We start from the raw sequence: 69,626 nt of genomic DNA, 5'->3' as shown, positions 1-69,626 counted from the left end.
CCTTGGTTCTTTGTTGCCTCATCAGTTCTAATGTGTTCATTTGTACTTCCTTCCTACTTGACTCTATATTCCTTGATGTCAGGGAGTAAGTCTTCTCTCTCTGGGGTATCTTTCTCTCCTTCTAAGTCAGTGTCTCAGTGAGGACCTGGACTGTACCCTTAAATGACTGGTTTGACTGACTTCAGTAAGTAGTCAAGGACCGAGGTCTTTCACTGTTGTATCCCCAAAGCCTGTCATGGAAACTCCTTCAGAAATAAAATTCCAGGAGGGTAGGAACTCTGTCTTGTTCACTCTGCTTCAAACAGTACTTGCCAAGTAAAGGTTTAACAGACATTTATTAAATGAATGAATGAATGCTGACACCAAGTAGCGTTAAAGCAGTACATGGATGATTTAACAAGTCTCGAATTGCCATAGCTCCAGCCTCTTTCTCCATATTCTGGGCCCAGCAAATCACTAAAACCATCTTTCATTTCTTCTGGACCTTATTTTGTTTTCTAGAACTTTCCCCAACTGAGGGTAGGAAAGAGGGCTAGTTGGTAGCCAAGACTTGTGGGCTCCAAACTCCAGCTTTGGACACTGTTACCTTGGAACATAGACACAAAAAAATTATCCTGACTTTACCTGTAAGAAGGGGTGCTGAGCCCAAGGCTGATCCCTGAGGGTGGGATGGGGTTGCAGATACAGCGAGAACAGGTGTGCTGCCTCAGGCTCTAGGTGGGATCTTATAACTGACTGAGGAGAGAAGCAGGGTGAGTGTGCATCATTATCCTATGATTAATATATAATAATATAGTAATCACCAGGCAGAGCTATGTTAATACAACATTAGGCTGGAAATAATACCCACAGGAAGCACCATTTGAAGCCTCCCACAGCATCAGTAATTTGGCTTCTCATCATGTTAGCTCAGGTGAGAGTAAGAGGACCCTGAAGACACTGGAGATACAGTCAGGTTCCCAACAGATTTATGCAGTGAAGTGCTGACTGACCTAGGGACCCAGCTTGCCTGGGACACTGCTACCAGGGGAAACTTCAGGATTTCTCTGCTCCCTTATACCCTCCTACATTTCATGCACAGGTGGAAAAGAGATGGGTCTCCTTGGGCCAAGGGCAAGGATGGTTTGGGGCCAAGGTGCTATATGTATGGTCTTTTTTCCTCAGGATTGTGAAGCCCCAGGGTTCTCTTTCTCTCCTATTCATGCACTGACCTGACCTGTGGATTCCTGGCAGGAGCCTTAAGAAGAAATGCTCTGCTTTCATTTTGTGCTTTGCTTTGGGGTCCTCTCTCTTCTCTGGTCAAGAGGGTATAGACCTAGAGAGAAAAGGAAGAACACCTGCCTTCAGTCTTGGCCACCAGAGACCTCTATGTGTATAGACTGCTCCCCAGGGGCTGTTTTGGGGTTTGCAGTGCAAACTTTGAGAGAATGTCTTGGCCTAGCTTTGCTCTCCATGCATACATCTCTCTCTACGGGAACACTGTAGGGTTGGGGTGCAGTTGACAGTGGCTGTGGCAGGGCAGGATGTAGGCAAGCCAGCTCTGGATCTCTGGCCAAGCATCACCTACTATCTTAACATGACTATGCATAGTAATAGGAGACTACCTCACATTCTAGGAGGTGTAAATTTCTAGAGGTAGGGAGTTGAGTGGCTTGACCTCTCTGCATGACCCCAAATTCACCAAGCCTTTGCCTTTCCAGTTTTCAGCAATTGCTTATGAAAATGACTCAAGTGAGAAGGAACAGTCTTTGGAGTGGAGCCAAAGCTGTGTTTGCCGCAGCAGAAGCAGCATTGCAAAGGTTGAAGAGGCAAATGGGTGATGCTGGCTGGAGGACATGGGGGATGGGAAAGGTTAACAAGGGTAGCTAGCTTTTAGTGTGAGAGACTGACTGGAGCCTACCAGCTGATCCAGGCAGACTGCATGCTTGTGTCTGCCCTGCCTGCTGATATCCCCTCCTCCCTACCCCAGCCCCATCATTCCCATTTTTCTTAATTCCTTGGAGCCTGAGTCCCATCTTCTTGGCTTAAACCTCCATTTCTAGGAGTTTCTCACCATGTGAGGAACAATCCTATTGCAAAAAGTGACCCTTTCTTCAAAGCTCTGGCTCAACACTCACGCTATAAACAAGAACCAATCTGACTGTGGCTCATTCAATGCCGGACTAGTGAGCAGGAAGCTACCATTTGTCTTGTCTCTTTAGGAACAGAGTGGGGGCACCCTGCCAGGGACCTGGGGCTGGAAGGGGACAGGTGCAGGTTTCACTGCTCTGGCATTTGATGTCTCTAGACAGGCATATTCTCTGGGACCTGTTGATGCAATTTCTCTTCTTGGCCAGAGGAGATACTCCCCTGGGCCAATTCTGCTCTGAGAAGAATCACCACCTGTTCCATTAGGGCAAGAAAAGGCAGAGATGGGAAGGCAATAAGGCTGAGAGTAGCAGAAGCAGAGCAGCTTGGAAAAGACTTCTGCAGAATTTCCCAGAGCCCTTCTTTTCCTGGTTTCCCAGAAGTCTGTTGTAGGGGGTGTAGAACTCAAGATTCCTGGCTTAGAGTTGAAAAAAAAATCTAACAAACTAAAATTGGAGGTTCACCTTAAGGTAGGTAGCACATGGCTCTTATGTCAGTCCCCTGGGCACAGAATCCCAGGCATCAGGTCACGGTGACATTGTCCTTCCTTGCCAAAGTGCAAGGATCCAGGTTACCTTGAAGGCTCCTGGGCTGTGTCTCTTCTGTGTGAGGAAGGCCAGCTTTGGACAGTTCTGCTTTTTCTCTTTCTGGGCTAAGGACTGGCTCAGGCAGTACATTCCCTGTTTGCTGTGTCTTTATAAGGCTGTCACTGCATTCCTGACACAAAACTTTTCTTGTCCATTCCTGGCTTCTGGATAGAATGGCACTGACTCCCAGCTGGGGAGGAAAGAGGCTTCCCTACAGGCTGGTCAAAAAGAAGAGGGGCCAGACATTCCATTGCCTCCTGGGAAGAGGCTGAGACCATGTGGCTTTGGAAAGCATTTCAGGCATAGTGGCATGCTCTCTACCAATGCACAGCCTCAGATGTCTTCCACCTGCTGTGCCCTTTGGTGACCCACAGGTCCAACCACACTGTCCAGAATTCACTGCAACCAAAACAACATCTCTTTGTGGCAAATAATAAAAAAACACATCCTGCAGCTTTATGTTGCTTAATTAATAAGCTTGTTATTAATCCCTAAATACCTGTAAGCATAACCAATTCTTTGTTATGACCATGTTGCTCTCTTGGCGGGAATCTGCTTTGCCCAAGCTCTGGCTCAACTGATGGGGGAGAAAGCCAACTTGATTAGGAACCTGCTGTCTTTCCCTTGACCCCACCTGCCCAATTCTTATTCTCTAGGATCTTGTAGCACATTTGCTATTTTATACCTCTTGCAGTTGGTACTTCTCCCAGATCCCTTTACTGGGCTGCTATACCCACCTCAGTTGCTCCATGAGTATTGGTCACTATTGATTTATAACTGTACCCTTGCCTGCAAGGAAATGCTTGGGACATTATGCCCCCTGCCTGGGGCGATCTAATCTGACCAATGCAGATTATAAACGGCAATCCCCCTTCTTCAAGTTGGGACAGCTCTGCAGTACTCATGGTGTTCATGCTCCGGAACTCCAGGGGAAGAACAGGTTGAAGCTAAGCTTTGACTGAAACCCTATCCTTCCCTGGCTTCTTCTCCTACCCATCCTGCTTGTCTCACTTCTCTTAGGTTCATTCTGAGAGCTCTCCATCAATAAATCCCTGGCACAAGAATCCTCATGGCAGGTTCTGCATTTGGGGACCCAACCTTAGACATAATTTATTCCAGTGAGGGCTGTGTGTGTGTGTGTGCGTGTGTGGAAGAGAGAGAGAGAGAGAGAAGGAGAGGGAGAAAGAGGGAGTGAGGGAGAGAGGGAGAAAAGGAGAGAGGGAGAGAGAAAGAGAGAGAGAGAGAGTGTGTGTGAGAGAATGGATCAGATTAATTCAATTTACTGAACACTTTCCGTGAACCACATGGGAAAGGTCAGGAGAGACGTTAGCATAGAACAGAGGCATTGAGGAGAAGATCCAGGAAGACCTCAGGGAGAGGACATCTGTCCTGTGTCTTGAAAGATGAATGATAACAAACACAAAGGAAAGGAGGAGCAGCAGAAGTAAAGGACAGAAACCGAGCCTTAGACAAAGCGTAGGCACCTTGCCCAAGTTCATTCAGTGGTAAGCATGGGAGCCAGGATCCAAGCCCCTCTGTCTGCCTCCAGAGGCTGCCTTCCTTCTGCATGCCTCTCTTCCTTTAGCTTGGCTGACTGGGTGGATACTAAAACTTCTGCTCTCCATGCCCTTCTTATCCTGCCATGTCAGGACCTTGCTTACATGTGCGTTACATGTCTCTGTGGGCACAGTGCCAAAATAAATGGTTTGTGCTCATTAAATATCTGTTGAACTGAGCTGACAACAAAACTGCTCTTAACCCAGCTTCGCCTTGTCTGTCAAGATTGAGTGAAGGAAAAAGTCTCCACTCTAGAGATTTCAAGCAGAAAGGGATTTAATATGGAAATTTAGGGTCTTATGCATTTGTTAGAAGGGCAGAAGAAGCAGATTCAGTGTTGAGATTATTAGAATGACTTCCACAGCAATGCAGAATTAGGAAAGCTGCAGCTCTGAGGTTCTTCTGGGGCTAAGCCTTGCAAGGTTGAAGCTGCCATTGGCCCCAGAGAAACCTCTGGAGATCTGGAGATGGGAGAATAGACAGTAGAATCCAGGGATTAAGCAGACAGATGAAGAAGTTGCTGCTACTGTTTTTGAAACTTGGAAAATGAAGAATGAACATAACATTGAAAACTCTTGCAAGACTATTATGACCTTGACAACCATCAGCAGCCTCACAAAAATCACCTCCATCTCCTGTCTGTCTTCCAAATCTTGTGTAAGTGCATGTAATGGGTGGGATCTAATTCACATGGTGGTGGGGGGGCAAAGCCATCCACAGTCTTCTTTTCTGCATCAGATGACCCTCTATTGGCCCATAAGTGACAGGTGAATGGCAAGAAATGCTCCTCAGTCCAAGCAGTTCTAGGTAGTGGTATGGGGAGGCAGAGGGGCATAATCGATGGTCCTCACGCCCTTAGGGACGGGTTGGAAAAGCTCTGTGTGAGTGAGAGATGGCAATAGATTACACGCAGAAGTTTCAAACTGTGCACTTGGAGAACATGAATTCAGAGACTTCCTCGTTACGTGGGAAGGTTCAGATGCTGGTGCTGGAGCCAAGGCTTGGGTGTCAGTGTACAGGCATGCACAGCACTGAAAATGTTCTCCTCAGACCTTAGGTACATCATCATCTGTTGTAATCCCATTAACTCATTTTATTTTGGGGAAGGTTGAGCCCAGGGTGTCCCAAGAAAGAATTTTCCCACTGTCACATAGGAAAATTAGTAGACAAAATTGGAGACAAAACCAAAATTGGGCTTTCTCCATAGGTTGAAAGCTATCTTAGCCATTTTCTTTTTCAAGATTTATTTATTTATTTGATATATATATAGAGAGAATGAATGGGAGGAGCAGAGGGAGAAGGAGAGAGTGAAGCAGACTCTGCACTGTGCATGGAGCCTGACATGGGGCTGGATCTAACAACCTTGAGATTGCAACCTGAGCTCAAACCTAGAGTCAGTTGCTTAACTGGCTGTGTCACCCAGGTGCCCCTATCTTAACCATTTTCGAGGCCTTCTCCTTGCATACAGGAGGTTAAGGTCACCTGCACATCCTTCCAAGGATCAGATTGTGCCCAGGGTCCGGGTCTTCAACCTCTGCACACAGTCCCATATTAAGAACTGTGAGTAGAAGTGTAAAATAGTGTTCCTTCCTGTAAGCAGCTTCAGTAAGACCACCAACCATTTCCAACTAAGATGGCTTTCCTTCTTCTTCACGCCAATTGGTGGACATTATGGGAAGGAAGCTTTTGACTCTATGTTGAATTTTATAGCTGTTCAGCCAGAGAATTGGCTGCTTGATGAGAGTCCTCCATTCCCCAAGGTATCCCAGTGAACAAGTTCAGTATGATGGATAGTCACTTGTTGAGAAAGTCATTAAGGAAATTTAGGCACTGAGAGAATGAAGAGGCAATGGCCTAAAAATCTCTAAGGGCTTTTCTACTTCTGATGTTCTGTATTTCTGTGATTTGACCTAGATGTGGACATGGCATGAGGCCAATGGAGAGTAGACAAGCTTGGCCTCAAGGGCAGGGGGCAGTATAGTCTGAGGTCTTGGGCATGTGCTTGGGCTGTTTCGAATGGGTGGTCCCATTCGGCTTTCTCTCTCTTCTGCACTTGGTATTCTCTTTGTGTCCCCATATCTGTGCCTTATGGGATTTGGCTGGTGGCTGTCATTCTGCATTGGCTTCTGTAAGGCTTGGCACCTCATTTCCTATTGTTTGGGGCCTCAGGTGCAGATGTGCTCCAAGCTCCTCTGAGGATGGAGGTGCACAGAAAGCCCAGCTGAGTTATAATGGGCTCTGTCTGGTATAGAAGTGGCTGGGCATTTCTCCAACACCCCCGAAGAGATTAGCAGGCAGGGCATGTCCCATAGGAGTGGGAGCCAGAGTCCTACACAACTGGCAGAAGAGCTTTTGCTGGAGGTGTGTGTCATAAGCGTGTTGGGCTCATCACACCATGACTCACAGGCAGTGCGTGCTCCTGAGTGTGCAGCTCAGAGGGCAGGTGGGAAGGGAGCTGGTGAGGAGCTAGAATTCTGTTCAAAACTTGGCCCAAACATGCTTTCTGTGGCTCCAAAAGGGCCCTCTCCTAGTCAATGGTGTGTGTATGTGCCCCCATGTGTGAATGTATGTGTGTGTATGTGTACACATGTGTAGACATATATGAGAGTATCTATGTATATATATCCAATTATTTATGTGTCTCTATGTGGATATCTATGTGTGGCCCAGTGCATTTCATGCACATACTCATCCATGTGCCTTCTTGTGCATGCATGTGCGTGCGTGTGTGTGTGCATATGTGTGTGCTTGTGTGTTTGCTGCCAAAGTTTGGGTAGGCAGATCTCTCTGCTGGCTTTGCCTTGGGCCATTGGTTTCCTAGAGGGTGAGTTTGGATTCGTCCTCCCTGTTCTGGGTCGATGGCATTGATCCAGGAGGAGTGAAGAATCAATTGTTATTTGGTTGGAAGGCCTGGTGCCAGAGTGTGTGAAAAGTAATTAGAGGGAGAGAAGCTGATGCCAAGGGCTGGGCCCACTGCCCTTGATAGGGCTGCTGGCCTAGGAGCAGACTGGGGCCCTAGGTGGTAGAGTATGGTGGAGAAGAGACTCATTTAAGGGGATCCAGGGCATTCTTCCTTGCACCCGTGATGCCAACTCAGCCTTCCTCTTTCTACCAGCTCAGGACAAGCTCTGGAGAGATAGCCCATGGTGGGGACTGGAGGACAAACTTGTATTTCTGCCCTTGGTGATCTGCAGCATGGGAACAGGATCTCTTGACAAATACTATATATTTCACTCCCATGCATCTCTTGTATAATAATAAAAACATATGTCATTTATTCAAGGCTTCCAGCTTTTCAGAGAGCTTTCACTTTTCTTTTCTCATCTGAACCTTACAACATAATTATGAGGTGAAAACACAAGTATCACGCCCCATTTTTTGACAAGGAAATAGAGGCACATGTGCAAAGTGACTTGCCTAAGCTCCCATAGGGAGTTCAGTACAGAGGTGGGATCACAGTCCAGACCCAGCTGTGGGCTGCATATAGGGGTTCTCTTATACCAATGATTCTCAAATGAGGCACGGACGTCCATGTCTATGACCTTAACTCATCTGGGGTGAAGGTTGATGAGAAAATAAGTAACCCAGATGGCTTTGGAGGATGGTTCTTGCTACATTAAGGCAGTAGTTCCTCAAACTGTAGCATGCCTGAGCCACAGGAAACATCGTAGGGTGCAGGTTCTCAGCGTCTACCCCCAGAGGTTCTGATTCAGTAGGTCTGAGGTGGAGGTGAGATGGGGCCCAGACTCTGAGCTTTCTTAATCACATGCCCTAGCTGACCCCACTGCAGGTTTCCAAGAGCCATGTTTGGAGAAACAGCTTTAGAGAGTTCCAGCTCAGGTCAAGGAACAGCTAAGAGGAAATATAAATGGTGGGGCATCTTGTCTGCCTGTGGCAGTTGGAAGAAGGAAGGGAAGCTGCTGGAGAAAGTGGGATCTCTAAACCTTGAATAAAGAGAGAAGGGTAGAATGACAATTCTTTAAAACTCAGGCTATTCTGGGGTTCACTGGGACTTCCTCACAGTGTTTCCAGCTGGACTTAGAGGAGAAGCTATAGTAGCCTTCTCAGGAAGTGGTGGGGGGCAGTCCAGATTAAGTTGTATGGAAACATGTTAGGAAATAAAAAAAAGAGCAAGAACCAAATAGAGAGTCAGGAGTCCTTGTGTGCCCTCACTGCACCACTAATAGTGTCAGGCTCAGAGCCATTCTTATTAAACACCTGGGTTCACTTTGCCAGCTGAGGGGCACAGGAAAGAACTCTATAATGGATTCATCAGCCAGGAAAAGAAGGGAGGAAGAACTAGGCTAGGGAGATTCTAGAAAGAACAGGAGGAGTGGGAAAAAGTAAGAGATGGATAATGTAAGGGGTTCGAAGGACCTGCCTTCCCTGGCCAGTGACTATTTTATCTTATATGGTAACCATCCAAGGACCAAGGAAATGGGACTTCCAAAAACATGTACATGAGATTTCCTCATTGTGCATAGAATGATTCTTTTCTGAGAACTAGAGCATCTTCTTCAGAAAGTAGTAGATCATATCAGGATGAGTCAGGTAAGGAACCAGGAGAGTGTCCAGAGATCTCTTTTTCCTAAAGTAAGTTGCAAACACAGTTCCTGGTCTCCATATCCTACTCTTGGAGAGAGCAGAGGAACCTGTTCTGATCCATAAGGGCCACTTGACTTGACTGCACTTCCCTAGGATCCTCTGGGCAATAACAGCAGTCTCCCATAACCATGATCCTCAAATACATCATGGGGTAGGTGACATGTTTTACACTACAGACTGTGGTTGAGGAGTGGTAATAAAAGGTGCAGAGGGGGAAAGGAGCTGGTGAGACTGTGGTTAGAATTAAGAGGAACATTTCAGGGTGACTTGGAAATGATCTTAATGTTCTACAAAGTAGTTTCACCTCCAAGCTAGTAATGGGTTAAGAGTGAAAAGCCATGCAAGGATGCTTATGGCTGCTTGTCCCTTTTGGCCTATCCTCTACCCATTTCTCTCTTCTTGGTGTGATGTGCCAGTCCCAGATGGCACCCATCCCCATCCTGTTTCCTGTATTCATCTTGCTTCTCACTCCTTGTGCAATTACTCACAGCCTGAGCCGGGCTGAGATGCATAACAATATACCTTCACATTTGTATAATGCTTTGCCATCTTCAAACTACTTTTATACCCATGATGTCATTTGATGCACACCACTCACCGTGAAGGAGGCAGTGCAGTGTCATGGTTAGGAACATGGAGTCTGGAGGCAGGCTATATGCATTCCAATCCTGTCTCTGCTCCTACTATTGGTGTGATGTTAGGCAAGCACTTTTGTTTCTTCTTCTATAAAATGAGGATAATAACCAATTTTTAATGTCACGAGGATTCAATGATTTAGTCTTTGTAAGGTATTTATAACAGGTCCTGGAGTGTGAAGCACAATTAGCGTTACTATTATTATTGTTATTATTCCAGGTTAATAAAAGAAGACACACGACTTAGATGGGGTAAGTGTTCTGCCTAAGTTTTAGAGCTAAAATTTGACAAGGTTGGGGTTGAACCCAGATCAGCCACCTCATGGTCCCACAACACAGCAATGCCATATTACTGAGCCAATCAATATTCTTTGCACAGACTGTTAACCTTCTGGGTTGGAAGTTCATGAAGGATGGAACCCAGAACAGGTGTGATTTCTAAAGTTTCCTCTGGTGCATGCCAGACCCAGTTCTGGGAGTGTTACGGACTTCAAGACATTCGATCCTCACAACAGCCCAGAAAGGCAGGTTTTTTTATTCCTTGATTATAAGACTCGAAAGTTGAAGAAGTTGGGACTTCAATGCATCTGGCTTCACTTGCCCTTCTGAATGCAGATAAGGGAGCTCCAGTGTCCTGCACCTCTGAGAACTGCCTTGGGGATGCAGGACCCTGCTAGCTGAGGCGCTGTCCACAGTGCTGAGGAATCTCATTAGGACCCGTGGGCCAGGGAATTACCGCTGCTGCTCATGTCTCCAGCAGAGGGTGTGTAGAGTGGTTGTTAGATGTGTTCCTGCAATCCTCAGGCAAGGGAGTTCTCAGATTTTTTGTTTTAAAGATTTTATTTATTTGACAGAGATAGAGACAGCCAGCGAGAGAGGGAACACAAGCAGGTGGAGTGGGAGAGGAAGAAGCAGGCTCATAGCGGAGGAGCCTGATGTGGGGCTTGATCCCATAACATTGGGATCACGCCCTGAGCCAAAGGCAGACGCTTAACCGCTGTGCCACCCAGGCGCCCTGAGTTCTCAGATTTTACATACCTCTCATTAATCCCCAGAGGCTCAGAAATTAGGATTCTGTACAGGCTAGGAGAGTTATCCTTAACCTCTCTCTCCTTCTCCTGTGAGTGGGGTGGGGCACTGAAAATTTGGAGATACAGCACAGACTGTGCAAGTGTGCATACATGTGCATGTGCATGCAGAGCCAATGCGTGCCTGGGTGTCTGTGTGCATGTTGGCTATATCTATATGTATCCCTGTAGTTCTGTACAGGGCCCGTATATATGTGTGAAAGTGTGTGGGTGGGCAGGTCTGTACGTGGCAGCATAGCACCTGTCTGTGTGGGTGGTGTGAGAGTGTGTGTGTGTGTCCCTGGAGTGTGTGTGTGTGGAAAGTGTGTGGGAGGGGGCTAACAACTGTGGTGTGTGTGGTGCTGGTGGCACTGTAGTTGTGAGGAGTCTAGTCTGCTCAGCTTCATCTTTATCCCTCCCTGAGCCATACCACACACACAGCACCCACAGATGCACACACACCTGCACTCTCAAGCCTATTCACACCTACTTCTTCCATATTCACTGACACACAAGTAACCCATCAGCATTACAATACAGCACTCAAATGTGCATGAAAACACTAACACATGTGCACACAAAACAGAAGAACACATATCCAAACCTCTGACAGATCACACAGAAATGCTCTCTGCTTCCCTCTTCCTCCTTTCGAGCCCTGATCTTCAGCTTCCCATCCTCCCTGGAACTCTCCATCTTTTGTCCTCTTCCTCCCCTTCCTTGGGAATGGCTTTCCTTGGCTTGGTGCTCTTAGTAGATCCATTTACTGGGCTCAGCCCTGGACATAGTAAGGAGGGTTACACACTGGCCTGACCACTTTTTCCACCAGAAATGTGGATTTGTTCTCATTAATACGAATCTTGGTTACAAGAGGCTCCTGCTGGCGCCACCTGCTGGTAGCTGCTACCCAGTGTCTGTAACAGGTTGGGGGTGGGGAGCTGGGTACCCTGGAGACAAAAACTAGAGTGAAGCCAGGGCATCTGGACACTGGGCTCAGGATGAGTTTGAGGAAGGCGGATTTCAGGTGGACAAGTCTCCTTGGGACCTGATTTGGCCAGAAGAAGAGAAGAACGTTCTAGGGACATCCAGGCTGGGAGTTCTGGTACGGGAAAGCAGGAGTTCCCGCATACATATAAACTATGGATCAATGTGTGTCAACCTTGTGATGCATTAACTTCCTCATATGAGCAGCTTAAGAGGATGTGGACTTTGTAAATAGGTACAGATGTAGATATGACGTATGTGTGGTTATATGAAGAGATTCTGCCTGTGAATGTGTGCACAAGAGCATCCTGCATTTATGTGTGTGATTTTGCATATGTGTGTGTGAGTTCTGACAGCGGGTGTAAGTGTAATGTGTTGCGTATGTGTGTGTGTGTGTGTGTGTGTGTGTGTGTGTGTGTATAGACGTGGATTTTAGTTGTATTAACCTACCATATGGCAAAAACCTTGGCATTTTATGCTAAATCCTTCAATCTGGACACAGGACCTTGAGCTCAGGAAGTGTCAACATCTCCTACTCTGTGAACTCCTGATCCCTCTTCCCTCTAAAGGTAATGCCTAGTTTTCAGTTAACACTCAGTTTTCTCCCCTTCTCTCTTTCTGCCCTTCTCCAAATACCCATAGTTCACGGGGCACAGTTAGATTCTGGAATTCCATGCATAGAAATTTCTCAGCTACCATCATTTCAGGGTCCAAAGGCAGCTGAACTAGCCTCTGACCCCTTCTTGTCTGCCAGGGGTACACCATTTGCCTGGATGATGAATGGTAAAACACCCACTCTGCACTCTCCCCGACGTGTTTTTGCAGGGCTCATGCCTCAAAGAACCTCCACAAAGGAACAGCAGCCTAGGGCAGAGAAAGGCCCCTTCTCCCCACAGCAAATGCTCTTTTCAAACTAGCCTTCCTCTTGTTGGAATGTCGCAGAGGCTTCTTGGTGCCCCTCCATTAACCTTGGGAAGTTGCCAGGAGAGCAGCCGTCATGGCAGCCTGCCCCATCATCCCCCTTCTCTCCACATTCCTCCTTCTATCAGCTCATTGTCCGGGATTCCCTATGAGACTCTCTTTTCAGTGCCTCAACTGGCCTCCTCCCACAAAACCCTCCTGCCCTGGGCTTCCCTGGCAGCTGTGACTACCCCCGAGTCCACAAGCTTTTCCAAGTTGGTTTCCTAGAAAGGGTGTGGGGAGGGAGGTTAGCTTCTAAAACCTCAGAGGTCAGGGTTCTGGGCGAATTCTTCTCTTTTCCCAAATATCTATTTATATTTACATAAATAAATCACTATTTGTTTATTTCTCCCATCTTGCCTCCAGGAATACACCCTTCTCGAGCATATTCACCAGACTCTCCCACATAGCTGTGCCCCCAGGTTGGACAATCCTGTCTCCTGTGTAGATAAATCTTGACTATCTCACATTGTTCCCTAGTTTCTAACTACCTAGAAACAGACACTGGGCTGCAAGCAAGGTTAGAAGTTCAGCTCCATCTTCTAATTTTAAATCAGTGTTTGTAGCAGCTGCTACATGCATATAGCAGCTCATATCATGGGGGCTATGAGGCCAGACCACCCTCCTCACTGGGCTTCTGAAATACCTCCTGTGTACAGTGCCTCTTCAATACCTACTGTGGGCTGGCCACCGTGTTAACCCTTTAGCTCATTCTGTTCTTCTGAACAACCCTATTGGCTATTAACTGTAAGTTCTATGAAGGGAAGAACCATGTCTACATTGCTCATCCTGCACCTAGTAGAGTGCTTGGCTCACAATAGGTACTCAATACCTACTTATGAATGCCAGCTGCTGCTTAAATGGTTGGACATTTGTGGAATTCCCAATGAGGCTTAGGGAAGTTACACAAGTTGCTTAAGGATACACTGTTGGTGAGAGGTAAGGCAGGGATGGAACTCAGGTCTTCTGACTCTGAGTCCAGTAATTGCTCCTTTATAGCATATTTACCTTGTGTCCAAGCACCATGGAAACTTGTTGCTGTGGTACCCTCTGCCATGGATGTTTTTTCCAAGAATAAATCCAGTTCTGTCTCTAGGCTCTGCTCACCACTCTGAAGACCAACAAGGAGGAACAGAGAGGAAGTGGAGAGAGGGTTGAGAAGTGAGGTCTTGTGATAAAAGGGGCAATGAAGGAAGGATGGGGACAGGGACAAAAGGGAGGGGGTGCGGCTGGTGGGGAGTCAGGGAGGAGGCAGCAGAGAGTAAAGGGGACTGGAGAAAGGGAAGGCGGGGCTGACGTTTCCATCTGACCTCTGGCTCACATCTGGTCCCCAGCCCCTCTCTTCCTGTTTCCTGCACCTGGCAGAGCAATGCTTGAGCCAAGGCTCTGGGGGAGGGGGGGGAGGGGGAGGCAAGGGAATAAAGATGCATTTGGCATCTCTTAGCACTCCTACACAAGGCCCTTTTGTGTGGGGGTTGAGAACTAAGTGTGGAGGGGTCCAAGAATGAGAGGTCTGGGGGTCGAATGTGTGCCAGAAATAGACCCCCTAAAGCCCTCCAGCTGTGGCTCCAGAGCCTCTTCTCCTCCCCCATCCCCATCCCATCCATCTGTGGGTCCAAAGCAGAGGCACAGGCCTTCCCACACCATTGCCTCGGCTCCTTGTCACTCCCCATCCCCCGCCCCCTTGCCCCTTGGTTTTACTTGAGCCAAGAGAGATGCTTTCTCCTCAGCTTTTTCTTTCTTTTTTTTTTAAAGATTTTATTTATTTATTTGACAGAGATAGAGACAGCCAGCGAGAGAGGGAACACAAGCAGGGGGAGTGGGAGAGGAAGCAGGCTCATAGCGGAGGAGCCTGATGTGGGGCTCGATCCCTTAACGCCGGGATCACGCCCTGAGCCAAAGGCAGGCGCTTAACCGCTGTGCCACCCAGGCGCCCCCTCCTCAGCTTTTTCTTGGGCCCAGACTTGTTTCTCACTGCCTCCCTCCTTACCTCTCTAATTAACCCCACACTCACTTGTGTTACTCCTATTTGCCTACTCCTCCTCTCACCTTTCTTATCTGACCTATTTCCTCATTTCCCCTAAAACAGTCTCTGCTCTAAACATGGAAGCTTTTTCAGACATGCCAGCCATGTCACTTTATTACCACTTCTGTACATTCATTTCCCATGAATCTCTATTGAACCCCCACCATGTGGCAGGTACTAGGCATACCAGACAACAGTAAACTAGATAGACCAGCTCTTTGCTTTCAGGGGGTTACAGACCAGCAGTTTCCCTTGACTGCAGGGCCTTGTTTCATGCATTCTGTCTCTCGCTCTCCTTCATCTGAGATTTGGCTCACACCTCACTTCCTCCACTCAGCTCTTCCTTATTTCTACTGTCTCCACCTTCTTGAGGTTCTACGGCAATTCCAGCCTGGGCCACCATCTCTCTCCAGGTTCCATGTTGACAAAGTTTATTAAGCATTGCTCAGGTGGTCATCTTCATCTTTCCAAGCAGATATTAAGGTCCTGAGTGATAGGGATCCTGGTCTGTCACCGTTGTGTCCTCCTCAATACCTAGCATAAGGCTGACTGTGAATCGGTGTTCAGGGGTCACTTGTTAATTGGAGAATTCCTTCTCCTGGTGTTTCTTGAGCCTAGGCCCTTGATCTCTCCACTCTAGCATGACCTGTTTCTTGGCTGATTCCCCATATCTTCCTGATCGTCTGCTCATGTCAATCTTTTGCCAATAGCAATGATGCCGGTGGCTCTAATCCATGACTCTGGGTACCTCTGTGGAAGCTCCTATACTGTACTAGAATCCCTGACCATTCAAGAGTCTTGGGTGTAAAGTCAGGTCTGATTTTCGTCCTACATAATATAACAGAGGCATGGAATTGGGCTATGGCTTGAGACTGCTGGAGACAGACAGAGCAACAACATGTAAGAACCTTTAGATCCCTCCCCTGCAGACCTTCATTCCTATCTCTGGTTTACTGTCCTTTCTGTAGATGGAGAAACTATAACTCAGACAAAAGAATGACCCAGACTCCCCAACTTGCTAGGGCCAGAGCAGGGATGATTCAGCAGAGTCCTGATTCCTAGCTGTCTTTTAGGCTCCTGAATGGCAGAGTGTGTAAGTGGGGACCACTGCTGCCCATCTGTTCTAGCACCTCATTGGTGGGGCTTTGGCCTTGTTTAGGCAAGAGCACACTCAGGTGGGCCAGAGTTGCCTAGAAGTCCTACAAATCACATTTTCTGTGATGTAGCCCTTGGCAAGGTGAGGGGTTGGCGAAGATTGATGGTAGCATATTCCTGTGGGGCACTTCATAAGGAGGGCTATCATTAGGGTACCTGAGTTCTGTGGACAAATTTGATGCAAAGCAGAGAAACTCCTTTCTTCATTCTTAATTAATCCACAGAAATATGAAACATGCCTTCTTTGAGATTGTTCGGAGCTGTCCTGGAAAGCCAAGAAGAAAGAGGAAAGGAGTTGGTATGGCTGAGGGGGCTATCTATCTGGTTTTCAGATAAACTTAGCTTAAATTGTGGACGTACTTTCTTCCTTGGGCAAGAACTTGTTCCCTTGTCAGCAAGACAAGCAATGAATAAAGTGTGGCTAAAATTCCAGGAACTGGTAACTGGGCACACATACATGACGAAGGCAGGTTGTGGGAGAGTATCATCTCCTCCCCACTCACTGGTGTGCTGTAACTACCATATGCACATGATGGCTAGGGCACAGTTCAGCAACGTCATACTGCACCTTTGTAATGGGTGGGGTTCTGATAGCCTCTCTTCCCAGTCCTTGGGGATTCATCTGGATAAAATATCATAAGGTGATCCTATGGTGATCAGAACAAGTGTGTTAAGCCAGAAAGGACTAGATGTGTCTCTGGGATGGTCACCACCACCCAACCAAGATATGACCCTTAGGGGAAATTGGAACAGAATAGGGACAGTCTGGATCCTCTGAAAAATTTGAATCAAAATTCAGTTTGAGTTTTCCTAAGACAAAGTCTTCAGAAATTTATTTTTGGAGAGGGCAAAGTAGAATGTTAGAAGAGCTACTTGTGTCCAGAAAAACAATTTATGACCAGAGGCCACCTGCCCAAGAGACAAGCAGTGATCTGGGAGAGAAGTAAGCCAAGCAAGGTGCCTGTAAAATTCTGTGAGCATTTTGAGCCTAGATGGAAAAATCTCATGATAAGAAGGTTTGAGAATCCTGTAAAGCTTTTCTCCACTTCTGTATCAGATCTTAAGATTAGATATTTATATTTTGGAAATCCAATTTCCTTTGTTTATTTTCTTCTCTCCTTCCAAGTTCTTTTAAAACATGCTGACTGGTCCCTGGCGTATTAAGAGAAAACGAGGTGAGAGGATTTGCTTCACACATGGGCTAGACTTTTATAAGGGTCAAGCTTACATCCCTCTGTGCCTGGGACTGGTGGCAGCAGCTTGAATTGAAGTGAGAAAAACCTAAGATCTAGATAATGTTTGCAAAACCTTTCTTTTTAGGGATTTTCTTTAAAGTTCATTTTGGTCTTAATTTTGGAGAGTGTTTTTATGGTAGAATGTATTATCCCCAAGTGGCTATAACATTACTTCCCATCCCATGAGCTCTCCTTACAATGGGATGTGGACATTACTGCTGTAGGGATCTACATTCTGTGCCTTGAAATTGGCGCAGAGTTTTGATTCTTGCAGAAGTGATGCTATGCATCTTCTAAAGCTAGGACATAAGGGTAATACATCTTCTACTTGGTTCTATTGGGATGCCAGCTCTTGGAATCCAGCCTCCATGCTGTGAGGAAGCCCAAGCAGCCTGTGGAGAAGCCCATATGGAGAAGAACTACAGCTTTGCCTACAGCTTTGGCTAACAGCCAGCATCAACTTGCTAGCCATGTGAGTAAGGCATCTTGAAATACAACCTCCATCCCCTAGGTGGTCAGATACCATATTAAGTAAACAAGAGCTGTCCCCACCAAGCTCTGTCCAAACTGCAAATTTTTAGCAAATAAATGACTCTTGTTGTTTTAAGTCACTACATTTTGGTATTTTTTTTTTATATGGCAAGACAACTGATACAGTTCCTTAATTATATAAACACTAAACATGGATTCTGGTGCTTATTTTGGGTAAATTGCTTTGACTTAGAGCTGCCTCTCTTCCCCACAAGCAGCTGTCCCAACAACTGTTCTAGCCTAGATTCTACAGAGATGTCTAGAACAGTTGAGGAAGCTAAGTGGTGACAGGTGAGTGGACTATTGTTTTTGAGTCCTACTTGTCAGTGGATATAAAGAGGGAATAAGGATGGTGTCCTCTTCTCCTAGGTTTGAAGCTTCTGTCACCTCCAAGGGCCTACGGAGATAAGGACTAGCATTCTGTATTTCCAAAAAGAAGAAGGGAGGCCATATACGCCCATACCTGATATACATACACTGCATTTGTTAGTGTCACTGATGATTAATCAGGTACACTGCCATGAGCAGCTCCTTCTTCTTCCCTAATGTCCCTCTTGGACAGCTGGGGTCCATGCTCATCTTGAATACACCTATGAATGTGTCCATGCCAGGGAGGGTCTGCCATCCTTCCTGGGTCCAGAAATTAGCCATATGCCAAGAGGGGAAGGTTTAATTGGACCTACTCCTCACTGTGACCTGAAACAGGATAGCTCTTTTGAGCTCATATGAAACCAGACTGAGACATGTCTGATGATGATAATGATGATGATGGTGATGATGCTAACTTTTGCCTTTGTATCTCAATTTTCTTCCCCTTTTCTCTCTGCCTTCACTTTCTTGTTCCACTTCATCTCCAGTAGTCTTATTCAGAAGAAGTTTAGTCTTGGGGTGTCTGGGCGGCTCAGTTGGTTCAGCATCCGACTCTTGGTTTCAGCTCAGGTCATGATACCGTGGTTGTGGGATAGAGTCCCATGTCCGGCTTTGTGCTCAGTTCAGAGTCTGCTTCAGATTCTTTCTCCCTCTCCTCTGCCCCTCCCTGCTTGTGCGCTCTCTCTCTCTCAAATGAATCAATAAAATCTTTTAAAAAATAAAAAAAAGAAGAAACGTAGTCTCTTTTTTAGATAGTTCCTTTGTACGCCTTCCCAACTCAACTTGTGCTTTTAAGCTCTTTAGGTTTTTCTTTTTCCTGCTGCCAACCTGACAGACAGTTTTAATTCCCTAGCAGAAACCACCACACTGAGTAGGACAAAGTAGATGGCCAAGCAGATACAATCAAGATGGATGGTGAGAGCGGCTCCATCCTTTTCCTTAATTCTTCAGGTCACTGGAAGAATGTTTTCCTGAGCACAGATGCTTCCCACTCCTCTGCCTTCTTTATGGAACTGGGGCTAGCCCTTGGTAATCCAGCATTTCTCTCTACACCAGTTAGTTGCTTAGAGGTTTTGGAAGGGAAAGAATTCTGTTATCGCTGCTTCTGCAAATGGATCCCTGTAAGGCTTTACAGCCCTAGAACCCTGGGAAAGTAGGTGTATGTGTGTTTACGTATATGTCGAGGGTGAAGTTGTCATTCTTGGGCATGCTAGCTGGAAATTAGCCCATCAGTGGGGGCTGAGAGCTTGTAATCCACTTCATATTCCCAAGAAAGTCATCAAGGCAGACAAAGAGAGACTAAAGCAAAGGCTCATGGAGAGATGTCCTCAGTGTTACGCTCTTGAGTGTGTTTGCACGACTGGAGGGGGTGGGTAGGGTAGGATGTTCTGGTTCTCCAGGTTACGTCCAGATGCTAAAACTTTACCAGTGGGTCTGCTGCTCTGCTGGGGGGGGGGGGGGTCCCAGTTTTCTACCTCCTGGCTGGCTGTGAGCTGAAAGGGCTCAGGTTTCAGGGAAGGCTGTCCCTCCAGCAGTAAGGGGCAGTTTTGATGCATGTTGTGTGTGGATGTGTTTTCCCAGAAGCAAGTCTCCTTCTTGTTCTTTTAGGAGCTTCATGTCCTAGAGCCAGTGCTTTGTGGCCAATGAGTGCTTTGAGAGGGTGAAATTCCTGAACTCTTCTTTGCTGCCCCTGTGTCTTCCTTCCTTGGCCCATAGCCCATCCTAGGGAACTGTGCCACTCTCACATTGTTTTCGCTCCTTGAAAGAACAAACATCTTCACTGCAGCCTCAGAACACTGGTGTGAGGTGATTGTTTATAGTAGATGTTTCCATGACACTCATTTATTTCTTCTGCAGATACAACTGTGTTGGGGGAGGGGATGAGAGGTTAGAGTAGAGAGACTGAGAAATATGGAGACCTTCCAGTTGCCTCATCTATCTTCCTCTGTAGGAATAAGTCCATCTGGCCTTTTCCCTGGGTCCCTCTGTCCTAAACCCCGAAACTATTCCACATCTCCATCTTGGCTTCCTGATGCCGAGATGCAGCTAGGTTCCCAGATAGGTGGGAAGGGGAGGAATTTTGTGCATGAAGAGGCAGGCTTTTTTAAAAGAAGGGGGAAAAAAACTTTTATTGCTCAAAGTAGAGATTTAGTAATGATGAGCAACGATGACCTGCACTGGGGGTGGCAGCATGTGTGTGTGTGCGCGTGTTCCTGAGGAGGGGGTCTCTGACACTCCCTCAGCTGAGCCAATGACTCATTCTAAATTGGAGCGACTTTTGGAGGTCATTTTAGTCATCCCCCTGCCGTCAGGCCGGATGGAGTTTGACTTAACAGCATCACGTTTGGGTGGAAGGGGATGCATTGCTGAGGGAAGAATGTCGGTGTATGGAAAGGAGTGGGGGAGGGTATCGTATGACCTCTTTGAAAAGATCTCCAGCGAAGGACGTTCCCTAGCTTTCCCAAGCTGCCCGTTCCTGGGTTTCCCCATCCCTGAATCAGCATCGTTCTCCAGGGAACAGCTTTTTGCTGGTTGAAAACCGGATGTTGGGTTTCCTGGGTGGGCGGGGGCGCCGTCCCCTCGGACCTGTCCAGGGTAATTGAGATTCCCGGGGTCCCGTTAGCAAGCCCGAGAAGCTACCATTCCCTTCACCAGAAACTTGCCATGCAGTGTGAGCAGAGAACAGTACAGAGCAAAGACGCTACAACGCCTTCTCCCTGGCAATGCGCATGATTCTGCGGCTCTGTGCTCGCCACACTTCAACGCACCTTGAAATGGGCTCGCCTCCTTCGCACCGCGACGAACAGACAATCGAGCCAATCGGCCCCCAGGCCTGAGAGCAGTGTCCAATGGGCGGCTGGCGGGGGCGGTCCCGGAGGCCCGGCCCGGCTAGGCTTCACCGTGAAGCTGGCTGCGCTCTGCCTGGGCTAGTAGTGCAGGTGCCGCTGCGCCGGGGGCCGGGGAGGCTGCGCGCCGAGCCGAGCGGAGCCGGGGAGGGATGGAGAGCGGGCCGCCCGGGCTGCAGGAGCACCGGCGCGGGGCGTAGGCTGGCGCGAGCGGGCGTGAGCAGGCGCTCGGGCGCGAGAAGTGTGAGGGCGCAGGAGCACTTTGCGATAGGATGAGGCTCTTGGCTGGCGCGCGGTAGTACTATGATTTGGTATGTGGCCACTTTGATAGCAAGTGTGATCAGCACCCGAGGTCTTGCGGCTCAAGGTGAGTTGAAGTGCAGCGCCCCTCCTCTGGCCCTCCCCGGCGCTTTCAGCCCCTTCATCCCCGTTTCGGGCTCCTCGGCTCGGCCGAGTGCTGCGCCTTTCCGCGGGCGAGGCTCCAGTTCCAACGAGGCGCGCTCCGGAGCACTGCCGGGAAGGGCTGGGGGCCGCGGGCCGGAGGGGCCGGGCGGAAAGGGGCGCGAGTCCATGGGCTGCCGGGCACTCGGGAAAAGATCTTGGGATCCGGGTCTACTTCGTCCGCCTTCGGCCCCGAGGCTTCATACCAGCGTGCCGAGACAGGTGCTCTTTGCCGGAGCAGCCGCCTCTTCTAGCGTTGGGGAGTCGGCGGCTTTCCTAACTCTGGCTGCCGGGGAGTTTGCGGGTCTTTGGGCAGGCTGCAGCACGCTCGAGCCCCGCGCAGCGCCACCGCTCCGCAGACGAGCCCTTGCAGGGAGGCGCGACCCAGAGCCTTGGGACTCTTGGCACCCACAGCTCCTAAAGGGACAGGTTTTTCGGCCCTGCGGGCGCCCCCCGCTCCAGCTCACACCCCTTCTGATCACACATTCTGGCGGCTGAGGGTCGGATCCCCCTCGCGGTGCAGGAGGCGCACGGAGCCCGGAGAGAGGAGAAGAGCTGGTTAAGCGCTTGAGTCCCTGCGCCGGCTCCGAGGAGTGTCCGCTTATGCCTAGCCCTGCCAGGTGCCCGCTCCTGTCTTAGCCGCACCTGGGCCCCGGCCAGGCAAAAGTTCCCTGGGAGCGGGCCGCAGCCGGGCCGACCCCACGCCGCCCCCCTCCGCTGTGAGGCAGAACTGGCTGGGGGTGAGGGCGGCGGGGTGGGGGTCCCCTCTGCTGCATCTCCAAGCGGAGGGAGGTTTTTCTTTTTCTGATTTTCTCCGTCTGAGCTGGGGGTGAGACGAGGGAAGCCAGCGAGTTGGGTGATGCGTGCGTGAGCGCGCGCGCTTTTGCTTTGGAGACGGGCAAAGCGACCTACAAGCCTCTGGGTGGCACCCCAGGCTCTCGGCCCTTGTATGGAAGTAGGAGCGGAGCCTGGAGGGTGCTAGGACTCTGAGCTCACTGTTTTCAGCACGCAGACACAACCCAGCTGCGGGCAAGTTCACAAAGCCTCCGGGAGGAGAGGAGAGCTGGGAGAGAACCTGTCGGGGGGTGGAAGTCAGCTGGGAGGACCCGGCGAAGAGAGAACCCGCTCCCAGCCGCGCTAGGGCAGAGGGGGTCGTAGCGAGGCGCCTTTTACAGCCAGGGTCCTCTACTTGTCTGGGGGTGTGTAGGGGGAGAGGGGAGTGATTTGAGAAAGTTTCTAGAATGGACTGTCTTCCAAGCTATTTGAAGAAGGGAGTGAGTCTGAAAACGGAACCAGAGGAAGGCGAAGGAAGGGTGATTTTGTTAAATGATATGTTGACTTGGGTGGTTTAAAAACTCCATTTGTCAGGTGGGAAAACTGAGGCCAGGGAGACTCAGAAGCTTACGGAATGGGGGTGGGTATGAGGTGGGTCGAGTTGTGTGTGCGAATCTGTCCTTAACCTTAGCCTCCTCCTTTCCCATATATTCTTGTAGTCTTCCAATGCCCTCGTCCTCCTCCCCTCCAGTTTTTGGTACGTTCCTGCTATGGGACTGTCGCTGAAAGCACAAAAGGAGCTGCTGGGATCTTTGAATAAAAAAGAGACACTGAAAGGAGGCTCTGAAATAGTCTCCACCCTGAGAAGTCAGGGTGAGGGGAATGGACTTTGTGCAAATTTAAATACAGAATAAAGGCAAATGGGTTTATATTGCAGCAACACACAGAATGGCCAGACAGAAGGAAGGACTTCCCAACATTGAAGGTTGTTGGGCATGAAGGTTATACGCTCTTTCTGGGTGTGGAGAGGTCCTTCTATCTGGGATGGCTTGACATGCACCCTTGAACCTGCCACCCCTATTGGTTTTGGGGTCCTTTTAGCTCGAAAAGACTATTTGTATGTTAGTTAAGGACCTAGGTATGGGTCAAATGATCTGGTTTCAAATCCTGGCTCTGCCACTTGCTGGCCCTGACACTTGCTGGCCCTTTGACCTTGGACAAGTTGCTTAACCTTTTAAATGTCATTTGCCTCAATGGCAAATAGGATTAACAGTATGAGCTTGTAGGGTTTTTGGTGAACATCAGTGCTGTAAAGAAGTGAATATAGTAATATAATGTAGTATAATTGGGAGCCCTGGAAATGTCTTAAGGGAAGCTCAGAAGGCTGCCTCTGTCAGGAACTAAGTACCCTTTCGCAGGCTGACCTTGTCTGGGGAGAACCTCTTGTTCCTCTGAATCCCAGGGAGGTATGCAGAGGGCGTGCAGACCTCAGGACTGCTTGGAAATCCTTTGAAAGATCTGCAGAACTGGGAGTTTTGTCAGTGGCCAGAGGCTTGTGGGAAGGATGCAGGGAACCCAGGAGGCAAACGGGTCATAGCATCACAGCCTGGGGGCGGGGGGCGGGCTGTGTGGCAGGTGTTTACTCACATGGGAGTAACCAGCCACTGTTCAAATTCTGGCTCTGTGTGAGACCTCAGCTGTTCTCTGACTGGCAGAGGTGACTTCTGGGGAGATTCCCTCGAGGTAGGGACTTGGAGATACCACTTTTAGGGTTTGGCTGAGGCAGAGGTTGCTCTAGCAGAGGGGTAAAAGGGAATGGGCCCTTAGGCAGTGTCGGGTTGGGCAGAGTTAGAATGGGCTCCCCTTTTGCCTTTGATCATGTGTGTCTGAATGGTGATTAAGGTCAGTAGAGAGGTTGGGGAGGGTACGGAGAAGATACGTATCTGGAGTCTGGGAGCTGGTGATTGGAGACTCAGCATCCCAGACGGAGCAAGCTTGGGGGAGGACTGTGGGCCATGCCATAGAGGAGAAGTCTGGGCCTTTATTCCCAAGGCTGCCTCCTCCTGTCCACCGCAAATTCTGTGGCTGGATTATCCCTGACTGCAGTGTCCCCAAACCAAGAGGGGTTCTGACTCAGATCCCACTGGTAGAGTGCCCTCTCCTCTTTGCCTGGCCTTACTCTCCCTTCTTCCCTTTGCGGATGAAGATGGGAGGGGGAGGTGTAGACCAGGAGGCTTCTAGCAAGACCGCATGGACAGTCCATCAGCAAGGAAGGACTGCTCAGCAAGGGGCCAAGTGGTATGTGTGTGCATGTGTGCCTGTGTGTGTGTGTCCCTAGCACACATGCCAGAGGCCGGGGTGTGTCTGGCAGCATGCGTCCTGGAAGAAGCTGAGGACGGGATGTGTTGGAAAGGGCATGGCAGGGGGGCAGTGGGAAGAGTCAGCTTTCAGTTCCTGGCTTGAGGCCCTACATGCGCCAGACTTGGAGTAGGCAGGTCCCAGAGCCGGGTGGTTTCGTGTTTGTGGCTCTGAGACAGAACGCTGGGATCTGGTTACCCAAGGAGCAGAGGCTGCCTCGCTGGGGAGATGCTGAAACTCAGCATCTCTCTGCTCCTCCCTCTTTCCTGGATCCTGGCACTGCTGTCCTGGTGCCTGCATTTTCTCTCCCCTCTGCCCACCCCAGCCAGGGTGCGGCTCTCAGAGCTTGGCCTGCTGCTCTCTTCTCCCCTGGTCCTGCTTGCTGCTTGCTCTTCTCTCCCAGCCTTCCGGTGTGCTGGGGGTGGGGGGTGGGGGGGTGGTTTGAGGTCTGGGTGATAGAAGGGGCTGGGCCCGAGATTTAAGACACTTCTCTTCCTCTTGGAAGTCTCCTCCCTCCCCAGACGCATCCTGTGACCTTCTCAGGCTGGGGCCCAGGGTCTCAGGGGGCAGTTTTCTTCTGTCTGCTGCCTAGGATGGGTTAAGCAGCTTGTGAGAAGAGTGGATCTGAATTATGAAAAGAGCTGTAATTGGTGTGAGCTGTCTGCAGATGTGTGCACGTGCCCGTATAGGTGTGTGTGTTTGCACGTGTGTGTGTACACATGCCTGTGCTTGTATGTGTGTGCACACACTTGTGTGTTGGCATGCACATGTATAGAATGCAGCAGGACAGGGGGACAGCTAGGCTCCAGGCACGGCGTGGGGAGTCAGTCCTCTCCGAGTGCTGTGTTTGTCAGTGAGACGACACTCAGAGCAGGCACCTTACTTTCTTCATCCCCCTGCTCTGCCCCTGAGTCTAGGCAGCCCAGAAGTTTTTGAAGTTGGAGGCTCAGCCCAAGGGCTGGATTGAAAGATACCTAAGGTCCCTGAGAGGAAGCCTAAATGGGCAGGGAGGGGGCACAAACCCAGGCGGAGCTCCAGGGGACACAGAAAATGGGCCTGTCTTGCTACAGTGGGCTCTGGCATCAGTTCCCTGTTAACCCAGTGCGCTCTAGAGTAGAGACGGGCTGGGTCCCTGGGGAGATGGGAGAGGGTGCTAGGGCTGCAGGGGCAGCTTGTAGCCTGGCCCCCTCAGGGGCACTGCCCACGGGTGCCAGCTCAGTCTGCCCGAGGCAGCTGACCTATTTTTCTTAGGAATCTTCCTGCTTTTCTGTTCTCTCTTGCGTGAATAAGCAGGAGACTGGTGAGCAGAGACAGGGCCTCCGTGAAGGTTTTGGAGAACAATTCCATGTGAGCCAAAGCTTTGAGGGAGGTGCCAGCCAGCCTAACTGTCCTTCTGAGAAGAGAGGGGACTGGGACAGTCCCCGCAGCCTGTCATCGCATCCCTAGTGCCCTTCCTTCCCTCCTGGTCACAGTCACCCCCCGAGAAGGTCTGTGGCAGATAGCTTGCACACTGGCTCGCCTTCACAAATTGCGCGAGGTGAGCCACTGTCCTCATTTTCTGGCTTCCGAGTAGGGAATGCTGGCGCTTCACTGTGAGTAAATATGGGGCTTCGATTTCCTAACTTCCTTGTCTTACCCGAGGAGGGGAGGGTGGCCTGGTGCAGGCCGAGCCCACCATGCCCTCACCTGTCTGGGCCTGCCCGCCTGCCAGCTCTGAGTACACGCGTGCCCTTGGCCACGCGTGAGTGTGCAGGGTGCAGGCCTCCACCATGTGGGGGGGTGGGGGTGGGGTGTGGCTTCGCCTTTCTGCTGAGGAGCCATTAAATAGCAGAGCGGAGGTTGAATTACTGACTGCTTCCTGTCAGTGGCTCATGGGGAAAAGGCTCTTGGAAATACAATCTAGCTGAGAGCAAATTAAGGTTGCTAATAGCATCGCTGCCTCGTGGGCTGCCGAGGGGAGCCCAGCCAAGAGGGTTAGGAAGGAGAGGCACCCACAGGAGAAAGGAGGCCTGCAGTTCCTGCCCCTCCCTCCCCAGTGCCTTGCTGTTTGGAAGATGGGAAGCTTTCCCGGCTAGGGCCTGTCTGGGCTCCCCTGACCTCTGACTTCCCACCCTGAGAGGTTTGATGGGGAGTGGGGGCTGGAAGGGCTGTGAGGATTCTGATAGGGAGACCATGGAAGGTGGGGACTTTGCTGAGAACCTGCCTAGGCTGGGTGTGGGGGCCCTTGCTGGAGGCAGAATGATGGCCAGATGACCGCTAGCCCACCTGCCTTCTGGAAGGAACAAGGACATGACCAGATGTTTTGGTCCTGTGTCCATCTTACACTTGTAGAGTGTTCTTTGGTCTGGGCGATAGGGAGTCTGTCCTCTGCCTTCCTCAGGCCATCCCTCTGGGTGTATACTGCTGTGGGAGGCTCCCTGGGAGCCCGAGTCCCCGGCTTCCTGGAATCTCCTGGAGCCTCCTAGCTGGTTGGGGAGGAGTGATTGGGGGACTATTGGGGGCTGTGCCTTTTTTGGACTCAGCAGGGATTATTTTTAGGCTGGCAGATGGAGGTGGCGGTGGCTGTCGCTGGTATTATTAGACAACAGGCCTGTGGTTTGGGAGTCTGGTGCCCAGAGGAGGAGGGGGCGGGGGACGACAAGGAGGAGCTGGAGGAGGAGGAGGAGGAGGAGGAGGAGGAGGAGGAGGAGAGGGGGGAGAGCAAGAACAGGAGGCTCCCGTAAGGACTTATAAATGCTGGAGGCTGGTGCTCATGCCGTGGTTTTCCCTCACCACAGCCGCTAGCAGACTAGCCGGGGCTGCAGACTGATGCCGAGCCCAGAGCCAGTCAGAGACACCAGCCGCCTTTGCAGCAGGTGCACCGTGTCTTCCTTCTCCGGTTGAGGACTGCAGGGGCCTGGCCCTTGGAACCTGAGCAGAGGGCACCGTAGGGAGGGACTGCCCCTGGACTCAGGGAAGAAAGGGGCGGGGCGCTGTGTCTGGGCTGTGGTGCAGGAGAGGCCTTAGTGCCTGGGCCTGTGGTCCGGCAGGATGGTGCCCATGAGTGTGGGCAAAAGGAGGCATGGCAGCTGGAGCCTGACTCCCCCACCTGTCCCTGAGTGACTGTGTGGAGCCAGGTAGCCTCCCAGTTTGCTCATTTGTGAAAACGAGCCGGTAGTATTTCTGTCAGGTGGGCATTGGGAGCATTAAGGGACATTTGTGTTACACGCCTGCCCGGCCCAGAGCCTGGCATGTGATAAGTATTTAGAAGAGGTTAGGTTTCCTGACAGCCAAAGCTCTCCCTGCTCTGGCTCTTAGGCCTCAGGCATTTGGAGTGTTTGTCATTCTCAGGTACCCTTCTTCCTCCAGCCCTGCCCTGGAGGAAGAGCCCCAGGCCGTGAGTGTCGGCACAGGGGCTGTGCCAGGGCCTGGCTCCTCATGGTTCTGTGCCCACAAGGGAGCCAATGGCAGCCTGGATTTGGCTGCCCACCAGGCACCACCTGGCATAGAGAGCAGAGGATTTGTACCCTATGGGCTTCCAAAGGTCAGCCAGACAGCAGGGGCTACCTTGTCCTCCTTTGCTCTCCTGCTTTCTCTTCCCTATCCCGGTAAAACAACTCCAGAGTGGGCTGGGCAGAGCCCCAAAATGCAGATTCGCTCTGCTCTGGGGACTGCTGTTTCCTGCCTCCTCTAAAACGGGTATGTGGAATCCAGGGCACCTCAGGCCTCCTACCGCCCTCACCCCTGCAGATGCCAGTTTGCCCTTTGAGGGTGCAGCCTCAGCTCTTGGGGCTGCTGTACGCCTCTTTGGTGGGGAAGGGGCCTGGGGGTGTCACCCCCTCTTGCAGCTCCTCCTCACCCAGGTCACTATCCGTCCTTCCCCTCCCCTCCCTCCCTCCATCTCTTCCTCCCTCCTTCTTGCTCCCTTCGGAACCGGTGGACAGTTGCTCCAGTCAGCCCTGCTGGGGAGAAGCCCACTCGCTTCCCGAAGGAATCGCCTGCATTCTGTCCCCCTCCTGGTTCTGGGGTCCTTTGAAGACCTGTGTCTCTGTGTCCCCTGTGCCCCAGAGTTCTCTCTCCTGCCCTGGGCTGGGCTCTGCCTGTGTCAGGTTTGCACTGTGCCATCCCTTCCTCTGTCTCCTTCCTGGTTTCTTGAGTCTCTTTCACTCTTCGATTTGGGTTTGGTGTCGTTCTAGGTTAGAGTTTCTCTCTCTCTCCTCCATCAAACCCCTCTTCCCTTTTTACTGCCAGCTTGTTTACTTTTTCTCTCTTGCTTTGAGCTTTTCTGGGGAAAGTGTTTTATTAGACATATTTTGGCTCGGAAAGGATCAGGCTTAGGAAGAAGTGCTTGTAGGTGATGAGTGAGAGTGCTATGTGTGTGTGTGTTTAGGAGTTGAGGAAGCTGATAAATATTTTAGGGTTCAGGGATGCCTGGGTGGCTCTGTCAGTGAAGCGTCTGCCTTCAGCTCTGGTCATTTTCCCGGGTCCTGGGATCGAGCCCCTCTCCCTCTGCTGCTTCTCCTGCTTGTGCTCTCGCTTTTGCTCTTTCTTTCTCTCTCAAATAAATACAGTCTTAAAAAAAATATTTTAGGGTTCAGAAAACCAGGAGGGTTGGACCGAGTGCAGAGGCTGGGGCAGGGGCTCCCACCCCTCTGCTTTCTTCTTGGGAAACACCATCTCTTTGTGCTTGCTTAGAATCTTTGGGATGCTTATCTCATGGAGTCCCCTCTCCTGCCGCTTGTCCTTGGTCGCAAGGGGCCTTACGCAGAGAGGAGGGGTGGGGCTGACTGGCTCCTGGGCTGGCCTTGGGTTGGGTGCTCAGTCCTGAGCCCAGGGGCTGGCTAGGGGGTGGGGGTGGAAACCTGGAGCCAGCGCGGTGCTGGGGGAGGTGTGAAAGAGGCTGCCTCATTGCCATGCGGTGAGAATGAGGCAGCGTGGAGCGGTAGGCACTGTGGGGATCCATTGCAGAGCCGCCCCACCTCCTGGCCTTGCCCCCCAGAGCCCGCAAGCCCGGTCAGTCGCTGGGGAGCTACAGAGCCAAGCTTCACTGCTAAAAGTGGGCAACCGCCTGCTCAGCAGTGCTGGCCGTTTTCTCAGAGCCCCTTCCTCTTGCCTTTGGCTTTAGGGCTAAAGCCCTGGGAAGGAGCCCCCTTCGTGGACTGCCTCTGTCCCCCACACCTGGTAACCAGGCCCTGGAATAGGTCCTTCCTCTTCCCCTAGGCTCCTGTGTTTCCTCTTTTCACCTCCTGGAAAGTCTGTGTGACAGACACTCACATATACTTGCACACGGCCGCATACACACATCTACATGCTCACACACACGCATTCCGCCGTGCACACACTCATCCCCGTCCTTTTCCTGAGAGCCACACATATGCACACATGCACATACACACTCCTACATCCTTTTGCCAAGAGCTACTCTCATGCACATAGACTCTCACATGCAAACACACATTGTTGCCCCTGCTCGCTCATGGTGCCCGCTGTTTGCCCATTCCTTCTGGGTCCAGGATCAGCCTTTGTGCTTCTGGAGGCTGAGAGGCAGCCTCTGTCCCTCTCTAGGTGCCCCTGGGGTTGTGGGGGAGGGGCCTGATGCAGCTGAGCCCTCTCCTTGCTTTCCCTGAGGGGTTGGAATTCAAACCTAGCCTGAAGCAAGGTTGGGGGTGGGGGGATTGGGAAACCTGCTGGGGCCTCAGGCAGGTGAGTGCAACACTCTGCTCTGCTCCAAAAATACTCTGTGATCTTAGCTCTTTCTCTAGAAAACAGTGATGTCACCAGCAGCCAATCAGCTTCTAGAAGAGCTTGCCTCCTCCTCCTTCCGCAACTTAGGGAGGAGAGGGAGAGGGGGATGGGGAGGGAGAGAAGGAGAGACACAGAGATGAACAGACAATATGTAGTCAGACATGGAGAGAGATACAAACACAGAAACGTAAGCACACAGAGGTCCCTCCACACAGAAAAGCAGGCAAAACCCTTTCCCGGTGCATAGGCGAGAGGAAATCCACATATTTCCCCCAACACACACACACACACACACACACACACACACACACACACACACACTGATAGAGACATGAAAACTGAGAAAGACCGACAAGTAGAAGCATTCACATAGAGTGGGAGCTAAAGAGGAAAAGACAGAGAGACGGAGCAGCACAGAAAGACATGGAGAAGGAGTAGGAGAGAGACTTCTGTCTCAGAGCCAGAGAGACAGAGGAAGAGTCAGAGAGACAGACCCATAGAAGGAGCCAGAGACGCAGAGACGTATAGGAAAGACAGAGAGGAGAGAAGGAGACGGGCAGGAGCACACAGGGGTCAGAGATGCAGTAAGAGGCAGAGGCAGAGGCACCACAACAGATAGGCAGACAGACAGATGGACAGAGGGACAGACGGACAGGCAGATGCCGTTCTTCTGGGCGTCCTTTCTGTGGTGGGAGGGCCCATCAGCTCTTGGCTTTGCGCCTCTGGTAGAGCAGCTGCTGTCCTTGGTGCTGCCTGGAGGGGCCCAGCAGGGACTGGGAAAGGAGGCGAGTTTGGATGGTGAGAGCTGTGGTCTAGTCCGGAGTTGTGTTGGGTAGTGTGAGGGAAGGCAGGAGGGAGAGGCTTCTCCAGGCTGTCCCTTTCACTGGGAAACAAGCTGGACAAGGTGACTTTGTGGTCACGGAGTCCTCGTGTGGGAGGGAGCAGTTTCAGGCTCAAGGTGGGGGTGGCATGCCTCCTGTAGGGCTCAGGAGTAGGCTGCCAGGTGAGAGAAGCTATGCCTGGGTTAACCTGTCCTTTGTGTCCTCCAGCTTGGGGGTGGGGGTGGGTCTGTCTCCACTTTGCCCTCCTGATGCCAAGAGGATAGGTGCACCCTATCCAGCTGTATGTGTTATCATCTGCCAAAGGTGGATGATATCCCCTTAGCTGGCTGAGCTTAGCTGTCCCAGGGGCCCCGCTCTGTCCCCACCATCCTGCTTTCCTAATGGTGATGCCTGGGGTTTGGAAATTGGAGGGCTGGAGGCCCCTCCTGCTCCCCTCTCTGCAGCAGGTGCAGTGGGGCAAGGGAGGAGGGGCCTGGAGAGGCCAGTCAGGCCTGTGGGGTTTTCCCTCTGGTGTTGCCATGAGCAGCCTCTGCTCAGCTTGTTAGGGATTCCCCTGCTCCTGTATGGAGTACTCTTGTTTTGTGCTGCGAACATCAGGCTGAGCTGGGGGTGGGGCGTAGGAGGAGGCTGGCTCTGCGGCTCCTACCAGGCTCTGGTGGGAAGCATCCTGCACAGGAAGAGATTCCATATTTATACTCCCGGCTACAGCAGGCCCCTGTAGCCCAGACTGCGGGTCTCCATAGCGAGGCTGAGGCCCCTCCACTTTCTCAGTAGCCAAACCCCTTAGAACTGTTGGGGGGGGGTGCAGTGGGGGAGGACATGGTCATGGCTGTGCTCTTTGGGATTAGGGAGGGAAGGTTTGGCTTGCAGGACTGGAAAGAACTGCTTCCCTTTCTTCTTCCCCCCTTCCTCCCCATCTCAGGTTCATGGATACATGGGGCCCCCAGGGCTGTGGGAGGTATGAGCAGGGAGGGGGAGAAGGGGGTTCAGGGTGCATTTGGGACCCTCTGGGGAGTGACTGAGCTCCTTTTCAGGAGGAGGGCTGGGGTGGGCAGCTGGCCTTGGGGAGGGGGTGGGAGATGGAGGTCCTTGGACATGGATGGACAGGGGGCTGCCTCTTGGGCTGCTGGGGCAGGATGTCCTTGTCACCGCCCTTTGTGCATCCCAACTTTGCTGACCCACTAGCTGCCCACGGCCTGCGAGAGGAGCCCGAGTTTGTGACCGCAAGAGCCGGTGAGAGCGTGGTCCTGCGATGCGACGTGATTCATCCGGTGACAGGACAGCCCCCGCCCTATGTCGTGGAGTGGTTCAAGTTTGGGGTGCCCATCCCTATCTTCATCAAGTTTGGCTACTATCCACCCCATGTGGACCCTGAGTATGCAGGTAAGGTCTGGGCTACAGCCCCCCCCACGCCCCATTTCCTCTCCTGGTTTTGGCATGGCTGGCCCTCTTCTCTCTCAGTGGTCATGGTCACTGTTCCTCCTGCCTTTCTCTCTGTTGCTGCTTATATTTTTCTGACTGGTCTGTTATCTGCTCTCTATAGTCTCTGCCTCTTTCCTCCATCCTTTGGACTTTGGTAGGTTTTAATTAAGTGATGGGGAGGAGAGGTACGAGGTGACGCAGGCACAAGGCATCACAGCACAGCTAGGGACGTGCAGGGGCAGAGGCAGGAGTAAGGACAGGCAAGCCTAGAGAGCCCACCGTGTAGGACAGCAGGGCTGCGCTGAAGGGCTGCTCTGTGCAGGAAGCAGCTGAGTCAGAGCCCTGCTGCCCTCGGCTGGGCTGGCTGGCGGCAGCTGTGGAGTCTGCTCTGTCTGCCTGGGCCCACTCCTTCCCTCTGGCTCTGAAGTTGGGGCCTCATCCCATCCCTGAGTGGAAGCAAACATCTGGGGCTAGTTCATGCCGCGGCAGTGGGCACCTGTTTCCTCCTCCTCTGCCGCTGCGGCCTCCCTCCTCCGGGCCCCCTGGCTGTCTTGCTCTGCAGTTGCTCCTGCCAGCAGGGGCCTCGTCGTGAGTCACTGCCAGTGCCTGCCCGCCAGCCTGCCAAGGAGGAGAGCGTGCGGCGTGTGCATGCATGAGTGTGAGCGTGTGTGTGTGCACGAGTGCGCGTGTGTGCTGGGGTTTTAAAGGAAGACAGGAAGCTGGCAGACCTTGCTTTTATCTTCACTTCTGGCTCCTGAGGTCTGCAGTGCATTTCTCCCAGAAATCTTCCATTTCTCTGTCTCTCCCTCTTGGGCCTACCCCTCCCTCTCTTTTTGGCTGTTGTTGGTTTTACATTCTGGTTTTTAGGCAGATTGCCAGTGTTGAGATAAGGATGAAAACAGAAGGTGGTGACATTGGGGTGAGGGGTGGGCTGAGGTCGTGGGTGAAGGAAGGGTGGGCCCCGAGGGCTACTCCTCATCCCCGACTCCCAGTCGGCTTGGCTCCTGCTGCGTCTCGTACCTTCTCATCACCGTGAGTGAGATGAAGATGGCCTCCTAATGGGGAAGAGGACGGAGTTAAGGAGGGTAGCTGGGGGGCCTTTGCTCTGCTTGCCAGCCCTAGCCTCATTCTTGGGCTTATGGGCCCTGGTGTCTCAGGTCCTGGGGGCAGTGGGCTCTGGATAGATGAGCAGTCACTGGCATGGGCAGTAGGACTGGGAGGGGACCCCACCACTCTGGTCCCTGTGTGCCCTCTCTCTGCTTTACCGTAGGGAAGCCAGGCAGAGAGGTGCTGGGGGTGGGGACCCGGGTGGGAAAGGGATGTCACTTAGCCTGAATTGAGGTTCTGGGGCCTGCTCTTGAGTCCCCTACCTCACCCTCTTCTGTTTGCACCTTTCCTTCCTCCCTCCCTTCCTCCCACTCTCTTTCTTCAACTCTGCATCCCCCATGCCTTTCCTTTGTCCCAAGAGATCTGCAAAAGAACAGGAGTATTCCGAGGGACTGAAGTTCTTCCCAGTGCCAAACCCAGAGTTACAGTTGCAGGTGGGTGGGGCCAGCCGAGGCTGGGAGAATGGCTCCATGGCTAGGCCCTTTGCCACCTGCTGCCTGGAGTTGGTGCCAGCTGTTATTTTGGGGCCCTGCCATGGGAAATAGTCTGAAGGTTACAATGGGTCCTCTGCCTTTGCCGAGTGTTGTGCTGTTAGCCTCACCCTGACGGCCTCCTGGGCTTTTGTCCACTCTCTTCCTGCAGGCCGGGCAAGTCTTCACGATAAAGCATCCCTGCGGCTGGAGCAGGTCCGCTCTGAGGACCAGGGCTGGTACGAGTGCAAAGTGCTCATGCTGGACCAGCAGTATGACACCTTTCACAATGGCAGTTGGGTCCATCTTACCATCAACGGTGCGTATGGGCCTCATTCCTGGGGTGGGTGAGGAGTGACCTGGAAGGTTATACTCCGAGGACGTCCTTTAGGGGAACCCTCTTTCCTGATTGTACCCTATGCCTGCTCTGAATCTCTTCTGCAAAGAGGAGTCAGCAGGGCTGGGCCCCATTGAGTTAGCCATTCCCACCTCCTGCTCCCCCTCGGTGGTCTCCCTAGAGCCTCTGGGGTCAGTGGAGGTGCCTGGGAGGAGCCGCTCCCCAGGCATGAGGTGGAGTTTGCTGTGGGTGTTGGCGTCAGAGTTCCTTAGAGGGAGGTCGGAATCTGGTTCTTGAAACCAGGAAGGTTTAGGCTCTGTGGAAGCCAGATTGGTAACTGCTGGCACCATTTCTCAGCCTTGGGAAGACCGTGCTAGCCCGGGAAATGCCTTCCCACTCTAGTGGGATTCCTGGAGTCCCACCAGGACAGTTTTCCTTTTTAGGTTAAGATTTTGGTTCCTTGTTAAATATGTTCATTTGAGTGACATGCAGTGAGGGTCTGTTATGTGCCTCGCCTGCACCAGGTGATGGGAAAACAATGGTGACAAAGCCCAGACACAGTCCCTGCTCGTACTGGGTTTACTGTCCAAGGAAATGTAAGAATCCAGTGAAGAGTAACCATTTTAATGGCTATCAGGTGTTTAGAGCTCACATGCAGTGAATTGTGCTGTGTGTTGATGCTTTTTAAGTGTTTGCAGCGGCCCCAGGTGAGCTGGCCCGGTTCCCAATGCTGGTGTAGGCTTGGGCCTGGCTCTGAGGCTGTGACCGCACCAGGCACTGGGCCTTCTGCGTGTCCCCAGATGGAGAGTCTCTCTTGTGTCCCTGGGAGTCCTTACTTGGGAGGAGATACTCAGGAGGAGCCAGGAGAAGCTGGAACCGCGGAGAAAAATCTGGAGAAGTGGCATATATGCTTTCGATGTGCCACAGACAGCTTGGGTCCTTATGGTTTTGATGTCTGTGACTATAGATGCTGTGGGTGGGAGAGAGAAATTGATGCTGTTCCTGGCTCGGAAGCTTCTGATGGTAACGATCTGCTCTGAAGGATGGCTCTGTCTGCCCTGCCTCGTGGGGTTGGGTCAGTCCTCCCACGGGGGTCAGGCCGTGCTCCATGGCTTGACAACCTCTCCAGGGTCCTAGAGGAACACACTGTTTTAGCCAGGGCACTGGTCTCTTAGCCACTGCGGTCCTAGAACAGTGTTGGTCCAGGCTGCCTGACCCATTCGATGTAGTTGGCTCTTGTCAGTCTGTCCCAAGAGACTGATTGGAGGCTTATTTTAAGTCTTGGGTGGGCTGTCCCCACCACACAGCAAGCTTTTGAGTCACCTCCTTTTGATGCCAGCTGTTGTGTGTGCCGAGAATGAAAACTCATCTTAATATTAGCCCAAGCAAAACATAATTAGGAAGGTAAATCGGCTGCTAAAAGCTTCACTGACTGAACACTGAGCCAAGAGTCCCCACGTTGCTTTCTGTCTCTCTTACGCCCTTTGGAAGCTGGGCTGAAATCTCGACCCCCTTCTCCTTTCCTGTCATCCTGGCTGTGTCCATTCAGTGACCTGAGACATCGGGTGCTCAGTAGGCATTCACATGACAGGAAAGTAGAATTTAGTTGAGAATTGTGTGTTCTGTAACGTCCCTATGTGCGTGAGTGGGACTTGATACTTTGAGAATTCCTAATTGCTTAGAGTGGAATGAGCATGGGACGAGACCCTGAGAAGGTTTGGTTTATTTCGCGAACCCACTGCATTCATTCATGAATCCGAGAGCTGTAGGATCCCAGGTAAGTCTCTGAGCGTCAGCTTCCAGTGCCTGTTTGCAGAGGTGTTGTGAGGATCAGATGGAATGCTGTGTGAGAGAGTGTCTTGCACAGTGTCTGGAACGTTAATTACATGTGGGTCAGCTGCTGGCCATCCTCTTTCTCAAGAGAGAAAAAAGACGAAATCAGATGAGTGCGTGGTGGCAGGGAGACAGTGACACAGGAAGGTCCTCAGACTGGAAAATGTGGAGGACTGTGGTAGTTTGAAAGTCCTTGTCGATTCACAACACATCTCGAATCCTGGCTTTTAGTGTTTACATGAGTAACCTGTATACCCTGGGCCTGGAGATCAGGCTGGAGTGCTCCTTGTAAATCTTGTAAATAAAGGGAAGTAACACACACACACACAGACACACACACACCCACACCCACACCTTGAATGTTTACTCTGTGGCAGGCTCTGGGGACACAGCAGTGGACCCAATCCAGACCTAGCTCTTAAGGAAACTTCCAGAGGCAGTAAGTCTAGGGACAATTGCAATATGGGTTTGGGAGAACAAAGGAGGGAGAGCTTCTCCGAGGGAATGACTCCTGTGCAGAGACCCGACTAGGGAGTTAGCCAGGTGCAGGGGTGGGAGGTGCGGAACAGTATTCCAGGCAGAGGGAACAGCATGCCCAGAAGCCCAGAGGAAGGAGAGTCAGTACATTCAGGGAGGGCGGGCAGGTTGTTCATAGGGAAGTGATGGGCAGAAAAGCTAAGAATGTTCCCCTCTCTGCCCCAGGCTTCAGAACCAGAGCTTACCATAGAATACTTTGCCCTTACCAAGGAGCCTACCTCTCAAATGGGGAGAACAAAGCAGATACCTTTCAAGGTGAGAGAGCTCTCTCCCTTTGTTCCCGCCCTCCCTTCACCCTGAGTTCTGAGTTCCTTCCAGCATAAATATTTCCATTATAGAAGGAAAGAGTCTAGAGTGCCAACATTCCATTGCTTCCAAACTAGAATGTTTAGTGTCAGGCATTTTCTGACAGAGATCACCTTTGGAAAATGAAAGGCCAATGAAAAATTAGAATTACAAATGGTCTCATTCTCCTTCTGTGTGTTCCTAAAGACCAGTTGGGTGGAAACAAACCCAATTATTCCTTTATCACATGTAAAAGACCCAAAAAGCCCAAGCCAAGTGTTGCTTTAGGTTGGTGAATTACTTGGAGGAGAGGCCAGCCTGTTTCTAACCTGCACTATTAATTACAGGGCACTTGTAAAAAAGAATTAAGCCTGGAAATGCAGCTGGCAAGCTAACACCTAATTCTGTAAATAATCGAGAGTCAAACCATTATTTTCCTGAAAACTCGAGATTGTTCAAAGGACTTTCCTGATTAGCACCTAAATAATAAAGTAATTATGTAATTAGTAATTAATTTGTCACTTGAGGACGTAATTTTATTTATTATCTTTTCTTTTAAGCTTGACACCAGAGGTAATGGAGGCTGTGGCTGTATTAACTGTATTTCAAGGGACAGGCTTGGCAAGAGGGGCTCTGTTGGAGATGAGCACACTTCCATTTCAGAAGCTGGGATTTCAGAAACCCCGTATAAGGATTTGGAATGGTTCTTGCCGTCATTTTTATTGAATTCGTTGTTGCATGAGGATTGACGTGCTTGAAGGTGTCCATTGTGTGTGTTTCGTGTGTGATGAAGTATGCTTCTTAATTCACTCAGGATTCACCCTCCCGGTGCCCCCCATGTGCCCACACTGAGCTAAGGGCGTTGGAAATGATTGAAGAGAGTGGTCTTGTCGTAATCTCGCTCCTAGGAAGTTTTGTGTGTTTGAATTCGTGTTGGTCTGTAGGTGTGTGTATGCGTGTATACTAAATTCGTCCGTCCATTCAACAGCTGTTGTGTGCTCTGTTGCATGCCAGGAACTGTGCGAAAAGCTGGGCATGCAGCGGGATTTACAGAAAAGATCTTCGTTCTCAGGGAGAGTCAGTGATCGTTACTTTAAAGAAAATAAAGTGGTCCAAGGAGGTAGAGAATGCTGGAAGTGCTGTCTCACATGGGTTGACCGCTTAAGGCTGAGACGACATTTTAGCAAAGTTTTGAAGGAACCAAAGTAGTGAGGTCTGGATACAGAGAAGACGGCAAATGCAAAGGCCCTGAGGTTGAACGTTCTTGGCACCTTTGAGGAAGCCAAAGACAGCCAGTGTGGCTAGAGCACCGTGAAGGGGGTCTGTGGTAGCAGACAAAGTTGGCACAGTGAGGGGCAGGCAGGACCAAATCTCAAAGCACTCTGATTTGGTTCTCAGGGCAGTGCTCTCTGGAGAGGTGCCACCCATCTCAGAGCTTCTCGTGGATGCCTCAGAGGTTTCCGGGGAGATGATAATGATAAGAGTAATGGCAAAATAACCAACATTTCACACATACTTACATTACAAGATCCCTTTGACAAACTTTATCTCACTCCTCATGTCAATCCTGGAGGGGGCCAGATTTAGGTAAAGGCCAGAGAGGATGAGTAACGTGCCCAGGGTTACCCAACAAGTGGCAGTCTAGCACTTTAACTTGGTCTTGACCTTTGGGTAACTTGCGATGAGCTAAAAATGTCCTGCCCCAGCCTGGCATTGTGAACTGAACTCCAGGGCCGATGTTCAGCAGCGGGGCCCCTCCTTGTCACTTCAAAAGCACTGACAGTCCTGTGGGTTAAGACTGACCCGATTGCCTCCGCAAGCAGCTCAGAATAACGAGGCGGAGTCTCTTAACAGCTGATGATCCAAACAGGATGGAATTTTAGTCAAAACTCCAATCAATGCAAGTCATGGTGCGGGGATAGCCTGGCATAATCAGAAGAGAATTGAGAAGGGAGTAGCCTGCAGAGTGGGCTGTCTTTCTGCCCAGACGCCAGAAAGGGAGGAAGGTGGATGATTTTCTTTGCAGAATCTGGAAGAGTAAGATTCCTTGTAACCATGGTCTGTGGTCTATGTTAGGCCTAGATGGAGCTCAGATAGCAGACGTCCCGGAAACGTGGGGCCTGGCTGGGCCGGGGTTAAGGAAATAGGCGTATCAGGGATGAGGTGAAAGACTGGGGGATGACGGAGCAGTCTGGAGCTGGTGGCAAGTATGTGCAGGCTGTGAGAGAGCTGTCTTGTTTATTGCTCTGTCCTTAGTACTGAGCATAGTGGCCTCCTTATAGATGCCCAGCAAACATTTGTTTTATTGGTAATTAGCCAAGTACAGTGGGAGAAGTTCAGAATTTGTACCCAGCCAGACTGACTTTGAATTTCAGGGCTCCCCTCCCGCTGTAAGACTCAGGCGCAGAGGATTTTACCTGTCTCCCCCTTCCTTTGTTTTCCCTAGCACCTCGCAGAGGTGCTGTGTGAACACAGCGGGCGTGGTGCCTGGCGTGGGTGGGCGCTGCACGCAGGGCCGCAGCCTGGCTAACCGCACCCTGGGTCTCTCTGCAGCTCCTCCCACCTTTACAGAAACACCCCCCCAGTACATCGAGGCCAAGGAGGGTGGCAGTGTTACCATGACCTGCACAGCTTTTGGGAACCCCAAGCCCATTGTCACCTGGCTCAAGGAGGGGACACTCCTAGGTGCTAGTGGGAAATACCAGGTAAGTGGGGTTCTCCGTTGGGACTGCGGCACTTCTTCTTCCTTGCTCACCTTCCTTTGCCTCCTCCCTTTCCACGGCCACCTCCCACTTCACATGACGGGTGACACTGTGCACAGCATGCAGCCTGGCTCGGGTCTGTTGGAGGGAGATGGAACATGAAACCCCTGGCTCCGTATCCCCCCCAGTGTATGAGCCCCAAGTCCCTCTCCGCCAAGGGATGGCATTGGTGGGGCCCCAGGGTGGGTGCTCAGCTCTCTCTCTTCTTGGCCCCAGGTGAGTGATGGCAGCCTGACGGTGACATCAGTCAGTAGGGAGGACAGAGGCGCCTACACCTGTCGTGCGTACAGCATCCAGGGAGAAGCTGTCCATACCACTCACCTGCTTGTCCAAGGTAAGGGCAGTTTCTCTCCTCTTCGTGCCCCCGACCTTTTGCAGGGATTCCCAGCCATCTGAGCTGCAGTGGGGTTTGCCTAGGGCACGGTTGGCACAGCTGCGGTGGCTGGAGGGATGGGCAGCCCACGAGGAGTGGGGTCGGGCCTCTCCTGAGTATTGTGTGGCTCACAGCCAGAGCTCCCATGGTGGCCTGCTGTGGCCATCACGTGGGTTGGTGGGACGTACCATGTTGAGTTTTGGGTTTCTCTCTCTGTCCAAATAGTGTCCTGCCGTGCCTCCATCTTCCCTGGGGGAGGGGACCTCTCTCAGGTTCCAGTGATGGCATCAATAAATAAAGATAGGAATTCAGTCCAAACCTCAGACATTTAAACAACACTGAGGGCATTTGGTAGAGCTGGGGTCTGCCTGGTCAGCACTGGGAAATGCCAGGCTGCCCTGCGTGGGGCCCCAGAGTGCCGCAAAGGGGGCAGCATCCGGGTGGCGGGGTCTCTGTGCTAAGCCCATCCACCCTGGTTGCCTCCCACCCACTGCCTGCTGGAGGAACAGTGAGGGCTGGGGGCGGCTGTCTGGGCTGCCAGGGCTGCTGAGACACATGTTCTTTCTGCCTCCTTCTGACGTGGACCGTTGAGTGGCAGCAGGGGCCAGAGGTCCCTCTGCAGCTTGGAGAAGAGCTGCCCTCTCAGAAGAGAGCCAGGTGACAGCTATGGCCTGTCCGGAAAGCCAGCGCCAGGGAGGGCTGGGATTTCGCCCCCTGTTGACTCTGCTTGCCCCCTGCCTCCTTGCCCCCAGTCTGCCCTCCTGACCTCTGGCTGATAAGCAGCAGAAGCCTCTTAACTCCAGAGGCCAGATCATTCCTTGCTCTGGATTGAAGAGAGTGGCCTTTGTCCCTCCTGCTTGTCCCCTGCTTGGGGTCTGCTGGAGAGAGGGATGGGCAGGAATGGGGGTGCGTGCGTGCGTGTGTGTGTATGTGTGTGTGTTTGTGTGTGTGTGTGTATGTGTTTGTGTGTGTGTGTGGCGGGTTAGATGGCCGTGTGTGCATGGAGGTGGGGTACAGGTATATGCCAAGAAGCATGTCTGCAGCGGGCTCCAGGGTCTGGGGCATCCCGTGACCACACCCCAGGACCTTTTGCATCTCTGGGACCTGTAAGGAGAGTAAGAACCTGAGCTCTGGCAGCAGCTAGAAGCATCTCTATGACAGCTGCCCAGGGTGTGCTGCTCCCTCTTGGGCCAGTGCTCCCCCGCCGTCAGCTCCCTCGCAGAGTTCTGGGCACCCCTTCCTGAGGCATCTCAGAGCTTCCTGGGAGGTGCCCTGAGCTGTCGCTCTCCCCTCCTGCACCGGGTAAGGTCATGTTTATTTCCTCTTTCCCCAGGGCCTCCCTTCATAGTCTCCCCTCCCGAGAACATCACTGTCAACATATCCCAGGATGCTCTGCTCACCTGCCGGGCAGAGGCGTATCCCGGCAACCTCACCTACACCTGGTATTGGCAGGATGAGAACGTCTACTTCCAGAAGTGAGCATGCTGCCCTGCCCTCTCAGGGGGGTCCCCAGCCACCAGGCCTCCCAGGGGAAAGGCCTTTGAGCAGGGGCTGCCCCAGGCTGCCCTTGGGCTCTGAGAGCTTGTGGAGGGGTGGTCCGGTCTGTGCCACGTGCAAGGCCAGTGTCTGCACAGAGCGGCCTTGAAAGGGGCCAGGAGCGTGAGGAAGTGCTGGGTCTCCTTGCCTCATTCACAGGGTGAGGGGACTCCTTGCTGCCTTGCTGTTCGGTGTCGCGGAAGACCCTCTTCCCTCCGTGCCAACCCCGCCCCTCCTTGTCTCCTTGTGTGTTTGCAGCGACCTGAAGTTGAGAGTGCGGATCCTGATTGATGGGACTCTGATCATCTTCCGGGTAAAGCCTGAGGATGCGGGGAAGTACACCTGCGTCCCTAGCAACAGCCTGGGCCGCTCCCCCTCTGCCTCAGCGTACTTAACTGTGCAGTGTGAGTAGGGGCGAGGCAGAGCTACGCATGGTAGGGGTTCCAGAGGAGGCAGGCCTCGTTAGCTGTGCCGGAGGCTGAAGGACAGCAAGAGAGCGAGGGCCATTTGAGGGCATGTGGGCAGAGGAATGGCAGGAAGCAGGGACGGCCCGACAGGAGGCCAAGACCTGGACTGGTCAGTTGAGGTGGAACTCACACTTGCTGGGCGCCTTCTGTGGGCCACACATCGCTACACGTGTTAGCTGACTCATTCCGTCAGCCAAGCTTACGTTGGAGTCAAGGACCTGCAGACCTTCTGAGCAGTTGTCCGTGCGTTGAATGCTAGCCAGCCCCTCTCTCTGGACCACGAACAAGATGCTGTCTGGTGCTTTTACTCCCTCAGGGATGTGAGGGAGGGTAGGTGACGCTGATGCCGGGTGAGAGTTCCTGCCCGCCCTACGCCTTCCCCCACTGCGGACGAGCGGGTGGGGCGAGGGGGACAGAGCCCCCTTCTGGGGTGACTTGATCTAGTTCTGCCAACGCTTGGCTCCCTGTTGGTTCTCCTTGCTCTTCTCTAGGGCTGCCAGAGATCCAAACGGATGAGCCGCTCCTCACGCCAGAACAATCGAGGGCTTTTGTGCAAGCACAATAATTCAGTTTGCTAATCTTGACTCCGTCAGCATAGTCAATGCTTTCCCACCCCCTGGCAAGCTGATCATTGTGAGAATGAGAGAGAAAGATGAGTAATGAGGATTAATTTCTTCCTTTTGATTTGTGCATGGCCCTGTCACTCAAACAACAAAGGCGCTGCGTTGTTACTGTAGGTGACAGGCTCTCCATCACTTGAGGGCTGGTGTGGGAGAGCCGCTCGCCCCCAAGGGCATGCAGCAGCAGGGTGAGAAGGTGAGCAGTCTGGAGATGCCTGGGTCAGCATTTGAGCTGAGAACAAGCAGAAGAACAGTCGTGACCCCAGGAGGTGGGGCTGTCTCCGAAGCCACTCTGCAGAGCTGGGTGTTTGCCCTTGTCTCCTGTTGAATGGGCGCTGGGGTGTCGGAGCCAGGATGGACCTTGGAGCCCCGCTCAGCTGCTAACCTCACATTCTCATCATTTTCTTCTCGATGCAGTAACTTTGCGGCGGCGACAAAGGCGACATTTCACCATTTCCACTGTTGTCAACTTAAAAGGGCTTTCAGCACGCTACATTAGGGGTCCCCAGTTTTGAAAGGCTATGAGGCCCAAGAAAAACGATGTGATGTGACCCAGGACTTCAGGCCTGTCCTGCCCAGACCTGCAGTAGGAAAAATCTGGTCAAGAAGCTATTTGCACGTGACTTAGCTTGTGCCCCAAGCTGTGCTAGGTGTGAAGGGGCCTGGGGAAGGGAAGAGCCCGCTTGGAGTAGCATCTCATCTGGCTATGTCACTTGGGCAAGAAGGTGGCAGTGGCAGAGGGGAGAGCCAACAGGGGTGGTCTTCAGAAGGATGATGAACTTACCAGGACTAAGCCCCCCATCCGTGAAGCCATGGGCCATTTTTCTGCCGAGAGGGGTGTGTGGTTTCCCCATCTCTCCCCAGTACCATCACCCACTCCCACTTGTCCTTTTTTACCTCCTTGTTGCCTTCAAAGAGAATCCGGGGGGTGAGATTTTCAGGTGGGTGAGACAAGGATCTTTATTTCTGCTAAAAAGCAGTGTTCAGAGTATTTCCCATTCATAAACCCTTTGAAAATCTTGGAGGAAAAAAAAAAAAACTCTACATACAAAAGTAGGAAGCTATGTCTAAATATATAACTCGGCCTGGTATTTATGTAATGCTGTTCTCTGAAGAGCTCCAAATGCTTAAAAGATACCAGCTCATTCATCCTCACTGCCTCACTGGAAGTTCTGGATCTTTCTCCTTGGTAGCCCTCAGGGGAAACGGGGGGAATCGAAAGGTGATGAGTCACCCACATCACAGGATGTGCTGTTCCTGCTGCTCTCCTGAGACCTAAACTTTCATCCGTTCTGTGGCCAAGGTTGAGTCTGCATTCCAACCGCAGAGGGGAAACTGAGGCTTGAGGGGGGCTGGGCAACTAGCACAATGGAGAGGAGAGAAAAGAACCACGGGTGGTCATGCCTCTGAACACCTTATACATAGAACTGACGTTCCTCTTCTGGCTTATGATGAGGACTGAGAGCGGCTTGCTGTCCAAGAGAGACTTGGGATAAGCAAGTTGATGGAGGGTGTGGTTAAACGTTGACTTGGAGTTTGGAGTCTAGGGCCTGGAGATACGATGTCCTTGTTCTGCTTGTTCTGCAACTCATTCCATGCATAGAAGCTTTTGAGGAGTGCCATGGAGCGCAGCAGGCCAAAACATGCCTTTGTTCTGAAGAATGCAGTCAGCAGGACAGACAAAAGCAGCCTGCAGGTTGCGCTGCATTGGGGCAGCCCATTGTGGCCTCTGGGGTTTGTCTGTCTTGTTCCTTGTGGTGGTCCCAGCACCTGGCACTGTTGTGAGCACCGAGGACACCGTCACACAGAGTTTACTGAATGGGTGGGTGGGTGTGAATGGCAGTTCCTCAGAGACGGGGTGTCCGTAGGAGACCCCGGGGGTGTGTGTGGGGTCTTGGTCCCCTGCCCAGAGTTCTCACTCCTTGACTTCCCTCATGCCTTTCTTCTCTCTCACCCCACGCAACCCCTCTGCAGACCCAGCCCGTGTCCTCAACATGCCCCCCGTCATCTACGTGCCCGTGGGAATTCACGGCTATATCCGATGCCCTGTGGATGCAGAGCCACCGGCCACCGTGGTCAAGTGGAATAAGGATGGCCGCCCCCTGCAGGTTGAGAAGGTGCTAGAGCGATGCATGTGGGGTCACAGGGAGACACACTCTCCTTCGCTGAGATGCTGCCTCTGAGGGTCTGGGTCCCTGCCAGGACTCCTCCACTCCCCACCAGAAGTTTCTGGGGGAAGGAGAGCGGCTTCCTGTGGGGGCCTGCTGTCTGGTAGAGCTTTTGCCATTCTCCCAGGGCACTAGGCAGCCCCCGGCCCAGGCTAGCTGCTGCTCTGCTCAGGTCTGGCCTTGCGGGGGCCGGGACCCGGGGGCCGGGACCGAACTTCTGCCCCCTGACTGTTGCTCCCCACTCTGCTGTCTGTGCTCCGGTAGAACCTGGGTTGGACCTTGATGGAGGATGGCTCCATTCGGATCGAGGAGGCCACAGAGGAGGCCCTTGGCACTTACACCTGTGTGCCTTACAACACCTTGGGGACCATGGGCCAGTCTGCTCCCGCACGGCTTGTCCTGAAGGTGAGGCCTGGGGCTGAGAGTGGCCCCCGTGGGAGTGGGCACCCGAAACGCTCGACTTCATGGCTTTGCTATGCTCTCCCTAGGACCCCCCGTATTTTACGGTGCTACCAGGCTGGGAATATAGGCAAGAGGCCGGCCGGGAGCTGCTCATTCCCTGCGCTGCTGCAGGGGACCCTTTCCCTGTCATCACATGGAGAAAGGTACCTCTGGGTTCTGGAGCTCCTGGGAAGTGTGGCGGATGGGCAAGACCTCTAGTGGCTCTGTTCTGACAGGGCCAGGTGCTGAGTAGCGGGGCTGACTAGAGGGATGGGCCCTCTAGAGGAGGGGCGGTGGTGGGTGCAGGCGAGTGTTTGGGTTCTGCTCTCTTTCTGTTCTGGGACTTCTGACATGTTGGTGGCTTCTCTTCTTCCCTGTCGACCTGGTTCCTCCCCTGCCGCCCCGCTCCTGCCTTCCTCTTTGCCCCCTTGTTTGGCTAAGGTAGGGAAGCCCAGCAGAAGCAAGCACAATGCCCTGCCCAGCGGGAGTCTCCAGTTCCGAGCCCTGAGTAAGGAGGACCACGGGGAGTGGGAGTGCATCGCCACCAACGTGGTCACCAGCATCACTGCCAGTACCCACCTGACCGTCATCGGTATGGGGGCTGTGGGCAGGAGGGCTGTGGTCTGGGTGCTGGGCACTGTCCACCCTTTCTGGGCGTCTTTCCTGAATCAGCCCACCCCTGAACCCAGAGCCTGCCCCGTGTAGCCCTAGCCCTCTGTAGACTCTGCAACAGGGAAGGTGACATAGCTTCTGTCCCTGGGAGATCTTTTTCTGGCAGAATGTACCCAGGAGCACCGCCACACAGAAATGGGGCAGGGGCGTGGGCAGGAGCAATTGCTCAGAGGTCTGTGTCTAGGGCCTAGGAGGGGAGCTGGAAGAACAGAATGAGGGGGATCTGAGAGGCACGCGTGTGCTGAGCTCCATAGGCTGGGCTTGGCATGGAGGTTCCTGGCGTTCCCATTTCCTGGGGTGCCAGGCATTATGTTTCCACTTCTGCCTGACCTGTGTGCCTAAGACCTCAGCATGTACCGTGGTAGCCTGCCCCTCTGGGGACGGACAGCTGGTTGTAACAGTGGCCAGCACTTCGAGTGTTTGCCACCAGTTTTAGGCTCTGTACCAAGTGGTGCCCCATCGTTTATAACCTATGAGGCGAGAGCTGCTAAGTCCCCAGCGTACATCCATTAGAAACCAAGGCTGGCGTGGATCGCACGCCTCACCGAGCATCGCATCGCTAATGAGTGTTGGGTCCAGGACTCGAACCCAAGATGAAGTTCGTAACAGTTGTGTTGTGCTGCCTCTCACTGTGATGTTCGGGTGGAATATGGCTATCTCATGAGGCCAGAGAACTTTACAGGACAGGGGCTTTTTGGCTTTGCCTGTGACCTTAAGGGAGAGCGTCTCTGTGTTTGCCAGGTGAGCACAGGACTGTGGCCTGGGGTGACGAAGGTTGTGGTTTCCCTTTGGCCATAGTCCTGGTGCTCATGCCGTGTCTTGCTAGAAGGGCTGGACGGCACAGGGGGGACGGGTTTTCTCGTGTAGCCCTGCTGCTCAGGGCGTCCGCTCCTCAGAGCGTCCCTGTCCCCGAGCGCTGCACTCGGGGCACTGCATTTTGGTACTGCGCAGTGCCACTGTGGGTGCCCAGCCCACTGGGCCCAGCTCATTTCAGTCTGAGAGGACTTCACTTGGTCTCCAGGCACCAGCCCCCATGCCCCGGGCAGTGTCCGGGTCCAGGTCTCCATGACAACTGCCAACGTGTCCTGGGAGCCAGGCTATGATGGAGGATTCGAGCAGACATTCTCAGTTTGGTACGGACCTCTGTGAGTCACCCCCGCATGCTTTGCTCTCTGCTTCTCCCTCCCCCAACCCCCGACTTCAGTCAGTCCCTGGGGTGGGTGGACGTTATGAGAAGGCTGTGGTTCTTTGCGTGCTAGACCTCCAGGCAGTGAGGTGTGTGGACGCAGTGGCTAGGTCTTGTGGGGGAGGGGTGTGTCTGTCTGAGGGATTCCGGACGTTCTGCATTCCCAGCCTGCAGGGTTTGGGATGCCAGTTCAAGTTGTTGCCTGAAGTGACCATCACCCTCTGCGGCTCTTTCCCCAGCTTATCTCACGACCCCTTTTTGTGTCCTTGGTTCATGCTTCTTTTAGGTCCCTCTGTCCTCTGGAGTCTGGAAGTGACTCCTCATCTTCAAGGGCGTTGTGAAACAGCCCAGCCGGAAGCCTGGAGTCTGATTTTTTTCTGCCACTTCCCCAGTGGTTCCAGAAACCGATTTGAAGTGGTGCTTGCCTTCTGGCCTTGTCCTCAGCATCTCCATTTTCTCTAGGACCCCGTGTCTCTATTGTGTTTCTATCTCTGCTGTTAATTTGACCAGATGTAGTGATTTGAGATCTTTGCCTAAGCCTTGGGGTGGGTAAGGGATCTCAAAGATGTACAAATCAGGCTGAGGTCAGGAGGCCCAGAAAAGGTGGAGAAATGAGCCATAGCTGACCTCCTTCCCATTCCCCAAGGATATCTCTCCCCACACATTCCTATCCTGAGCCAGGAGCTGGCCACCTGCAGCGTGGGACATCCTTGTGCAGGAAGGATGAGTCCTCCCACTTCCTCCTTTTCAGACCAGCCGCATCTGGGTGTGTATTCCCAGTCAGGCGCACCCAGAGCCTGGGAAGGAGGAAATGTCCCTGCAGAGGGCAACTCGTGGAGAGTCAGGGCGAGCCCCTGATACATTTCTCCACAGCAAGGGAGGTTGAGAGGAAGCTGCCCTCTTTCCCATCATGGTGATTTGGTGGATATGTCCTGAATATCCTAGGGGTTTGGAGTTCTGGATAGACACCCTGGACCTTGATGGTGAGCGTGGGGAGCTCTCTGAGTTGCAACCAGAACATCCTCCAACCCTTATCTCTGGTCCTCCAGAGGTGGGGGGGATGGCGGCCTGGCGAAAGAAGGGGTGCTCCTGACAGCGCTGTCAGGTGACCAGTGCAAGAATCATGGTGCTGCCAGTGGCTGTGTGTCCAGGGAAGGGTGTTTGGCACGGCCGGGCCATCTCTGGGGACGTCGAGGTGGCAGGTGTGGGCATAGATTGGGGTTCCCCTCACTGCTTGCGGTCCTGCTCCACGCTGCTGCTCATTTGCACCGCTTTATTACACTTTGCTCACTTGCTTGGTGCCCGGGGCCGGGGTGGGGGGTATGGGTGGTTGCAAAGTCTGGGGAGGTCTCCTTCCCTGCTCTCATCCGGATTGCCTCTGATGCTCCCAGTACTGACTCAGACATTTGGCACTAGCTTCCTTTTGCTGTGCTTTCTGCTGCCTCAGCTCAAACTCCTGAGCATTCATGGTAGTGAGCCTTTAAACATAGAGGGAACCCGGTGGGCGGGCGTCCCCGAAGTTGTAGCTCAGGGCTGCAAGAAGAAAGCGGCCCAGGGTCTCAGTCCCATAGGATGATGTCTCCTCCCCGTGGTGAAGTGGGGCACTGCACCTGTAGACCGCCGGCTTCATTGCCAACGGAGAGTTAGGTGGGCGGTATAGAACAAGGCCTACCCTTCACTCCTAGTTCCAGGGTTCTCCACACACAGCGTGACCTTCCCCTTGATGGTGAGTTCTAACCATTAAGGACTTAAGGATCCTGGTCCTCACTGTGGGGAAACCCCTGGTTATTTTTGTCATATACCCTAGACTTCCTCAGATGACTCAAAGCGGGTTGGGCTAAATGAGCCCTCTGGGTTACTTGACGTCCCACTTTTGGCTGTGCCGGGAAGGGTGTGCAGCTCAGGTCACCTGGGTTCTTTCCCTCGTCTGCCGTTGCTGAGTTGCTCATTCTCACTTTCCCACGAGGGTTCCTGCCTTGCTTCTCATGTCCTGACTCTCTCAAGGCAGAGCCATTCTCAGGGTTGTGACCAGGGTGAGATTCTCCCAAAATTCACTTGGTAGTTTGACCAGGACCTTGAGTGTCACTTATACCTAAGGGCTCCTCTTAGCAGAGGAGGTACCAGCAGTGGCTGATGACCTGGGACAGCCGAAGTTGGGTAGGTCAGCCCACCTTCGTCATTACCTCTTTCTGTCCTGAAGCCTGGGAAGGCCAGGTCTGCCCACCGCCACCTCTTTGAGGAACTTGCATGCACTCTCGCGTCTCCAGTGTAACCCACCCCACCCCCTTGTCCCCGATCCTCTCTCTTTCTTTTGGCCAGGATGAAGCGGGCACAGTTTGGGCCCCATGACTGGCTGTCTTTGCCAGTGCCACCGGGACCCAGCTGGTTGCTAGTGGATGCCCTGGAGCCTGAGACAGCATACCAGTTCAGCGTCCTGGCCCAGAACAAGCTGGGAACGAGCGCCTTCAGTGAGGTGGTCACTGTGAACACTTTAGGTGAGGGCCCCAGGCTGGGATGTCTTGGGGGTATTTCCTGGAGGAGCTGGGTAAAGACGGTAATGGCGGTGATGGTCTACCAGCTAACTTTACTGCTTACTATGTGCCAGGCGCCTTCCTACGTACTTTACATAATCATATCATTTGCTCTCAGAGGAAGGACTTGTCATGCTATTCTGTGGCGTTTGCCTGGACCATAGTGCCTTGTCCCACGTCAGAGCACTTTTGGCCAGATTCCTGTTAAGGAAGAGGCTTGACATTGATCCTTCCTTGTTAAGCCACATGTCTGTATCTTCCTGTGGCTTCACAGGGCAGGCTGGGAATCCGTCCTCCTTCTGTGCTCTTGCCTCTTGCTGATTCTTTCCTCTGGTCCTTGGCCTCATTTGGTGGCAGGCATGTGGCCAGTTCTCCCTGTCGAATCGTCTAGTCATGCCAGCTCTTCCTTCCTGGACCCAGTGGCTCACTCCATCCCACCCCAGAGCAGCTGTGAAGAAGTGGCACCCCGCCGGCCTATTCCTGGATCCTTTACTGCCACCGAGAGGTGCAGCAGTGATGGGATGCTTACCCCAGCTCTGGAACTTTCCTCCCTGGCCCTTGTTTTCCCACGTGGGCCAAGAAGGCAATTGAGAGCAGACAGTGAGCTCTGGAAAGACATTCCTACTTCCTTAGAAGAGAACATAAGATACATTTTGTAGTATCTTTTTAAAGATATTATCTTATTTAAAAGATTACATTTAATTCTTCTATCTTCCTCCCATGGTTCCCCTTTGTTAGCTTTTTTGCTTTTTTTTTCCTTTCCTTTCGAGGGACTCCATTCCCTCATCTATGCTTTTAGAAGTGCTCAGAAAGTAGAATCCCATGGGCCACTTCCCTTGGGTGAAGAGAGCTCTTTTATGTGACAGTCTTGTCCCTGAAATGACTCATGCATGGGAATGTGACACATTCTGAGGGACACATGCTGAGCCGGAAGACAGCATGTAGGGAGGTGAGGGAGCATTGACCTCAGCACCGCCATATACCTTCTCTCTCTCTCTCTCCCCTCTGTGCGGCAGCATTCCCTATCACAACTCCAGAACCCCTGGTGCTGGTTACCCCACCAAGGTGCCTCACAGCCAACCGGACCCAGCAGGGTGTGCTCCTGTCTTGGCTCCCCCCTGCCAATCACAGCTTTCCCATTGACCGCTACATCATGGAATACCGTGTCGGGGAGCACTGGGAGACGTTAGATGCTGCCATCCCAGGCACTGATGGAGACTTCTTTGCCAAGGATCTGTCACAGGTGAGGTGCCGAGCTTTTCTCTGCTGCTGTTCCCAAATTCTGGACGTGACATGAGTCTCTGGAGTGACCCAAGTCAGGTGTACGAGGCCCAGCCATGTACTGCTCCCCCCCCCGCTCCCCGCCACACCAATTCCTTTATTCTCAGATCTGCTACCAAGGTCTGGGATCTTCAGGTCATGGCAACTGAGGTCCCACAGACTCAGGACCATGTGTGGCAGCACGGACTTTTATTGCCATGAGGGCTTTTTCCACATATGGACATAAGCCGGGGCAGGGCAGGTGAGGAGTCCTGAATGTGTAACTAGACAGTGACCTCACTCCCTGCTAGGAGTCTAACTTGGGCTGGGCGAAGGATTTCCCAGAAGGATAGTCTTCTAGCTTTGCCCAGGGAAGGACCCCTGCTTTAACAATTTAGAGTCCCCGGAGGAAGATACGTTATTTTTTTTCCCCAGCTGCCCCCCGCCCACCTTTGAACCTTGATGTCTCTCTAGCTGGAGAGAGGAAGCAGCTTATTTCATGGATACAGACAATCTCATCTATCTTTCTGTCTTCCTTCCCTGAACACTCATGTAGTGGTAAACTGGCTCATGGGGGCTCCTGCTTTCAGTGACCTCACAGTTGTAGATCGAAATCTGCCACGGTGGGAGTATTTTTACCACGGAAATTGGCAAATGCTAGAAATCAGGACTTTTTTTTTTAACTGAGAGCTGGTTGTTCATCACTTCCAGTGTGCCACTGTTTTGGGTACCCTGTTCCATGAGAGATCATTGCAGCGTGAGTGGGGGAGGGTCAGTGGTGGGTTAGTGGCTGTCTCAGGTCCCTAGACTGACAGGGTCTTGTCCCGGGGGCTGTAGGACACCTGGTACGAATTCCGGGTTCTGGCCGTCATGCAGGATCTGATCAGCGAGCCCAGCAACATCGCCGGCGTCTCCAGCACAGGTACTTGGTGGTGGTGGTGGTGGGGATGTTGTCTTACAACTGTGGGACATAAGAGCCATGTGGATGTCCTTTGCAAGATAGCTAATATGGGGAGGGTGGCTGAGGTGGAAACAACGAGAGCTCTGGTGGAAACTGAGTCACAGCATTTCTTAAGGCCCTCCGAGCCATCCTTCTGCTTCCACGATGGACAGAATTTCTCCAACTAAAGAGCTGTATTTATGACACTTTCTATAAGATAGCCGCAGGAAGAAATGTAGCCAGTCTTCTCATGATAGTAGTCAAAAAGAACTTGATTTAAGTTCTTTTGCTCTAAAATCCCTGTTTCCTCCAGTGCTGTCCTCTGTAATGGACTGGGGCGGTGAATTAGAGAGACAACAGGTCAGCACATATTTGTTGAAAGCCTATTATAAGACTGCTTTATAATTATGGTGGTTTTATTTGGAAAATTGCTGTTTGGTGTTGTTTCCTCCACTCCTTCGTCTCCCTAGATTTTTTTCAGGCTAAATAAAGCCAACTCCCTAGCATTTTCCCCATTTATCTTCCTTTCCCTTGGCTCTGGTCCCATTTCTACACATCTTTCTCTAGCTACAGTTCCTGAAACATAGCAGAGCCCCTCCCTTGCCCAGTGACGTGACTCCCCCTTGGTATGGGAAGAGGCTTTTGCTTAGTGATTAAGCAATGGCACCATTTCCGTGGGCACTGCTCACACAAGGACCTCTGGGGCTAGTTGGCAAGGAGCTTGGCCAAGAAACTCATGCAGCCGGACTCCCAGAGCTACAGAAGCACCAGGGCAGGCAGACTTGGGGAAGGAGAGGGGAGGACCCAAGTGGTACTAGAGCACTGGGGGCTGTGGGGTGTGACTTCTGCCTCATGTTAGACACTGTGGCACCATGGGCCTTTTTTTCTTTTCTTTTCTTTTCTTTTCTTTTCTTTTCTTTTCTTTTCTTTTCTCTTTTCTTTTCTTTTCTTTCCTTTCCTTTCTCTTCCTTCCTTCCTTCCTTCCTTCCTTCCTTCCTTCCTTCCTCCCTCCCTCCCTCCCTCCCTCCCTACAAAATACCCTGTCTTGGCTTGCCTCCAGGGAGGGGGCTCCAAGAGTTGGAGGAGCAGGGAACAGAGCTTGCAGCCAGAATAGAAGACTTGAGCGTTTTCATCAGTGAACCGTTCTGTGTTCAGTGGCTTTAATGTCTGGCACCCGAAAGGAAGCCCACGTACTGGGAAGACTCCCCATGGGTGAATGAAGGCACAGAGACCTCAGCCCCCTCATCTCCAAGCCCCCCATTCCCAAAAGCTGTAGCATTCCTTTTGCCCACTCAACTCAGCGGCGTGATTTGGGTTATTTTCATCCATTGTTATTTTCAGCAGAACGATGGGCTCTGGCCAAATATCTCAGAATCCACGGACTCTAAAGAGTGGCACTTTCTATCGGAACTGACTTTGAAGTGGGGTACAGTAGATGGGGGTCTAGTCTTGGCTCCATTACTAATGAGCTGTATGGATCTGGGCACAAAGTGAGACACTGCTTTACCTGTAAAATGAAATTGGACCTGTGTTGAACGTCCCTGCCGGCTCCAGCATTCTGAACCCGAGATGACCAGGACGTGCTCACCCTCCCTGTAGAAATCGTTTGGCTGTGCTGTAATGACTTAGAAATGGACAGATCTGAATTCTGTAGTCACAGCCTCTTCTCCCTGCTGTCATGCGTTACTGTCCAGGTGCTTCCACAGGACGCTCTCGTCTTGTCGAGACAGCATGGCAGAAGGCAGCAAATCCCCACAGGAGGCCAGAGTTACCGTGTTGTGGTGCAGGCCCTCATAGGCAATATTTATGTTAGCAAGTCACTCAAACTCTGCCCGCGACCGTTTCTTTACCTTAGAGGATGATAGCATGTGCTCTGTCGGCCTCATGTGAGGGTGTGTGGTGGCGTGCGCGAGAGCCCTTTGCAAAAAGCACTAGCCAAGTAGACATCATTATTGAAATTATTACCGCTGTGGGGTCAGATGTGGACGTGGTGCCTTCCTTACGAGCTCTGTAGCCATCCCTTGACTTCTGTAAACTAGTCTCTCTTCTGTCTTCCCCCTCTATCCCAACCTTTTCAAGTGCTAGAGTTGAGCATGGAGCCCGAGCCTTCACACTGTCTGTTCTGCAGAGGTAGGGAAAGATGCTTGGGGGCTAGGTGTCAGAGCAGGTGGGGGCTTTTACAGGAGGGCGGGAAGGAAGGAGCCATGCATGTTCCTCGCACCCCCTGCAGACATCTTCCCACAGCCGGACCTGACTGACGACGGGCTAGCTCGGCCTGTGTTGGCTGGAATCGTAGCTACCATCTGCTTCTTGGCAGCCGCCATCCTGTTCAGCACCCTGGCCGCCTGCTTTGTCAACAAGCAGCGCAAGCGTAAGCTCAAGCGCAAAAAAGGTGGGTGTCTGCCCCCACCACCCCGCTCTACGGGGCCCGGTTTCAAATGCTCCCCGTTGGAAGAGATGGCCCACTTGTAGCATGGGCCCCCTTGAAAATAGGGAAATGGGGTCTTACGGGTAGAACTGCCAGCGGGACTTGATCTAGAAGAGGGAGGAAGGAAGAAGGATGCTGGGGAGGGTGTGATGGAGCCGGAGTGTGAGAGAGGGCAGGTGTCATGGTGGGCACGGGACTCGGGACTGGACCCAAAGATACCTAACATTGGAAGGAGCTGCTCCCCTCGGTGGCTTTGCTCCAGACCCTGTGGACACCTGAGATGAGTTTTGTGTCTCTGGCCTCAGTAGGCTCTCCTCCCCTTCTTCTTCCTTCCAGATCCTCCACTCTCCATCACTCACTGCAGAAAGAGCCTAGAGTCTCCGTAAGTGCCCCCGCTGTTGTGGTGTGTGGACAGAAGGTGGGAGGTGGACACAGTTAGGTGATTTGACCCACTCAGCCCCCAGACAGGTGTTTCTAAACTGTTTGCTGTCCACTGATCTGCACGGTACTTTTAAGTTGTCCGCATTCACACAGGAAGCAGTAGTCTAGACAGTCCAAATTAGTGGATAATCCATTTCTCTTTAGCTTTGGAATGTGTTTCTGTGATTTTTTTTTCCTCCTAGTAGATGTGCCTTTTTAGTGTTTTTCGCTTCAGTTGGTATGAAGATGGGGTTGCATTTCTTGAGCACCTGGGAATGAAGTTAGAGGTGCCACGAGACCGAGTGGGGCAGACGGGAGGGACAGGGCGGAATGAAAGTAGAAATGTGGTTATTCATTCAAAAAATGGCCGGCGTACACTTGGACAGTGAAGCGTTGGTCAGAGTATTTTACGTGCAAATATGTAGCCCATCTGCACCCCTTTTTTTGAGTATTATCTTAGGTGTTTGTGGTTGTTCGTTAAGAGGAGAAAAAGAAGTGGAAGAGCAGGCGTCCCCTGCCTCACGCTCCTGCTCCCTCACTCACCCCCCCCCACACAGCTTGTCATCTGGCAAGGTGAGCCCCGAGAGCATCCGCACGCTACGGGCCCCGTCGGAGTCCTCTGACGACCAAGGCCAGCCAGCAGCCAAGAGGATGCTGAGTCCCACCCGGGAGAAGGAGCTGTCGTTGTACAAGAAGACCAAGAGGGCCATCAGCAGCAAGAAGTACAGCGTGGCCAAGGCTGAGGCCGAGGCCGAGGCCACGACGCCCATTGAGCTCATCAGCAGAGGCCCTGACGGCCGCTTTGTGATGGACCCCTCTGAGATGGAGCCCTCGATGAAGAGCAGACGCATCGAAGGCTTTCCCTTTGCCGAGGAGACGGACATGTACCCTGAGTTCCGCCAGTCAGACGAGGAGAACGAGGACCCGCTGGTGCCCACATCGGTGGCTGCCCTGAAGTCCCAGCTGACCCCTCTGTCATCCAGCCAGGAGTCCTACCTGCCACCACCAGCATACAGCCCTCGGTTCCAGCCCCGTGGGCTGGAGGGCCCCAGCGGCCTGGAAGGTCGGCTCCAGGCCACAGGCCAGGCCAGACCTCCCGCCCCCCGGCCCTTCCACCATGGCCAGTATTATGGGTACCTCAGCAGCAGCAGCCCTGGGGAGGTGGAACCGCCACCCTTCTACATGCCGGAAGTGGGCAGCCCCTTGAGCTCGGTCATGTCCTCCCCACCCCTGCACACTGAGGGGCCTTTCGGCCACCCCACCATTCCTGAGGAGAACGGAGAGAACGCTTCCAACAGCACGCTGCCCTTGACTCAGACACCCACAGGAGGGCGCTCCCCTGAGCCCTGGGGCCGGCCAGAATTCCCCTTTGGGGGACTGGAAACCCCAGCCATGATGTTTCCCCACCAGCTGCACCCCTGTGATGTAGCCGAGAGTCTGCAGCCCAAGGCCTGCCTCCCCCGAGGACTGCCCCCCACCTCCCTGCAGGTGCCCGCGGCCTACCCGGGCATCCTGTCTCTGGAGGCGCCAAAGGGTTGGGCGGGCAAGTCGCCGGGCAGAGGCCCCGCCCCAGTGCCCACCTCTGCTAAGTGGCAGGACAGACCTATGCAACCTCTGGTGAGCCAAGGGCAGCTAAGACATACCAGCCAAGGTATGGGCATACCCGTGTTGCCTTACCCCGAGCCGGCCGAGCCCGGGGGGCACAGCGGCCCCAGCACATTTGGCCTGGACACCCGGTGGTACGAGCCCCAGCCCCGGCCCCGGCCCAGCCCCCGGCAGGCCAGGCGCGCCGAGCCCAGTTTACATCAAGTGGTGCTACAGCCCTCCCGGCTCTCGCCTCTGACCCAAAGCCCCCTCAGCTCCCGCACCGGCTCCCCCGAGCTTGCCGCCCGGGCCCGGCCCCGCCCGGGCCTCCTGCAGCAGGCAGAGATGTCGGAGATCGCCCTGCAGCCGCCGGCCGCTGTCAGCTTCTCTCGAAAGTCCACGCCGTCCACGGGCTCGCCTTCCCAGAGCAGCCGCAGCGGGAGCCCCAGCTACCGGCCCACCATGGGCTTCACCACGCTGGCCACAGGCTACCCTTCCCCTCCGCCGGGCCCTGCAGGGCCTGCGGACAACCTGGATGTGTTTGGACAGACGCCTTCCCCTCGAAGGATGGGGGAGGAACTGCTCAGACCAGAGCCCCCCCCACCGCCATTATCTACTTCAGGGTGAGTGTTTCTCCTGCCCCCCTCCATCTGGTCATCTGCCACCCCCCATTCCTTACCCGCCCTCCGCCCCTTCCGTCAACCCAGTGACAGGGCTTGTCTGGACATGCTGCAGCATTCCTTCGGGAGAGTTCTGGTCTTGGCATCAGCAGGGTGTGGTCCTGGGGGTGAGGGTGGGGCTTACCTGCCCAGGTACCCTGCCAGGAGCACGAGGGAGCCTCTCCACCCAGCCCGGAGCTCTCAGGAGGCCCCCAGGGTGTTGGGGAGTGGACACACGCCGGCGGGGGAGGGCGGGTGTGGTGTTTCCAAGTGAGTGGTCACCTCAGTTACTTTTAGAGTGGAGAGCTCTCCACATCCCCGTGATCCTGGCTTTGGGGGTGGTTCCAGGGTTTACCCAGAGACCTCGTATCCAGCCTCCTTTCCTTCCCCAGCCCATCCTCCCTGCTAAGCAGGACCCGGAAGCCTGATTTCCCTGGACCGCCAGGCCTGGGGCTCCTCTTCCCAATCTCCTGCCCGTAGCAGCCTAGTGAGTGGGACCCCCTCCCACAGACGCTCCAGGGGGCACAGCCTGGAGGCTGGGAGCAAAATCTCAGGCCTGTGAACTATGTGCCCGGAGCCATATACCCTACCCCAACCTGTGTGCCTCGCAGGAAGCTGCAGACAGACAGACAGACAGACAGACAAGCTCCTGCGATCAGCCTGCCCGAGAGAGCACACTCTAAACTGTAGCCGCTGGTATTCCAGGTACCAGAGTCGGCCTGGACGCCCGTCTGTGCCTCTCTTTCTCTCGTCTTTCTTCCCCTGCCCCCTCTTCCCTCCTCCTCCCCCTCTCCCTTCCTTCCTCCTCAAGTCTGGCTTTCTTTCTGTCTGTCTTTCTTCCTCCTCCATCTTCTTTGGGTTGGCCCGACTTGCTCCGACGGGCTTGCCACGTCTCCGTAGTGCCTCCCCGGTCCCTCCTGCCCTCCCTCCCTCTCTCTCTTTCTCTCTGGTTCCGTCCTTTGGTCTCTCTTCTTGATGTGGCCGCCTGTGCAGGGGGAGCAGAGTGTTCCAGAAGAGGCTGGCCTGGTGGTAGGCAGGATGGGAGGCGGTTGGAGAGGAGGGAGCCCAGCGCCCTTCCCCTGCCCCATGCACTCCCACCCTCTCTGGTACCTGGAAGCACAGCCTCTCCTCCCACTGCCCCCTGCTCCTGGCAGGTGGAGAAGGTGGAGGAGAGCTCCAGCTAGGACGCCTGGCATGGCACGCCCACGGGCCCGGCCTCTGTCTGTGCAGGCGATGCCGTGCGCCGAGCCCTGTCGTCTGTGCTTCGTGCAGCTCTCATCTGCCTCGTCCATCGTGCCGTCTGGTTCTCTGTCTCTCTCCTCTCCTTCCCCTCACCCCATTCTCTGGCCTCGCTTGTGGTTCTCTGGCCCCTGTGCTCCTCCCCTCCTCCCCTCTGGGTGTGCGTGGGTGGTTCCCCCACGGCCCGTGTTGATAACTGCTTTGTTTCTGATTGATCTCAGCTATCTGGGCAGTGTTGTCGAGACAAGCCTCTCCTCAGCTCAATAGGTAAGGGAGCTCCGCGGCTGGGGCGGGGCGGGGGGTGGACAGGCGGACGGGGCTTTGGCAGGGCCATCGCTTCCTTTACAGGGGAATCCAAACCATGTCCCCTCACCCCCTCTGTGGGCGGCAGCCTCCGCTGCCCTGTACCCCACAGCTTCTGGGTTCCCCACATCATGCTGCTCCAACAGCCTCACCAGGCCGCGCTCGGGCACCGCCTAGCTGCAGCTTCCGACTCCCACCCCACATGCCGAGCCTCTCCCAGAGCCTCCCTGCAGTTTTCCTCACTCAGACCCCTGCTGCCAACACACCCAGGGCCTCCCACAGAAGCCCCCTGGGACCCTGCATGCATCCCACGGGGCCTAGAATGCCTACAATCCGCTTTGCATCTTTGCACTTTGGGAAACATCAGGGCCACACTCAGATCCAGAACCTCCCCCCCTTTTGCCCTGTTTTCCCAGCAGCCTCAGGCATAGTGCCCCCCCTTCCATCCTAGCCCCCCAGAGATTCAGATCTTCCTCTGGGGTTGCTGGTCCCTCACAGTCTTCTTGGGATCTTTCTAATATTCTCAAGGAGCCCAGGGTTGGGATGTGGCCCAGCTCCTTCCCTCAATAGCTGGGTCATCCTCAGGACCAGGTCGCCTGTAGTCCTGTGAGGGCAAGGGCAGGGGAAGGTCACCACTTCCCATGTCCCTTGCCTTCGGTAGCCCATTCTTGGTTGTTACAGGACTGAGATGTGGACCTCGCCCTCAGGCCCAAATTGCTTTCAAGATCCCAATAGTAGCCACTCCTGATCTCCTTGGGTCATAGCTCTAGGGTGTTGGGAGGAGGTCCCCAGGGATAGAGGACAGGCTTCTCCCGGGTAGGAGGAACTCGAGCAGCGAAGCACTGTGCTCCTTCCTCTGCTCTCCACCGAGGTTGGTCCTCTTCTGGCGTTCTTCCAGGTGGAGGTCTCAGGAACGTGGGCATTTTAGAGGGTTGTCAAGTCTCTTACAGAGGCTTAGGTCACCCGAGACTCACGGTCTTCCATGGTGACTAAGATGCTTCTTTTTGCCATGGATGCCATTGCCTGTGCCTCTGGGAACAAGCAGTGTGGGAGCAGGAGAGCTTGCTGGTTTCTCTGGTGAGAAGCATCTGCATCCCTTGCCCACCTAGAAATGTCAAGGGAGGCTGATTATCCTAACTCAGGACTCTAAGCCTCCAGTCAGAAGAGTGGCCTCCCATAAGGAGGACTGGACTGCTTTGCCATCGCTTTACGACCTGCAGCTACGAACTTGTTAACAGCCAAGAGGCCCTGGGATTGTGTCTGAGGCTGGTTGGGACCACACTGCAGCCATTAGCACTGGAGAGAGCAGGGAGGGTGTCAGGAAGGAGTTATGGGCTATCATGAGGGGCCTCCTGTGGCGTACTGGGTGGGTGCTCCAGAGTGAGAATGACCGGACCATCCTCCACCTTCCCTGCTCTCCCCCCCTGAACCCGAGTTAGGACCCCTCTGTCACCCCTGGAGAGGTGATAGCTGCAGGACCAGCTGTCACTCCACTCCTGGAAAGTGCCTGGACCCCGTTCCCCGTTGTTACCGCCACTCCCCTCACCCAGTTGTTGACCCCTCTCTGCACAATGTCCCCACTGCGCCAGACCCGAGAGCTGAGCTACCACACTCTCCCTGCTGTGGCAAACCCAGAAACCAAGGGCAGCGATGAGGGCGAATTGGTTCCTTGGGGGCCTGTCAGCATCCCCAGCCTAGGAGAATAAAGTGCTCCCCGCAGCCTCGGAGTTAGACCTTGATGGTGCTGGCAGCCAGAGCCACCGCTCACTCCTGCTTGCTGAGAGCCTCCCCCGGGTGCGGGAGCTGCTGGGGCCATTGGGAGGCGTCAGGCTCCTCTTCAGACGCTGTCTTCATGCCGCGCCTTTGCATGTGTCTCCACTCGGTCTTGCTTGGAGAAGATGTGACACGTCTTGTCTACGTTCGTTCTTGCTCTGTTCCTGTTTCCTTCAGTCTCTCTCCTGTTCCTTCTCCCCCGTACCTGCAGTGGTTTTCCCACCTCTCCTCCTCCTTTCTCTCTCCCCTTTTTCTCCTCTTCCCAACTCCCATCTTGGAGCGGGGAGTTGTATTGCTGCACCTGCCCTTTCTGGGGCCGGCTGGGAGGCCGGCGGTTTTCTCGGCTTCCTGTCTCATACCAGTAGCAGCCCTCTTCTCACTTCCCCCTCGAGCCCCCTCTCCTGTTAGTGCCGACTTTGGCCTGTCTGATCAGGTGGGTCTGGGAGGGTGGATGGGGCCCCCCTTTTACTGGGAGGACTGTAGGAAGGAGCTCCTGTTTGAAGACAAGTCTCTCCCGAGCCCTGAGGCCAAACACTGGGTTTGTCCCCTGACCCCAGTGGAGAAGTTGTCATCCGTCATTACAGCTGGGTGGGAGCTGACCTCTGCAATCCTGGCTTTCCATTTTGTAAGTGCAGAATGCGGGGGGACCTTTTTCCCAGCCATGCCTCGTATACAAGTGGATTTCCTCATCCCCCCCTCCACGGCCTAAGGTCGGACGAGCAGAGCCTGATGTCAGGCAGTTATGAAGGGGAGGAAAACACTCCTTAAATCACTTCCCCTGCCTGCTGACTGGGGACAGCCACCAACTGTTGGAGAGGTCAGCCCTTAGGGCAGTAAGGGCAGAAACTGTCCAGGGGAGTCGAACTTTTCTGACCTGTAGTTTGCCTACTTTTTGAACTTTTTGTCTTTTTCTCCACTACTCTGGGTAAGCACAGAGCTAAGCACCCAAGGTCCCGGGCTAAATGGTTGTGATTTGGGTTTCGTATGGATTTTATGAAAACAGAGAGAGAGAGAGAGAGAGTAAATTCCAGGCAGTTTTTGGTAGTTCTGAACCGCAGAGAAACATCATGGGGACAGAGAACTGGGGTTTAGGGGGAACTCCATATGACATGGAAGATCCAGAAAAACCTCTCAGCTTTTAGGCCTCGTACTCTTACTTCCTGTGAGGAGAAGAGCCCCAGAGTTTGCTGGATTCCTGTATGTTTTAGGAGAATTGAATTGGATTGGGAAGAGAGCGGTGACCTCCATTTCTTAGAGAGCCCAGGGTTGGATGCTGTCCTAACAGGGTAGCCTAATGGTCAAGCTCAGATTCACTTACCAACTTGATTCCAGGGATAGGATGAAGTTGCTTAACCCAGGCCTTCCTCTGTTTGACAGACAGCAGCACCAAAAGCTTCGTTGTCTGATGGGTCCCCTGTGGGCTGGATATTGACTGGGGACGTGGTCACCCTTCTAGAAAAGAGAGGCAATTTGACTCCAAAGGGCTTTTTACATGCAGCAGGTAAAGTCAGTTGGGCCACATTTCACATGTCTTTTCTGTATAATTTGCTGAAAATAAAGATCCATTTTTGCCCCCCGCCCCCCCCGCCCCATCCTTCCAGACACTTGCTTTTATTTTTCCCTCCTGCATCAGTAGAGTGTCTTGGTGCCTCCAGGAACCTTCTGTCATGTTTCTGTGTTTGAGCACTGAGCCCAAAGCAAAAACAGGTGGACAGCAGGTGTCCTGGAAGGGCTGGAGCTTGGCTGTTTCACAAGGGAAAATTGGCTTATCCTCCTCCATGGATCATTACTGTTTGGGACTTTTTGCCTGAAGATATAACTTCAGCCAGCTTTTCCCCATCCCTGGTATGTCTTACCCTGGCCGTGCCACTGAAGCAGAGAATGTCAGGGACTACTGCAGCATGGCGAGGTGACTACTGCTCCGGTGAAGTGTGGGAGTGCTGCTTCCTTCTAGATAGCTTCTGGACCTGTTTCCTTTAGGAGGAAGTTGGAAGAGCAGTTTAGCCTAATGTTGAGAGTCTTGGCTCTATCACAGAGTAACTGGATTAGTAGACAAGCTGCTTAACCTTCCGCATTCAGTTTCTCCCTCTGAGAAACAGGATCAGTGTAGTATTTGCCTCTTAGGGTAAGGATGAGTGCAAACTATTATAGAGAACGTAGACCAGTGCTTGGCATGGTAAGTGGTAAATAAATGCTATGTGATAGAAATGGTAAAGGTAATGATGTGTTAATTTTAGTAATACTATCCTTGGAAGTTTCACCTGGCTTGGAGAAACCCTAGGAATGTTCTGGAGCGCCCTGAACCAGTTTCTGTCGTGCCCTCGTGGGTCACCCTGGGTTATGTGGTTTCAACACTGCTCCCTGGGGGCACTTGCTTGTCATAAGCCTCCTCGGACCACATATCGCTCACTTTGTGTGGTCTTTTTGAATAGGCTGGCCAGGACCAGGAGACAGGTAAATGGAACGGCTGATTCATACCTTTGATTTTCCTTTTAGGTAGCTGAAGAAGCCCTAGTCAAGGATGAGAAGGGGGTGAGGACATCTCGCCAGCATTGCAGAGTCATACTCCCTCATACCCTAGCCATCTCCACCCTTTGCCCGCCTTCCAGATTCCCTTGCGGCCGCCCCTGCTGCTGTGTAGGATTTCTGTGGGTAGAGTCTAAAGGAGGAGGGGATGGGGAATTTGCAGGTTGGGTCTTTGGGGGTGGAAGACCTGACTTCTCATGGGGAGTTGGACTTCTCTCCAAGACCCGTGTGTGGCCTGTGTGTGTGTGTGTAGGTGGGGCCCCTGGGTTCCGTGCTGTCAGGGGGATATGGAAAATCTAGAAGCTGTCCCTGACCTGAACTTTGGGGAAGCTTCTTGATACTTTATTTACGAAAAAGCTATGAAATGATGACATCCACCAAAGAAGATGGAGCTTGCTTCATTGCCAGTTAATGCAGGAAACCCCAGAGACCAGAGGCTTATCCACAATGAGTCTGTAAGGCTTTTCTTCCTTCATCCCCACAAGTATGGCCAGTACTGGGGAGATGGGGCTGCAGACCTCCCATCCCTCTGTCATTTGTTGTTCTGCTTTGGATTGCCTGCTCACCATGGGGCACTTCTTTTCCCCTCGCAGGGTTGGCTGTCCTCCTTTTAATCAGGATTTACCCAAAACCAAAGTGATGGAGTTGGAAGAGGTAGATATGGGGACTGAGGAAGAGTGCGATTCACCTCAGTGCACTGTGGCCCTACGATGTCCTACTCCCAGAGATAGAGACAGCCAGCAAGAGAGGGAAACATGCTAATGCCAGCACTGGCGGGAAAGAAAGAGCAGCTCCTCTTTCTCTGCCTTTATTCCTTGGGCTCCAAGTTCGGCTTACCTTGCGAAGAAATGACATTGATAACATGTCTTCTAGATTTCCTTTTATGACTCTTGAAAAATTCTCTCCAGTATGAACTGGTTGTCACAGACAGTCCCTCCTGTCAGCTCCCTTTGGTCCACTTTGTCACAGGGGCTGCATGGGCTCCAGCAGAACTGTGGGCTCTGGTCTAACCTCATGGTCGATCCACATGACAGCATCCGCCCTGCGGCTGGGGAAGGAGAGACCGACGTACATGGTGTCTCTCCCAACCCCAGTTCTCTACTGAATCTTAAAATGGAGAGATTCGCTGGACAGTTGCTACCGAAGGCAAGGGCTTTGCAAGGCTGCCAGATTGGGACACTAACCGTCATAATCTACTTCCACCTTCTTTTATTCTCGTGCGTGACTGATGACATCTGAGCCTGGTCTACAGTGGGTCAGGGAGACCCCCCTGCTGAAACGTGGGTAGATGACAAGTATTTTTTGCTGTTAGCTGCTGGGGTGCTGCCTGACTCTGGTGGACGGAGGGGAAGAAGCCCAGTGAGGCTGGGATTTATGTACCCTCCCTCTCACTGGATATTGGGTTTCTCATTTGGTCCTGGCCTTCTCTTTTCTGGAGGAGGACAGTACATTGGGATGGGGTTCCTCACCTCCTGCTTTAACCTGCCCTCTTACTTTTCAGTTAAAGGTCTTGGTCGTGATGATTGCTAACAACTTTGGGCATTGAAGCTGCTTTCTTCTCTGACCTACCTCCTCCTGGTTTGAGTGAAATGTGATGAGGCTCACTATTAAAGTCTCTCTCTCCCTTTCTTAGGTCTTCTGGTTGCTCTATAGAGTGGTTTCCATCTGCGGCAGGCCTCCCACTGCTGGAGCTTTCTACCGGCCTTTCTCCCTTCCAGGAGCAATCAAGAGGCAGGTGTCAAGGAACCACTGCGGACACCTGGGACTTTGTCCTCCTGTGGGTCGGCTGTATGGTTTTCTTCCAGCCCCTCTTCAGAAGCTCCCTCTTCTGGGAGCTGACCTGTGCCTCTCTAATTGTCCCTTCCAGAACACATCCACCTGCACCCGGGAATGCTGCTGCACCTGAGAGGCTGGAGGCTCTGAAATACCAACGGATAAAGAAGCCCAAAAAGTCATCCAAGGGCTCTTCGAAGTCAAAGAAACGATCCGGTAAATGGCGGATCCTCTCTTGCCCCCTCTCTCTGCCGCTGTTATGGGATTGTTTGGCTCAGGATCCCATCCTTGGGTTTTCTTTAGAATTAAATCCACCGGCTTATGTTATTGTCTCTTTTTAACATCGATTACCGTGTAATACATAAATATAATTTTCATGTAAAAATTAGAAAGATAAAGTCTCTGATTGTCCTCGCCATTGTTTCCTCCCTCCTGGGAACCATCCCTCTTGGTAGTATGCACACTTTCAGAGCCTTTCTGTGCATATGCCTCTAGAAAACACCTTGTATTGTTTTAATGCATTTTTAAACAACATAAGTAATATCTTAATTTTTTCCATTCTGCCCTACGCCTTTTGGAAGTATCCCTATTTCCTTATATATTTCTTCTCTATTATTTCAGACCTTCTAGTTGGACGTGGGAACTATTCAGTGCTTAGGGGACATCATGGCATGGACCCCGCCGCTGCGGGATGACCAAACTTTTCTCAGTGAGATAGAATGAAATCTCCTTATCATAGGAAGGACATTTCTATTGAAATATATCTGATGTTTATATTCAGCAGTGATCGGTAGCTGCTAAGATAATGGAAAAATGATTCAGCCCTTTTTTACACCTAGAAAATTCTTTAGTATTTATCATGTACTCTATTGTTTTTTTTTTTTTTAAAGATTTTATTTATTTATTTGACAGAGATAGAGACAGCCAGCGAGAGAGGGAACACAAGCAGGGGGAGAGGGAGAGGAAGAAGCAGGCTCATAGCAGAAGAGCCTGATGTGGGGCTCGATCCCATAACGCTGGGATCACGCCCTGAGCCGAAGGCAGGCGCTTAACCGCTGTGCCATCCAGGCGCCCCTGTTTTTTTTTTTTAATCAATGGTTTTAGGAATCCTGTCACAGGCTGTCAAAAAAAAGACAGCTGAACAGTTTCCTTGCAGATCTTTAATAACCACTGGAGAGTAACTTTCTTTAGAGACTGGGTTATGGGAAAGTGTTCTACAGAGGTCCCTGGAATCTTCGGAGGACAGTGAGCACTCGTTTCTCACTTAGCCTTTGGGTGGTGCTATTATCCTGTTCATTTATAGATGGGAGTACTGAGGCAGAAAAGAGGAAAACGATTTTTTTAAAGTTTGGGTGAGACATTGGAGCCCAAAGCTGAATGTTCAACCTTCTTAAGCCCATTGCCGTTGAAACGCCATGTACCTACCTACCTCCATATGTATGTTTTGTTTTGTTTTAACAAAAAGAGCCACCTCGGATCCCTTTTGTTCTGTCATGCCATCCTGTTCCCTGTAATATGTTGATGGCTCTCAAATGTCTGTTTTTAGCCCCGGTCTCTTCCATGAGCTCGAGTCTCATATTTCCAGTTGCCTGCCGAACACGCACTTAGATGTTTTATAAGCCTTTGAAATGTCCACAATAGAGTTATTGATTATCCTCTCCAAATCTGCGTCTCCTCACTTCCTCCCCAGCTTCTTCAGTAGCTGCCTTCCTCGTGGCTCGGGCTGCTTCAGCCTTGCTTCTTCTCTTGCTCTCACATGTCCCGTCCAATCCATTCGGTAAGGTCTGGGGGCCCCACTTTTACAGCAGATCTTAAATAGGACGACTCTTTTCCACCTCAATTGCTAAAACTAAATTCTGAGTTACTGACATTCACACCCTGATTATTGCAGCGGCCTCCTAGCCGTTTGTCCTGCTCTGTCCTTGGTCCTTCTCACTATATTCTACACTCAGCACCCGGAGTGATCTTTATGAAATGAAACCGCATCCTCTGTCAGTTGTGGCAGTGCACACGCACACATGTGAACGCACGCACATGCACACGTCTGAGGAGAACCTTCCAGAGGTTTCCCACAGCAACCAGAGCAGATTTCAAACTGCTTATGATACCCTTCTCCGTCTTTCCTGCCTCGCTGTCCTCTGCTCACTCTCCTTCAGCTACGACAGCCTTCCTTCTGTCTCTGAAACATGGCACGTGAGCTCTTAAGCCATGGGTTTCACTTTTGCCCCTCCTTCTGTTAGGAACACTTCTCTTTTAGAGCTTCAGAAAGCTCATCATTCAAGACTCATGTGTGACCCTGTCCAGGAGTAGAACCGTGCTTTAGTCCTTTGCTCTCGCGTGGCCCTGTTTTCATCTTTCTCTGTAGGACTTTCAGTACCTGGAAATTTCATTTCTGTATTTTTTTTAAAAGATTTTATTTATTTATTTGACAGAGAGAGAGAGAGACAGCCAGCAAGAGAGGGAACACAGGCAGGGGGAGTGGGAGAGGAAGAAGCAGGCTCCCAGCGGAGGAGCCTGATGTGGGGCTCGATCCCAGAACTCCAGGATCACACCCTGAGCCGAAGGCAGACGCTTAATGACTGAGCCACCCAGGCGCCCCTCATTTCTGTATTTTTTAAGCCCTTAATGTTTGTCTCTTCCTCCTCACCCCACACTGAAATATAGTTTTCTAGAAACCCAGTACTTTACTGCCGTATCTGCAGAAGGGCCATGAGGCAGAGGCATGAGCCTGGCAGTCTACGAAGGGCCACGCCTGGCTCTATTGCAAGGATTGCAATCTTCGGTTAAGTCCGTCACTGCTGGGGGGCACGGGGGTGAAAAAAAATGTATTGAGTTCCAACCCACTCTTAGAAGCCCTGATCCCCAACACCTAGAATGATGCTTGGTACCCAGAAGGCACTAAAAAAGAAATACTGTTATTACTCTAATACAAATTAAAATACTAGAAATACTAGGTAACAGATTTAAATAAAAATACTTAATATTAAATAAAAGATAAAAAAAGAAATGCCGATGGACTAGACCCATCCTGCTTTCTCGGCTCTCCGTATGCCCAGGGGAGCAGACGCGGATCACTGGTTCTCAGCACAGATGGCTCCAGAACGGGAGGCCCTTTGGCCACAGGATCCTGGCTGGACCAAGAGGGCCTGATGGGTCACTGGTGTGGTGCAGACGGGGGTTCTCTGCTGCAGTTGCCTCCAGGCCCTGCTGTGCTCGGTGACTCTCATTTTCATACTAGAAAGCCAGGCTATGTGTCTTGGCAGATGACAAAGGTGAGCATGCGAGGTTACCATTTTCCTTTTCACGCACTTTATTTTCTTCCCATTTGTTTGGTGCGCCTGTTCCCTTCTCCCTAGACGGTTCTGCCTCCCAGGCTCAGCAGCCTCCAGACTCCCAGGTTCTGTGGCCCGAAGAAGCCGTCTGCCTCCGAAAGAAGAAAAGACATTCTCGGCCTGACCCCTTTGCCCGCCTCTCAGACCTGTGCCACCGCCAGCTTCCGGAAGATCAGACAGCGATTCTCAACAGCGTGGATCACGACGACCCCGGCCACGCCACCTTGCTGTGAAACGACGCAACTCTAAGTGGTCCCAGTGCGGCAGCGCTGGGCTGAGGGGCAGGGGAGGGAGGATGAGGGTGCCAGCAGAGGGGCAGTTTCGGGGGCTGCTCCGACCTTTGTTCTGCTCATTCTCTCTCCGGTGAGAGTGTAGCCTCCTCCGAAGCCTGGCCAGTGGGTCTCGCTTTGGGGACAGCGGGCCAGGGGCAGACCTGTAGGTAGAGATCAGGAAGTGAACTGGGGACAAGGAGAGATCTGCCTCCTTCCCACCTCTCCCCTCTTCACTGGCTTGATTTTTCTCACCTCTTCAAATACCTTTGGAAGTGAAGAAGGGGAAAGCAATGGCTTTTACTGCTCTCTGCTTCTGTTTCAGTTTTTCAAGTCCTGGAAGAGGGCTGGACTGCCCAACCCATCTTCCAAATCTACATATATATAGATATAGATACAAATGCATATGTATGTAGTTTGTGGGTTTCTCTATGTATATATATGTACATTGAAGCAAAGTGCTGTTTATTTCTGTGGTCAGTGAAGGAAGGAGGAAGAGGGCAGCAGACTTGTGGAGTTTGTAAGGAGGACCGGCAGAGAGCCGGCTGGGCGTCCTGATGTCTGTCCTGGGTGTTAGTCCTCCTGAAACAGGATTCATGACTTCTTAGCTGAACTCACCGTTCGTTTCTCTACCCTTTCCTGTCCAGAGCAGAAATGGGGCTTGCCATGATTGCCAGCGGCCTGCTTTAGGGGTTCAGTAATGAGTTACCACAGAACTAAACACAAGCCCTTATTTCTTGGTTCCTGGGTGAAGAGAGGGTGGCCAGCAAAGGGCCAGACTGGTGTCTTTCTTCCACGGTCTGGCTCGTGCTACGGAAGTGGAAGCTGCTTAGCAGTGGGGCCAAGAGCCAGGTCCTGATGCACAAACTTGAGCTCGTCCATCAGTCCCTCTTGGTCCAGCCGGGGCCGGGAGCCCTGTGGCCAAAGGGCCTCCTGCTCTGGAGCCATCTGTGCTGCGCACCAGGCTGCCGCGGCTCTATTTATATCCTGCCTCTGGCTCGGCACCCTCTGGAGTACTGTTCCAAAGGCACTGATTGGATTCCTCCTTTCCTTTTGTGGGAGCTAATTCCCCAGATTGATTAATTGCCACTTGTGGGGAGCCTGCCTGCGGCTCCTTTCCATCTCTCCACGTGCTGCCTGCAGAATCCTCTTTGCCCTGGGCCCTCCTCCATCCTGTGGACCCAAGCTCCAACAGGATGGGATCAGATGAAGCCAGGGTGCCTCAGGTTTCCAGGTTCTGGGGGCACTCTGGATCCTCTCTCCCCTCAGTTTTATTTATGTGGAACTGGCTGAGGCGGGGGGGAAGGGTGAAGGTAGAAGGGGTGGTAGGTGGGGGCCTGGGCTCTGATCCTTTCTCTGCCAAAATCTTGTCCGAGTTCAAACTATTAGCACCCAGGAGCGTCTGTGAGGTCGTCTTACAGTGACTAAAGATGGATCTCTCTCTTGAGGTGAGATAGGGGTGCTGCCCAAGAGCAGGGCAGAAGGTCCTGAAGACGGATGGGGTGCCTCTGCTCTTTCCCCTCTGCTTCCGCAGGAGCCTGCCCTCTGGC

General features: G+C 52.6%; 1 protein-coding gene across 1 annotated transcript; it reads left to right on the top strand.

Annotated features, from left to right (window-relative positions):
- Positions 1-20,768: 20,768 nt before the first annotated feature.
- IGSF9B (immunoglobulin superfamily member 9B) lies at positions 20,769-68,045 on the top strand. The gene is made up of 20 exons (XM_026505919.4): positions 20,769-21,051; positions 32,009-32,206; positions 33,995-34,141; positions 39,368-39,519; positions 39,793-39,910; positions 41,283-41,424; positions 41,744-41,889; positions 44,547-44,689; positions 45,005-45,145; positions 45,229-45,345; positions 45,623-45,773; positions 46,875-46,986; positions 49,359-49,534; positions 50,587-50,813; positions 51,668-51,752; positions 54,001-54,162; positions 54,535-54,580; positions 55,176-56,825; positions 64,570-64,691; positions 67,832-68,045. The coding sequence occupies exons 1-20, from the start codon at positions 20,988-20,990 to the stop codon at positions 68,038-68,040; spliced, it is 4,308 nt and encodes a 1,435-aa protein (XP_026361704.4). The 5' UTR covers positions 20,769-20,987; the 3' UTR covers positions 68,041-68,045.
- Positions 68,046-69,626: the final 1,581 nt, after the last annotated feature.

Source organism: Ursus arctos, unplaced genomic scaffold (assembly GCF_023065955.2).
Source record: "Ursus arctos isolate Adak ecotype North America unplaced genomic scaffold, UrsArc2.0 scaffold_22, whole genome shotgun sequence".
In the NCBI taxonomy this organism is placed as follows: Eukaryota; Metazoa; Chordata; class Mammalia; order Carnivora; family Ursidae; genus Ursus; species Ursus arctos.
This window is presented reverse-complemented; position numbering and strand designations above follow the sequence as displayed.

What these genes read in the sequence shown, in the direction of transcription:
- IGSF9B (XM_026505919.4), top strand. Translation starts at nt 20,988, where the DNA reads ATGATTTGGTATGTGGCCACTTTGATAGCAAGTGTGATCAGCACCCGA. An exon ending in CGCCGGCGTCTCCAGCACAG is followed by an intron (nt 51,753 to 54,000) that starts GTACTTGGTGGT and finishes CACCCCCTGCAG; the next exon opens with ACATCTTCCCACAGCCGGAC. An exon ending in AGAAAGAGCCTAGAGTCTCC is followed by an intron (nt 54,581 to 55,175) that starts GTAAGTGCCCCC and finishes CCCCCCACACAG; the next exon opens with CTTGTCATCTGGCAAGGTGA.